The sequence below is a fragment of the Anabas testudineus genome, chromosome 4 (genome assembly GCF_900324465.2).
Source record: "Anabas testudineus chromosome 4, fAnaTes1.2, whole genome shotgun sequence".
NCBI lineage: Eukaryota > Metazoa > Chordata > Actinopteri > Anabantiformes > Anabantidae > Anabas > Anabas testudineus.
Genome location: NC_046613.1, coordinates 10,121,981 through 10,172,495, shown reverse-complemented (window position 1 = coordinate 10,172,495; position 50,515 = coordinate 10,121,981). Strand labels below are relative to the sequence as shown.

At 41.9% G+C, this 50,515-nt stretch overlaps 3 protein-coding genes, 1 long non-coding RNA gene and 1 pseudogene across 5 annotated transcripts; 3 read left to right on the top strand and 2 right to left on the bottom strand.

The window, feature by feature from the left end:
* Positions 1-1,365: 1,365 nt before the first annotated feature.
* On the top strand, positions 1,366-23,770 carry dot1l (DOT1-like histone H3K79 methyltransferase). 2 transcript variants are annotated; one of them, XM_026345101.1, is made up of 29 exons: positions 1,366-1,723; positions 6,931-6,974; positions 7,102-7,176; positions 7,439-7,502; positions 7,961-8,189; positions 8,617-8,711; positions 9,137-9,199; positions 9,294-9,349; positions 9,667-9,746; positions 10,017-10,085; positions 10,190-10,296; positions 10,782-10,823; positions 10,921-11,016; positions 11,133-11,355; positions 11,876-11,989; positions 12,109-12,200; positions 12,283-12,384; positions 12,769-12,906; positions 13,111-13,236; positions 13,528-13,967; positions 14,066-14,162; positions 14,308-14,457; positions 14,708-14,750; positions 15,508-16,133; positions 16,428-16,633; positions 16,956-17,029; positions 17,140-17,826; positions 18,531-19,332; positions 19,506-23,770. In XM_026345101.1, the coding sequence occupies exons 1-28, from the start codon at positions 1,643-1,645 to the stop codon at positions 19,178-19,180; spliced, it is 4,869 nt and encodes a 1,622-aa protein (XP_026200886.1). In that variant the 5' UTR covers positions 1,366-1,642; the 3' UTR covers positions 19,181-19,332; positions 19,506-23,770. The 2 variants fall into 2 exon arrangements, with proteins under 2 accessions (XP_026200886.1, XP_026200887.1); XM_026345102.1 differs by lacking the exon at positions 18,531-19,332 and having other exon boundaries at positions 19,506-23,769.
* A 1,911-nt stretch (positions 23,771-25,681) lies between these two features.
* Positions 25,682-28,832, top strand: LOC113151704 (muellerian-inhibiting factor-like). The gene is made up of 7 exons (XM_026344594.1): positions 25,682-25,829; positions 25,915-26,226; positions 26,304-26,473; positions 26,618-26,729; positions 26,823-26,922; positions 27,010-27,434; positions 27,774-28,832. The coding sequence occupies exons 1-7, from the start codon at positions 25,715-25,717 to the stop codon at positions 28,178-28,180; spliced, it is 1,641 nt and encodes a 546-aa protein (XP_026200379.1). The 5' UTR covers positions 25,682-25,714; the 3' UTR covers positions 28,181-28,832.
* LOC113151713 lies at positions 28,716-30,298 on the bottom strand. The gene is made up of 5 exons (XR_003297805.1): positions 30,178-30,298; positions 29,923-29,980; positions 29,696-29,830; positions 29,502-29,578; positions 28,716-28,849 (listed from the first exon to the last, which is right to left on the bottom strand). It is a non-coding gene; the product is annotated as an uncharacterized LOC113151713 (long non-coding RNA).
* Positions 30,299-31,206: 908 nt separating this feature from the next.
* LOC113152857 lies at positions 31,207-35,255 on the top strand (annotated as a pseudogene).
* Positions 35,256-36,154: 899 nt separating this feature from the next.
* LOC113152451 (inactive tyrosine-protein kinase PEAK1-like) lies at positions 36,155-38,130 on the bottom strand. Its single transcript, XM_026345711.1, has 2 exons — positions 37,855-38,130; positions 36,155-37,475 (listed from the first exon to the last, which is right to left on the bottom strand). Exons 1-2 carry the CDS (start codon positions 38,128-38,130, stop codon positions 36,399-36,401), a joined length of 1,353 nt encoding a protein of 450 aa, XP_026201496.1. The 3' UTR covers positions 36,155-36,398.
* Positions 38,131-50,515: the final 12,385 nt, after the last annotated feature.

The following is a 50,515-nucleotide window of genomic DNA, read 5'->3' as shown; positions in this document are numbered from 1 at the left end:
GCCTCATCCAAGTTTGTGTGGTTTCTCCTTCTGAACAGATGCAGTCATCAGCACAATTATGAAAAAGTCCTACAGTTATTACCATACTGTGCCATGGGGTTCTGCAGTCCACAATGACATTCAGTTTAAATACGATCAGGCTGAAAATGAGGAAATGATTACTGACATGTTGCAGTTATAATATCAAGTGTCATTCATTACAGCAGCACACAGTGCAGTGTTAGAGTTAGAGAAATACAACTATAACCCCATTATTTTGACTCTGGAAACTAACATCAAATCAGTTTTAATGCCACATGCTGCGTGATACACTATCTTAATATGTTTAATATATAGAAATCTACTGTGTTATATTTATCCTAAATGAAAACACCATATAGCAGTGTGCAGCCCAGGAGCCCAGTGTTATGCATGGCTCACAGACATAAGAACTTCTTTTAATTTTCTACTATAGCATTTGTCTAAACCTACTAATGAGAACAGCAGGAACAATGTGCCCATTGCTTTGATTACTGACAGCAAAGAGTAGGTCATTTCTAACATTGCAGTACTATGATTGTCTGTTGAACTTGTGCCTAATTTTGTCTCTAAATGTGTTATTTAATAATAAAAAAGACATTTCTATTACATGTTTGGCCTAGTGACAGTATTAATGTTACTAATACTGTATTGACACATTGGTTATTCATGCTAAATAAGCATTTATCTGTAATTAAATTGGTATTGTCTATAAACGGAACAAGCTAGACCTGACTGTGTTCATAAAAGCTGAGCTAATTTAGTGGAAGTAAACACTACAGGTGCAGTTTGTCTCATGATGAACAGCAGAAAGTAACTACCTACATTTATTATTTATTTTTTTATAGTTCTTTATACTTTGACTTTCCAGTGGGCAAATATTGTTACTCCACTACATTTATTTAATAGCTATAGGTACAAGCTGTCACAATCATATTTCTAATAAAAAATACAGTGTAATAAGACTTTTTTTGGTGAAATAATTCCAATAATAGAGCCTACTTACTAGATGAGGCCATTAATGAATTAAACTCTATATTCCAATAACAGGTTGGTCTAATAAGATTTGAATGAGTGATTTAGTTCCTGAGTCCTGTACTCTGGGTTTGATGTAGATCCTGTTCACAGACATCTTTCTCCTCCAGCTTTCTATATTTCATTTAGATATTTTTATACATTTCTGTCCCACGGCGCGTGGTGCTCTCACGCGCCGTGGGACGCGCGCTCGTGCGCGGTGTTGCTGGCCCACGCGCCGCGGGACACGCGCTGCCATCACGGTCTCCTCGGTGACGTCTGTGTCCCCTCTCCTCCCCGCGGCCCCCTCCTGCCATGTTTATTCATGCCGGGCAAGATGGCGGCGAGACGTTCGAGGTCTTATTGCCAGTGGACATAAAAGGCGTTTTATTCAAAATATAAAACCGAGTCAGACACGTTGATATACTCGACTCTATTGTGCGTGTGTTTACCACGCAACCAGCGTCGACGTCTTTTTTATTTTACGCCTTTCAACGTTTTTTCTTACAAAATGTTCACATTGTAGCTCGCTCGCTAACCGACCAGCTGGCTAACAGAGAGCAGTGACTAGCTAGCTATCTATCATAGCCAAGCCGCCGAGAAGTGTAGAATGGGAGAAAAGCTGGAGCTCAAGCTCAAATCGCCGGTGGGAGCAGAACCTGCTGGCTATCCGTGGCCATTACCAATATACGTAAGTGTTAAACTTTAAACAGTTTGTTTACAGATTTAGATTTTGTCTCTGTTTTTGTCTTTGTTAGCTAGCTCTTTGCTAACATCGGCTAGCTATAGAAGCCACGGCACGTTCGTCCGGGGAATCAGGTCATACTGGTCGAGATGGTGACAGACATGGTGTATACACAGCTATTTAGCTTGTCTTCGCCTATCATGCTATAAGTCATTTCCGAAAGACAGCTGAATACAGTATACAGACCATTTGCACACAATAACATTACAAGCTATAGACAAGTAAGTCCTAACGCAGAGCCAGATGTTTTACACTGTTTCGAAATGTGTGCGACTTATTTTGACATGTTTAACATCCAGCATCACGTCAGTTTGTGCGTTAAAGTAGTTGTTGCCCCAAGTGTGTCTGTTTGGGCTCTTAATGCCCTTAGCGAAACACATGTAAGTAACCCTAACTTGTTCATAAATGGGTTATATCTGTTGTTATTGTCTCCGACCCACCATCGGATACTAGTAAGCAGGACAGGACAAGACGATGCACAGATATGTGAAACGTTTGTGTGTGTGTGTGTGTGTGTACGTGCGGGAGATAGAAAGACGGTCTGTTTCTCGATGCATTCCTCGAGTGCTTTCTGTGTTTTGTTATCTTATGACATCCTTATAATTTAGACCAGCTGGTTATGTTCGGTGGTTTGAACTATATGCCTTTACTGAGTACCCGATCTATCAGTGCTCAGGGCAGTCATAGTCATACTCATACTTGTCAAAAGTACACTTTCTTAGTTGTATTTTCATTTAGCATGCTGTCAGTACGTCAGTGTCTGATTGCAGTTGACTCATTGAAGAGAACGGAAAGGGAAGCGGTGGCAAGTTCTGTGGTCTTTTATTTAGTTTAAACTGAGTTTCTCATTTATAGTAATTGTGGTGAGACCGTCAGTGCTTACTGAAAAAAAAAAAAAACACATTTCTCAGAATGTATAAATGGTGTCTCTATGTAGATCTTCTCTACACCCACACTATACCAAGCCTGGCAACCTGGGTGTTTCAGTTTTATCATTTAGTCTATTTATCTAGTCATCACAATAAAAACTGAGCATGTTTCAAGTCACTGAGTCAGGATTACAAGTCGATGTAATCAGGCGCTCCTTTCTGCTTTGGCTGACAGAGTTGACCCTCCCTTTACACCAGGCCAGAGTCTGATAACACTCACTGTTTGTCCCTCCCAGATTGAGCCTCGCCTATTTCCTTATGTTTTGTTGTGTAAGGTGAAAAGATAAACACAAGAACAAGCATGTCAGGCACTCTATATGCTGTTGACCTGTGTGGTAGCTATTTCTACTTGGAATAACTGTCATGCATTGAATTAGAAACAGCTGATAGTACTGCATGTGGAGTACTGCAATATGGAGCCTATTCATGTAGTGCTCTCCTCCTGTTTTCAAAGGGGAACAGACTTCCTCTCTCATCTCCCCTCCTCTCATGTCCATATGCTCAGCACTGCAGGGAGGAGGTTAGAAGAGCTACGTCCTATTCAGCAATGCTATATTAATAGAATTCAAAAAACATATGCCAGTATCTGTGCTGAAGTGCTTTTCCAGTCACGTTTAATGATCATTTTCTAACCTTGGTGAACTGCTTGCTCGTAGCAAGCGATCCCACTTCATATAAATTCATTCTTCACTCCCACAGAGCATTAGGATTGCTTATCTCACCCACAGAGCATGAATGCACTGCTGTCTGGGTTTTGACTCACACAACATGACTGTTGTATAGACTGTTGCAGTATGTGCTGTCAGAACCAAGCCCATAAAAACAGGATATTTCTTTCATTCTGCATTTTTCCTGTCCCTCTGACTAAATACCCACATTTCTGCATCTGTAAATGCTTCCATATAAAGAGCACCTCTGTGTGCAGACTTTTGTTCATCTGGTTCTGGGTGTGGACATTAACAACTAAATTGCACTAAAAAACATCTATGCTGCTTAAGTACTGCTGCTTTGGTTATCACCTGTGTATATTACCTATTATTTATAAAGCTGCAATAGCTGTGGTCAAGTCAATGTTATCTGGCCATGGCTTTTAGTGTTGTCACAGCACAGAGTGGAAAAACAAAGAGTTGCCATCATGTTTGCATTCTTGCTATTCTGGTTGGGGAAATGCTTTTAATATACAGCTGCACTCATGCAGCCAGCCCGTGCAGGTCATTTGAGTTGCAGACACACAGTGTCATGTGACCTGCTGTGCTTGTCAAGACAAAACAAATGGACAGGTCAGGAAAGGTCCTTGGGATACTAGTATGTTTGTAATGTACAGATACTGTACACAAAGGAATTTTGTGTATATTTAACAAATCTTGTTTGTTTAAGGATAAAGTATAAACAACCAGCATTATCATGTTTTATACACTGATACCCTGTTAATTTATATTCCATTTAGAGAATTAGCTGTATTTTTGTACGTATGAGAGGTGCACACGTGTTAGTAGCACGCCAGCCTTAGTCATTTGTTCTCATGGGTTGCTGAGGTACACGTAGTGGAGAAGTGTGTGGCGTAAAACCCCACGATGCGTCACGTTGATTTTAGGAGAGAGTGACTGAAGAGATGGTGTAGAAAGGAGGAGTCATACATGCGTCAGATGTACCCACAGTGGGGAGAGAGGTGGGTCTTCTGTTCTTTTTGTCTGTTGCTTGCGTTCAGACAGCGTTTATTTTTAGCAGCTGCCCTACACTGGTGTTGCTGTGTGCCGTCTTTGTGTGAGCAGGTGACCTCCCCACTTTGGCTTCTCATTCGCTTGCTCTCATAGTCTCATTCATACACTAACATACCTTGTATATTTTCCCTTTTTTGTGAAACATTGTGTTTTTAAATATGTCATGCCTGCTGTTTGTTGAATAAAATGCATATGTGTGTTGTGCTCCTTACCGACAGTTAGCTTATTATTAAGCTAACTGCACAACCAGCAGTTAGCTTAATGACACAGTCATAACCAGAACTCTGTGCTCTGTGACAGAAATAGTAGGAGATTTCCTGTGTTACCATGCATATTTGAGTGTGTGCGCATGCATGTTTGAGCTTTGGCGGAAGTTTGAGTAGTAGTGGCGGGCAGTATTGAGCGGGAAGCTGGGAGCTTCAGGCTGTGAGCTGTTAGATGCGGTTGCTGTGCCAGTCCTCAAACAGCTGATAAATACCAGGCTTCTCGTCCTCCCCCTCCCCTTACACAGTTTCTGTCTCTTCTTGCTTTCTTTTTATTCCCTTTTATCCTCCTTTCTTTTACTCTCTGGTTTCTCCTCTTCCCTCCGTTCATTTCTTTCACCAGAGGCTCTCCTTGGCAGTGTGCTGGAGCAGGAGACAGAAAGTGGGTCAGTGGGTCAGCTCCGGCAAGAGGCTCAGGCTGGCTCCACTCTGGGTGTAACTTGAGTCCTATTACTCCCACAGCGCTATACAGTACACCCCAAGATTACTACCTATAGATTCCATCCATATATAGCAATAAACCTAATTTAATCTAATTTATACAACCTTTTTCAAGACAAACCTACTGTTTTGAATCAGACTAGCTTAAAGAGGCAAAACACCTATGTTTTTTTTATTTAGCTGTTTTAGTCAGGATTTAAAATTTTTGTTCAGCCGAATCATCATCCCAAACTGTGATGTAATAGACTTGATCTTGGGTCCTGTCACATATGGTGAAAAAGATAATAATGGTTGTCAAACAGCTATTAGCATATTTTTGGTAAAGAGTTGATTGTAAAATAACCATTAGCAGTTAATTTCTCACCTCACCATCACCTTGTTAAATTACCAACACTAGCTTTCTACCATTACCTCACATGGTCCATCTTGGCAGTGTGTCTGTGTCTGGCTGTCCTGTCATGTATTCCACATGCACACCCACCCCCCCCCCCCCCCCCCCCCCCCCGACCCTCTTGCTGTGGCATACACACAAATGCTGTTTGCTCCTCACATCACATTTTTTGAAATACTTCAGTTTTATTGGCCAGATGAAATGCTAGGGGCGTAGTGTCCATTTTAACAGATTTTCTCACACAGGACTTACAATGGTCCTGTTGAGTTTGACTCCTGAATTAACCGAATAAGTGAAAGAAGGAAGAGAGATTAGAGTTACTGTAGGTGAAATTACGCGTCAGTTTAAACACATGGGCCAGGTTTCATAGGAATGGTGTCTGTCAGTGGAGCTGCTTGAATTATTCGCATATCAAACAAGCACTGCAAGACTGACTATGACACTAGGACAATCCTTTGTTTTGTATGTTTCTGTTCAGATTCCACCACTTTATGAGCTTTGTATGTGTCTGTAAACAATACCCCTAGTATTACCCTGTGTACCTATAGTATTACCCTCATAAAGCCATGTCATGTTAGCTATTCCAGATGAAGTGACTTCTACACTCAGTTATTTCCTGTTCCTGATAGAGTGACAGACAATTCTGAATGTACATGCCTGTTTAATAGACAGCTTATGTTAAGAGTGTTCTTCATTCAATAGGTTGCATGCCGGCAGTTTCTGGGTAGTCTAAACAGCATGCAGTGGTTATGGTTATAGTTGTGTCTGCCAGATGTTGAGAGGATTAATCAGATATAATAGCTGTTGTGGTCTTTGCACTGTAGTAACACAAAACTTATTTCAATGTGCCTGTACTTTTAATTAAGATATATTTTACATTAAGCTTTGCTCACCATTAATTGTATATTACACATAGCAAGAACAGAAATTGTCTTTCAGGATCTGGTTTATGTTTTTAATACTTACAAAATGGCATCCTGTTTTATTACCGTAATTTCTTATCACCGGTGATGATGTTTGCCTTGACAGCTGTAGCAAGAACTTTGACACTGGCTTTTGTAGTTTATAAATGTTGAATTTAAAGTAAACTAATACTTAACTAATACAAAAAACCTCAAATTACAAAAACAATTAAAAAACAATCTTAAGTAGATTTTCAGTTTTCCTAATTTTATATTCTACTGGCTGGTCTGTTGTTTTTTTTTATGTTCAAGTAAAACACACAAGTACAAGTTTATTAGGCACGTCTATGTTAACCATTGCAGTCTCATTAAAACAGCCAGGTACTCCTACCATTATAAAGGCTATAATTTTCTAACTTAATGGGCATTTTGAAAAGTGTAGATGCATTGCTGTTGAATTTAATGTTTTATAATAAGAGGTGTTTATTTTTTCTCCCACCACTCAGGATAAACACCATGATGCTGCTCATGAAATTATCGAGACCATTCGGTAAGTGTTTTCCTTTTTTTTTTTTTCTATTTCTGAGTCAGCTTTCACATGTACGCTCCTACTGTCACAGTTAATAAGTGCATCATGTGTATGGTCTGGTGATGCTTTATTTGTGTACTTTCTCTAGGTGGGTGTGTGAGGAGATCCCTGACCTCAAACTGGCAATGGAAAACTATGTACTCATTGACTATGACACCAAAAGGTAAGCCAGGGGTCAAGTCAAAATGTCTTTGATACTGAAAAACCCCTAGAAAATGCAACGATAGCATTGTGTGTGGTGTCAACACTTTCACCCAGTCGTCATACAGCTGATTCAACACAAGAGCTCTCGTGTGTTTAAATACAAGTCTTTGAGAGTTATATTTTAGATTTTAGATTTAATGGTAACTTATGTTGGATTGTGAAGTTAGAGTTCATCTTGTACAACATGATGGAGTTAATTTTGTTTCTTGTTATTGTCACAGCTTCGAGAGTATGCAGAGACTTTGTGACAAGTACAACAGGGCCATTGACAGCATTCACCAGCTGGTGAGTCCATATGTGTGAAGTGAATTTGAAAACATTAGTCACTAACAGTGGAAAATACTGCATCTGTGTACTTTAGTGTTGCTTTATATCTCTGCCATTCATGGCTTAATATAATAAATAATGCCTTTTACATGTAGCTATGATTAATTTTTCTAGGTTTTAGTTGTTAATAAAGACGTTTTATTAGAGAAAAGTCTCTCCAGACTAACATAGAAACAATCTATTCTAGTTTTTTTTTTTTTTGTAGAGTACACCTAGGATATTGTTTTGTCTTCTGCATTCTGCAGATTTACTTAGCTTTCTTGTCCAGCTATGCAGTGTGACCAGATGACCAGCTTTAGGAAGAGTTTTGTTGGTGAAGGCCATCATGTCTCACCTACAGTAGTTTTGTTTCTAAATATAATATATCTCCATATACATACAAATATATATTAATGAGTTGGAATCCCATCTTACAGTGGAAGGGGACCACCCAGCCCATGAAGTTGAACAAGCGTCCCTCTAATGGACTGCTGAGACACATCCTACAGCAGGTCTATAACCACTCAGTGACTGACCCGGAGAAGCTGAACAACTATGAGCCCTTCTCACCTGAGGTGTATGGAGAGACCTCATTTGACCTGGTGGCTCAGATCATCGATGAGATGGAAATGATGGAAGAGGACACCTTTGTTGACCTTGGCAGTGGTTAGTCTGTTGTTATTTTGGGATGTCTCAGTTTCAGAAAAAAAATTATACTTTACTTTTTCACATACAATTTCTGCCAAATGGAGCCAAATGTGAAATAAACAGAAGAGTTTTTTTTTCCACTAGCATTTTAATTTTACGCTAATACTGTAGGAGATTAAAATAAATAATTAAAACATGATAAGTGTCCACATGATATGTGTAGAGTATTAAGTATGAAGATCGACAGTCTAGGTTTCTTTATAGGAGTGGGCAATATGGCAAGAATATGATTTTTTTTTTCACGATTTTATCTTGTTCGTGTTGTTTTTTTTAATTATTTTGCAAGTTAACTAAATTTTCAGTCAAATTAATTTTCTTATTTTAAAAAATCTGTTGCTGTAAGATATGAACCTATAATGAATTTTTAAAATTTTCCTATTTACAGGAGTGGGACAGGTAGTGCTGCAGGTTGCAGCTGCGACTAACTGTAAACACTACTATGGTGTAGAGAAAGCCGACATTCCAGCTACCTATGCAGAGGTAACTATGTGCACATTTCTCAGCATTTGACAAAGGGAGCAAAGAAAACCTAAATTTAGGTTGCATTCAGGAAAACAAGCACTGTGTCCAAAAAAGTGGCACTGCTGACATCTCTGGCAATTAAAAATAGTAGTCTAGCAGTAAGCCTTTCTGCTGTGTCTGATCAGCTTAGAAATTGGATTTCCATGTCAGTATTTCATGTTCTCGCTAACTCCATGGAGAAACATGCCCAAACCAGCATAGATTAAAGCATATCTAAGAATATCCCCTTGGTACAACAGTACAAGCAGCTATTCTTAGTCTGAGCCTAACTTCATTTAACCTAAATGGCTGTAAGCCCAACCACATCCTTTTCTGGAACCACATCTGATTGTGTTGAATAATATATTTTGGTTGAGTATTTATTTGTAAATCCCCTCTTTCAGACCATGGATAAAGAATTTAAAAAGTGGATGAAATGGTATGGGAAGAAACATGGGGAGTACACAGTAAGTTAACTCATTGTCGAAGCTGACATTTACTCTGATTAACTGGAAACCTTTTAACCTAACGTTACCTGTTTTGCTTTGTTTTTCTTCTTAGCTGGAGAGAGGTGATTTTCTGTCAGAAGAATGGAGAGAAAGGATCGCCAACACAAGGTGGTATAACAAACCTGATTACAATGAAATTCCCAAAGGCACAATTTCCAATATATATATATATTTATAATTTAGAATCTTAGTTTATAAGAAAAACAAAGCCCCCTTATATTGTAATGCAATCCAATATGTGACATGAGAAAGGTCCAGTTCTTTATGCTTGTAGAAACATCTTGCTTTTAATAGAATTGATGCCGTTATTAGGAATGGTTGCACTTTTATGAAATATAAGGTTAACACAGTAATGTTTACTGTTGATGTGTTGGACTGCCGCCAGCTGGAGATCTAACATATTTCCTTGTTTTTCTGTCTTCCAGTATTATTTTTGTGAATAACTTCGCCTTTGGTCCAGAGGTAGATCACCAGCTGAAGGAACGCTTTGCTAACATGAAGGAAGGTTTGTATCACCTAAAATAAAATTTAATTTAGATGTTTCCTAAGGTCTCAGCATTAACTGATCAAAGGATGTCAAGTACATATAAATAGCAGGTTTTGTTCTAGGTAATTAGGTGGTGTAAAAAAACATCATGGGCTTGTGTTTGTGGCACTAGTGCTGACACAGAGGCTCAATTGAGAAACATTTATTCAACTGTTTTCAGTGTTAAATAAAAAAAAAAAGTTGCTGTAGGTCGGAACATTAATTTTGTCTGTTTTTTTCCCTTTGCAGGTGGAAAAATTGTATCCTCCAAACCATTTGCACCTTTAAATTTTAGAATAAACAGTCGAAACTTGAGCGGTAAGTTTGAATATTCGTGAAAAGGCTGATGTAATGTGTATATATATATATATATAAAGCTTGATTTGTGCCTGACATGCATATGTTACCACTCTGTCCTGCAGATATTGGCACAATAATGCGTGTAGTGGAGCTCTCTCCACTGAGAGGCTCCGTGTCCTGGACTGGAAAACCAGTTTCCTACTACCTGCATACCATAGACCGCACCATAGTAAGGATTGAAGGTTTTCATTCATTGTTACCATTGCTGTAACGAATAATGTCTAGACTAGAATTTCTATTACAGGAGAAGTGAACGATATAATAAACACCAATTGACTGCTGAAGTGGAACAAACATTATATATTACAGACTAACAGATAACAAAAGGTCAAGAGATGGGATGCTGTAATAACAGCTGGTTTTGTCTTAATGAGTAGTCAGTCCTGAATGTACTGAGGAGAGAACACAGAGGATTATACACAAGCACATTAGATGTGATATAATTTGTTACAGAATCCCCTTTGGGAAAGATGGCAGGCTGGTGAAAGAAACCACTGGTCACAGTCTTATGTGTTACCATCTGAAGTTGATGGGACTCCACTTCCTACTTTATTATTTTGTTGCATAAGTGTACCACAGTAGAAATAGGGTACATGTCCCAATATGGATCGGGCTGTATTGTCTAATATTCATCTTCCTTGTTCTGTTTTTCAGCTTGAAAACTATTTTGCTAGTCTCAAAAATCCTAAACTCAGGGTAAGTCATGTTCTTCTTTCTAAGTGTAAAAACAATCTGACTATACTAAGAATTGAAATTGGTATAGTATAAGTAAAAATTGTTAATCTTATATCAGGAGGAACAGGAGGCAGCTAGGCGACGTCAGCAGAAGGATACAAAAGACAATAAAAGCAATAGCACCACACCCACAAAACCTAAAGAACAAAACAAGGTAGGACCTCTGCAGATTTAGCAGTCTGACCTCTCCTGTCATATATTCACCTCAGTCAACCCCAAAAAGCTAAAGATATTAATTTATAGTTATGTGTGTGTCCATGTTTATTACAGCAGGACTCCTGTGGGGAAGAAGAACGTCCTAGCTTGGTGACAGTGGTCAAGCCCTCTGCCAAACCCCGTAGAGCTCGTCTCTTGACCAAAGGTCGCAAGTTGAACAACAAGAAACGTGGTCGACCGAAGAAGGCCGCCCCGGCTGCTGAAAAGAAAAACAAGAAGAATCAAAGCGCACTGGATTTGCTCCACGCCAAGACCCTTTCTGCTGCACCTCCTCAGGGTCAGAGGGCATACACACAGAGTATACTACACATATATTACCTAGGGTTGGGTGATTGAGTTAATTCAGTTTATTTGTTTGTTTGTTTGTTTTTTTGAACAATGTGAAAAATAGCAAAATTGAGTTTAGTGCTGTGCCAGCATCAGTAGTCCTGGAGCTGGAGCTACAACAACTATATTTACATTTAGATTTAGTAGTTTGGCAGATGCTTTTATCCAAAGAGACTTACAAGTGAGGTATCAGGTACGGGGTGTAGAGACCCAGTATGCACTTAATTTAGGTCAGTTTTTTTAATTTTTTTTTATTGTTGTGCCACTGCTCTAGTTTTAGTCTTTACAATGTTATTAATATGTAGAACACTGGGATTGTGGTCATATAACCCAGCCCTATTTTCAACTGTCATAAGAAATCTTAAAATGCTTGTACTTAAAGAAGTAACTAATGTCCCCTTTACATGGACAGTGTAAAACTTAAAAAAAAATCATTGCCTATAACATAAATATGCTTGTTGCCTTTCCAGATGCATACCGGCCACCTCAGAGTCCCTTTTACCAGCTACCTCCCAAGGTCCAGCACTATCCTTCTAGTCAGCTGCTGCTGAGCCCAACTCCTCCTGGTCTGCAACAACTGCTAGGTGAGCTGATAAAGGTTCAGTGCGTTTTAGCTGCTATTATTGTTGTTGGAGTCATTATACAGGGCTACATAATAATATTAATAATAGTAATAATGTGTTAAATCCATATCTTTTCACAGATAACATCAAAGTTCAATACCTCCAGTTTATGACCTACATGAAGACTCCACAGTACCGCTCCAACCTGCAGCAGCTTTTAGAACAGGAGAAGGTAGTCAACAGAGCCACTACTGATTATTATTACTGTTATTACAATTTTCCATTCATGTAAAACATACCTGTTTTGTCTCCAGGAAAAACACAGGGACTTATCAGGGCAGGCGGAGCAGCTCCACTCTGTTTGTCAGTCACATAAGGACAAGATCAAAGGTCTCTTTCAGACCAAACTAGATGAGGTAGGAACTGCTACTTTATTGCCCTCCATATAACAATTGTAAGGAGAAGAACAGCAGCATTTCTAGAAATTTTCTTATCTTAACATTCAGACATGCATTTTTTTTTTTTATCTCTTGTCCTTTTCCTGAAATATGCATATGAAATTGCTTTATTAGAGAAGACATAAATCTCAGTCCATTTGTGCCTTTATACCTGAGTTATGTTGGGTTATGGAGATTATACACTGAATAAACTTCTATACACTAAATCATTGCTGCAGTGGGACAATTTTAGCCACTTGAGGTCAGCAAAGACAGGATTTTCACTGACGTCAAATTGCTTCTTAGGCAGTATGTGCATGGTGCTGACATATGATATTGTGTATGCCTTTGTGTGGTGATCAGCTGGGAGTGAAAGCCCTTACTGTGGAGGACCTGCTGCAGGCCCAGAAGGAGATATCAGCTCACAACCGTCAACTGAAAGAGCAGACTAAGCAGCTTGAGAGAGATATGGCCTTGCTGAGAGACCACAGTCTGCTGCTGGTGAGAACTCAGAGCCTGTTACTTTTGTTGTCACCTCCACTCTGTTATTACAGTGTCATCCTCAGTGGTTCATAGCTTTTCAGCATTCTTCGTGGTTGATTTTCATCTCTACCTTAAACTATGCAAACTGGTGGCATTAAATAGTTATTTTTTTCACTTTGGTAATAAAAACAAAAAGTAACAAATGTGTATGTTGTTTTCCAGTTGAAGTCCAGATGTGAGGAGCTAAAGCTCGATTGGGGCTCTTTGTGTCTGGAGAGTCTGTTGAAGGAGAAGCAGGCACTGCGCAGACAAATTTCGGAGAAACAGAGACATTGCTTGGAGCTGCAGGTACACAGTCCATCTACTTAATTCATTTGATTCTTTTCTAAATGCCTAAATATCTTACTTCCATGTTGGTTAAGGCCGCTATACTTGTGTTCTCTGACCTCTTCTTCCTAGAGCTCCCCTTCGGTCTGCTTTTTGGCTTTTTAAGGATACTTAAAGAAATTGGTGTTGTAACTTAAACTATGAATAAAATTAAACATTTGTGAAAATGTATTTATTTTATTTTCTCTAGACATATCCTGTCATTGTTGCCTATTATTGTGTGTAATGGCTCCCCCTGCTGTCTGTTTATAGATCAGCATCGTAGAGCTTGAGAAAAGTCAAAGGCAGCAGGAGCTGCTTCAACTGAAATCCTACAGCCCCCGCGAGAGTTCCCCATACCGGAAGAATCTGGAGTCACGTTCCTCCTCAGACATAGACCCCTCTAAGCTTTGCCTGTCCTCAGCTCCAGCCGTCAATGGTGTCTGCCCAGAGCTTTCTATTAATGGCACCAGCTCACCCTGCTTTGACAGGGCCAACACCAAGGGGGAGCATCTCTCTCGTTACCTGCCCATTTCTCCAGACCATGACATCATGTCTGCCAACCCTGATGCACGACAGAGGCAGCAAAGCTCCTCCCACGCTCTTCCTGATTATACACGCTTCTCCCCTGCCAAGATTGCCTTGCGGAGGCACCTTAACCAGGATCCAAATGCCTCTGCTCACATGAGAGGTCCAGGACTGGCCACGCACAGGTTAGTAGGAACTAAAAGTTTGCTTTTTTCAGTGAAGAACTTTTTTGCTTTGAAGATTTATTATAGTATATTTGTCTACCTTTGCCTACTGCTTTTAGGGAATTGGGTGGTGTTAACTCTCCACTTGGAGCCAAGCAGAACTGCCCCTCTCCAAATGCATCTGATGCCCAGAATACTACTAGAATTCCTGAGAGGGTAAAGGTTTTTTTTGCAGATTCTGTCATTTCACACCTAATCAGTCCGGTAGCATAAGGTTTTGTGCCTTCCTTGTTGGAAATAGTTCAGTTCAGAGCAAGGTTTTCTCCCTATTGACACAGTTTCCCTTTTTTCCCTGATATAGGGTGGTAAGGAGAGGAGCCCGTCTGTTCAGGGTGACAACAGCATCACAAGCCTTCCAATTAGTATCCCTCTGAGCACTGTCCACCCAAGCAAACTACCAGTTAGCATCCCATTGGCCAGTGTGGTGCTGCCTAGCCGTGCTGAGAGACTGGTTAGTACACCCACAACAGAGTTCCTGTTTGTCACATTTGTCACTGTTACTGTAATCCATAGTGAAATTAACATTTCTGATTCTGTGTTGATGGTGCAGTCCTGTTGTAGCTCCAGTGGTGTACACAAATTATGACACACAAATTACAATGATGTAGTACTGACAAGTGCTATCGAGTCTAGATTGTTGTAAGTATTTTTTTATATAATGATTTCACATCATGATATGTTTCTTGTCTTTGTAATTTCAGAGAAGTACTCCGAGTCCTGTCTCTCAGACCGGCCAGACCAATGGTAAGAATTATCCCTCAGCCACTCAATCTGTTGTTAACATATTATAATTACTTTTATTACCTTAAAAGCATATATTATATTTACAGTACATTCAGAAATTCACTTTTTTTTTATTTTGTTACATTGCAGCCTGATATGACAATCATTCAAATTAATCTTTCTGAATGCACTCTGTGTCCGCTGCATTATTACCTTAAATTAATAAAATGATAGTGAATAATCAGTTCAATTCAATTAAATTTTATTTGTATAGTATCAAAATCACAACTGAAGTCATTTCAGAAAAGACATTGTTAATGACATGCAATGGTAGCATTTGAATGGAAAGATGAGAGGATAGGAGAGGTGGAGCTCGGTGTATCAGTAGATGTCCCCCAGCAGACTAATCTATATCAGCAGAACTAAGAGATGGTCCAGAATCACCTGAGCCATCTCTAACTATAAGCTTTATAAAAAATATAAATATCAATAATAAAATATAGTCTTAAATGTAGAGAGGGTGTCTGCCTCCCGAACCTGAACCGGGAGCTGATTCCACAGGAGAGGAGCTTGATAGCTAAAGGCTCTGCCTCCCATTCTTCACCTGGAAACTCTAGGAACCACAAGTAGACCTACACTCTGAGAATGGAGAGTTCTCCTGGGAAAATATGGAACTATGAGGTCTTTGAGATATGAACATTAAATCTGGTTTGTACTGTGTTGTACTTTTATAATTTATTATCTGTTTTTCATATGCATCTGTCTTGTCCCTCCCTAGGATATTCTTCAAGCTCAGGACTAATGAATGGAGGTTCCCACTGTGAGGACCATAATGGTGCTTCTTCTTCACCTACTCTACACAGCAACACTCCACTGACAGGACCAATGGGCCGAGGAGGTTCCATCCAGAGCCCGCCTCTCAGTACTGGAGGGGTGCTCCAGTATGCTGATGGACCCCCAAGGATTCTTCCAGAAGTTGGACAGGACCACCAGGGAGGTGAATCTGACACAGAAGCCCAGGACAATGAACTGCGCAGGAGAATCTTCTTCTCTTCTTCCTCTTCATCCTCGTCTTCCTCTTCATCAGGCAGTGGAGGCAGTGCGGCTGGAATATCACGCCTCCACCATCACACTGGCAACTCAGCAAAGCAGGGATACCACAGTATCCATGGAAACCACCACCACCAGTCCCCTGGCACACCGCACACTCACACACCTACACATACGCTGTCATCAAACGGCACTTCTCACGGACATGGCTCTCAAGAAGGACGCAAGCGGGGCAGAAGGAAACGCAGTTCTACTGGGGCTATCACAGCCAGTGGGTCCCCAAAGAGGAGGTCATTCCCTGGGCTCAGCTCCAACAACCACTCCTCAGGATCACCACTCAATATTAACTCCATGGTGAGTCACCTAAAATATTTATTATTGAAGCCAACTTGAAAAAATATGAAACTTCAGGTGATAGTTTGTAATATATTATGATTCTATGAAGTCACGCAGTGATTTATTGAACTATGCAGAACAATAACACTAGCAATATTGAAAACAAGAAGTTTAAAGTGTGAGTCCATATTATGTATTTAAATATTCAGGCCTGTGTCTCTTTGGCAAAATAAGTACAAGGAGATTACTGTCACCTAATTCAGCTTAATTTAAAGTATAATATAAGTGTAATCTGGTCATTGTCCCCATTAGGTTAACAATATCAACCAGCCCCTGGAGATCTCTGCCATCTCCTCCCCAGAACAATCAAGCCGTAGCCCAGGTGGGCCTGACCTGGACCAGCCTCCCATCTTGAAAAGGGAGTGCCCCCTGGAGCTCAATGGTACAGGTCGTTACTCTTCAGCCCCCAGCTCTGACGACGACGACTCAGGATACCCAGCAGACAGCTCAAGCTCAAGGTAACATTGTCACTTTGATATCAAGATAAGAATATCGACTGTTTTGACCGTTTACCTACTCAGATACTGTGGTTGCAGTGTGAACTTGTGTATAACTTCCAGCTTCAGGTTTTTTCATTTCTTTTTTTCTGAAGTAGAACTAATTTGCTGACCAATTAAAACATTTGCTGTGCTCTGTATTTTTTTGTATGAAGTTAGTGATACCAATGTAGCATCATGTACCTTGAATATCTAAGAGGCTCAGACCTTAAACGGTTCATACACATTTTGTTTCCACTTGTGGCTGTGTTTGTTTTGATTGTTATTTTTTTCCTCTCTCTAGAATTGAAAGAAAAATTGCCACAATATCATTGGAGAGCAGAGATGGACCTGGTAGATTAGGTGACAGCGAAAGAGGTAGGAAAAGAATGTTAATATTTTAAAATATGTTAATAAAGTTAAAGTAAAAACTTCATCTTTCACTTTTGCTACTGTATTTCAAGACTTATTTCCTGTTTCTCCACCAGGCAGAAAATCTGGTAGCAGCAGTGGTAACAGTACAGGTAGTGAAGCCTCCTCTTCATCCTCCTTGTCCTCTACAAGCAAGTGGAAATCTACCTTTTCACCCATTTCTGACCCCAAGCAACCCAATTGTGACCTGAGGCAAGGTGGCTCTCCATTTGGTATGGGGGGCTCAAGCCGCGGCACAGACTCAGATTCTGATCACAAACAGCAGCAGGTGAGGAAAGGGAGTGACGGAGAGTCATCCAGCTACATGACCCCCAACCCCTTCCTCAGTCAGGACACAGGGACCCGGGGTGGAGGCAGCAGCAGTGGTGGTGGTGGGCAGGGAGGCATTGGTTCGGACCAACGCCAGACCCTCCAGAAGCAAAAGACCCCTCGTGACTGGGAAATGAAGACTAGCAGCAGCCACACGAGTCAAAACCTCTTCATATCTGCTGCCGCCAGCAGTGGACCGGGGATTCTGAGCGGCAAGGTGGGAGTCAGTCCAGTAGCAGTCTCTTCAACAACGGGATCATCTGTGGGACAGTATTTGGGGTCTCAGTTCCCTCTTGGAGGGACCTCAGTCTTACAGTCCTTGTTTGGGGCTCAGACAGGCAACTCCACAGTGACTGGGACCCCACGGCTCGTCAATGGACATTCTGCCTTAGGAAGCTTTTCCAGTGCTGGGCTGGCAGGGGGAGCGGCTGGAGGTGAGTGAACTCATTGTGTGATTATCACAGTATTGTTGAACAGTCAGAGGAAGGTCTTAGTTCTAGCCGGGGGTCATATTGAGTTTTATTGCAAGGCAATGGGGCTGCTAACAGAACCAGGTGAGTGGAGGCCCAGTGCTGCTGTCGTTCTGTCTGCCTCACTGACAGTTTGACTCTCTGTGCTGCCTCGCTTTGACTGGCTGCTTGAGTGCTACAGTTAGACACACCCTCAGAAAATGGTTCTTTTATAATAGTAGATAGATTTTAACAGAATATTTTTCATGAAATCTGTGATTAACCATAATTGAGGAGGAGTTTTCTGTTTGTTTTTATGTAGGTTCATTTGTTAATTTTGACATTTTCTGTGGGTGTTGAAGTTGCATGTCAGAGTCACATCATTTGTGAGTAAAAGTAATTAAAGAAATCAGTTTTGCTGTGATAAAAGCTCCCGTTTGAGGGCAATCCTTAATTGGCCACACTGATTTGATTCAGTCTGTGCACAGTCACAGTGAACTGACTCTGTTTGCTTTCTGTGTGCTTGTGTAAGTCTTGCTTTGCGCAATGCACAGTGTGGCTCAGTCCTTGCTTCTCTCTTTGTCCCCTACCCTCTCACTCCCTTTGCTGCTGTTATCTGCTCTCTCTGTCCCCCCGTTTCCACTCTTTCGCCCTCCTCCTCCCTCCATTCATTGCTATGTGATTTGCAGGTATATTTCACCATGTGGTCCCCTCAGTGTCCTCCCATCAGTTTGGGGTGGCGCTGCCCACCTCAGGAGGCCTCAGCTCTCTGCTCAGTCTCTCCTCCTCTACCTCCTCCCAAACCCAGCAGCACTCCGCACCCCAGCAAGCCTCCACGCGCCTGGTGTCTGGGTCCTCACCTCTCCCTCTCTCCCAGACTCAGCACAGCCGCACCCAGTCAGTCCTGCATAGCCCTTCTCCTCCCACACTCTCCTTGCCCCCTCCGCCACCACTGCACAGTGTGCCGTCCTCGTCAGCACCCATGCAGTCCGACGCCCCACCATCCTCTCGATCAGACTCACTCCACTCCTCCCGTCTTTCCCACTCCTCTCTCCACCACCAGAGAGCACAGTCATCTCTCTCTCTCTCCATCTCCTCCTCCACCTCTGCCTCTTCTGCTTCTGTCTCTGCTGCTGCTGCCGCTACTGCCTCCCTCTCCTCTTCTTCTTCTTCTCTGTCAGCCTCCTCTTCGTCTCGTCCATTTGCAGTGCACTATTCCCCTCGGCTGACGCCTCCACCACCGGCCAGCAGCTCAGGTGGTGGTGGGAGCATGTGGAGGACTCAGGGTATGCATGGTACCTACACCACCTCCCAGCTCCCTGGCTCCCGTCCTAGATAGGGTTTGGGGCTGAGGTGAAGGGGGAAGGGTGGGGAGGGGAGGGGCAAAAGGCAATCGGAGAGTGGAGAGAGGGAGGGAGACTGGTAGGCAGTGAGAGACACAGGATACCTGTGTATACCTGCTCCCACAAGCAGTTGTTCCTATTGAACAAGGTAAGACCTTTGTTGGGTTTAAGATATATTAAAAAAAATCAAAAAAAACATTCAGGATCATAAGTTTGGATTGTAAATGTGACAGGATTTGTTACAGTGTTGTCTTATTTATTTTTACGCTGAATTTATTAACCATAGAATCATTCATGTTCTCTTCTTTTTTGATCCTCCAGGTAATTAATGAAAACTACCTCAACATTAAATAAACTATGCAAATGTCCAGGTGTGGACCAAGGCACTCTTCTCACTCACTGGTGCTTCAAAATGTCTGCACTACCCGACCGCCTCCAAGACCGGCTTCTGTACTGGGATCTTAGACACACACACACACACACACACACACACACACACACAAACCACCACTATGGTCACCTTGAGCAGAATTCATCGGTACTGGTCATGTTTATGTGGTTTATGTGTGGAGTGTAGTTAGTTAATATGTTAATTTACAACATGGAATCAGTACTGCCTGATCTCCAGCACTGAATGAACTGATTTATCACATCTGGTTTATCTTTAAGGTGCTCAAATAATGATTGTCATTTCTTTGTCTTTGTGTTAGTCTCTATTACAGAAACTAGAGTTAATAATAATGATCAGTTTTGAATGAGTTAATGTTATCATGAATCAACTGATTGAAGCACACAGTCCACCTTTATGAGCTGAGTCCCATGAGGTGTCATGCTCCCTCCAAAGTTTCATTTTATATGTGTGAATGTGTGTGCGCACTTAAACACACACATAGGCCAGTTCACTGAACTCTGCTCAGATGTCATGCAGCTTCACCTCTCTGCGTGCATGCTCTCTTATCTCTGTTTTCTTCCTTGATATGAAATACAGTGTTGCAGCATATTTGACTATGAAACAAGATGAGGAACTTAGCATTTTAGTTTAATTTCACACTGGATACTAAGAGACAGTTAGTGATGTAGCAGAAAATGTACAAATCTGGGCTGGTTGACGACACCCCTTAAACTCTGGTTATGTTGATTATTTCCTATATTTTTGTGCTGGGGAAAAAAAAAAGAAAACTAAGGTTTACTTTCATAATGCAAAGCGGATGAGCTATGACACATGCTGTTCAGGCTTCTCTTTTTTTAGCTCTTAACACTAATATTTCATTTATTTGCTATGAACTAGAGCAAAGCCAAATAAGTAATAAATAAGGAATTCCTTGTTTGATGTAATCCAGTCTTTCTTTTCTTTAAATACAGATAATAAAATTTGGACAAAAATCATTTCCGTCAAATCTTGAAAATATGGCAAATTAGCAACATTTCCAGGGGTGCCAGTAGTGCTTAGCAGAGTTGAGTGCATTTTTAAAATGCCCAATGAAATTCATGTAATGAGATGATCCTCGATGTAGATATTGTTAGCCACGTTCTAGTAGTTGTTTGAGAGTTGTGGCTGTACTGTTGTTAAGTGAAGATGAATCCAGGTGTAAAAGAATTACAGTAAAACCACAAAAAAACAACTAAATTCTGTATTTATATTCACATTTTTCTTCAGTCAATTGGGTGAATCACACTACTTTGTGGGCGACAGCAGAGCTACAGCAGGAATTTTGAAACTCTCGTTAAGCTAAACTTATCCATATTCTCTGCTGTCGTGAAATGCGGGTTTAAACAGGTGTAAGGCTCAGATGTGGAGTTGTACTGCATTTAGTTGCTATGACCACACATACACACTCATGCATGCAAATCCTCACACACTGGGAAAACATGAATAACCATAACCACAACAAACTACTGGACTCGCTTCACACCTTTTGGTTTGCTTTTTTTTTATTGTTGTAATTTGTTTTTGTAAGCAATGTTTGTACTGTGAATGTGATTCATTCTTCAACTGTATAGTTTGTATTGTATAATTTAGATAATTTTATTTATGCTGTCAGTCTCTCCATTTGCCTTGGTATGTTTTTCTTTTTTTCTTTTCTTTATTTTAATCCTGAAATGTGTCGATATTGTAGAATGCAATAGTGTGTGTACTTGACTCACAGTCTGAAAACAATGGTGCTAAGTTTGGACTGTGCCTGACCTTATTTATTCTGTAGTGAAAACATCAAAAACAAATTGAATACTTGGTGCTGTACACAGGGACATTTGTAAAGCCTTTTGGCATTTCCTTTCTCATATTTAATATGCTGTTGTCTGGTTCTTTGGATACCTAGTGTGCAACTGTAGACACCATTTTTCGATAAAACTACTTTGCAGCAGTTGGCTCAGAGTCTGAGTAAACAGGTATTAGGGGCCTCTGTTCATGTTTTTTCAACGTTTTTAAACATACGTCGGCTCACTTTGCTCTCTAAAGTGAACAAGGCACACTGTTTTGTACATAACGTTTTGTTTTCCCCTGTATGTCTCTCCATCATAAACAGAATGATATATAAAATATGTATCTATATACAGTCTATACATATACATATACATATATATAGATATATATATAAGGATATATATATAAGTGAATAGGGTTATTTTTGGTGCTAGCATTGTGATCCTTAAATTCAGGCTGTTAAACAAGAGGCTTGAAGCCAAGGAGAGCGAAGCATTGCAACCACTGGACCTTAACAGATGGCGCCTTACAACATGGCGGCAAAGCAGCACCTTTATCTCTGTGACGTATACAGCACAGAACTAGAAATTCAGAAGAAGCTGTGTGTGTGTTTTACACACAGAGGTGCTGTGGCTTAGCACAGTAGATCCCAGCACTAGAACTGTTCTCACTTATCGGATATTTTCACAACTTTGTTTCCTCGCCCTTGTTGTTGTTGTTTTGTCAACCAACTGAGATTCTGCAGGAAAAAATGGTGCTTCTGTTTCCAAACAATTCAGATTTTACAAACGCAAGTCTTCACTGGTGCATACAGAACTTTGTGTCAACCTCTTTACACACTCTGTAGATGTCTTACTAACAAGGTCGCACCTTGTAACATGAGCATACTGTGTAATTGCCAGACATGCTGTTGTAAAACACTTGTGTTGGGTGGGTATGTGCGCATCACATGGTTGGAAGTGAGAGCAGCCAAGCTTAATTTAATGTCTCTGGTAGTGGGAATACACTTAAGCTCAGTTTGTGTGTGTGTGTTTGTTTTTTTTCCCACTTGCCGGTGCATATCTAAGGGAAGATTAGACTAATAATCAAAGCTTTATAGTAAAAGAAAAAACAACAAAAAACTCCTGTCCTGTGCACTCACTCTGTAAACACGAGTGTTCATGTGAAACAAAGTCATTTAGAACATAATTAGAGAATATGGATAGAGTCCATTTGTTACCAGCACTGAGAGGTCTTTTGTAATTATTGTTGATGCTGTTTTGATTTTCTTATTCTTGGTGTTTGATACAGTTGCAGTTCAATGTTATGCTTTTAATTGTCTTCAGATTCTTGTCAGTTTTTAATACTACTAGTCAGACAGACAGCATGGTGCTCTCCTTCACTGAAAACAAGGAAATTGCAGCTATTGATACAAAAAAAAAAAAAAAATCTCCTTTTGTCCTCTTGTGCTGCAGGGTTTTATGGTTTAATAATCCTCAATACAAGCTTGCCTGGCGGATTTCTGGACAGCGCAGTCCAACCCTTGGACGTTTCTCTAATCTGGAGAAGCTGCGGTGTATGTGCGAGTGAGAATCGTTTGTGGAAACTGCAAATGTCACTTTTGTAGCTACATTATCAGTCAAAGCGACAAGGTGCTGTTATCGAAGTCCTTTGGCGTATGGGCATGATTTGAATTGAAAGCTTCTATGCAGTTCTCCAGCATACTTCACCCTGGTACATTATTGATAGATAATCTGTGAGAGCTCTGCCGTCGAGGCTGTTTACTCTAAATCCTGCCAAAGGCCTTAACTCAGGAACTTCCCATATTGCTTGAAACGATGTAAACAATTTTCTTTAAACTACTGCATGTCACAAACGTTTTCACCATCAGACATGATGAAGTCCCTCTCTTGCCTAACTCAGGACCAGGACAACCCCCTCAGTAAGGATATTTCAAAGAACAACATTCGTCCGCTGCCTTGTCAGATCTCCTCAGATTCATTCTCACTGTCACATTACACCCAGCGTCTGCAGGGGAATCCAGCTTTACAAAGCTTTGTGAGTCAGTCTGATTTTGAGAAGCTGTGAAATTGCCACAACTTTCAGCATCTTCCTTATCTCACAAATGCCTCTGTCTAGATTTGTGTCTCTAAGAAGGAGGTTCACTGTCCCCTGTTGGGATCCTTCCCATTATTTGAGTGGTGAAGGACAGAGGTGAACTAGAGTATGTGTACAGTGATCTCTGATTGGTGAAGCCAGGGCAGGTTTGAGGTGCAATAACGACAGACCTACTTTCCAAAAGGCCCTGGGTTTTCATAGAAACAATTGTTACTGTTCGGTGTTGGTGCTTTTATCCTAAGATGTTATAATGAAACAAATGGAATTCATGTTTTTTTTTTTCTTGCGTTTTATGATTATTAATAAAAAAAAAATGTTTCATATAAGACGTGAAATAGTTTTGTTGTGTAGTGGCACTGATGTCTGATTGCATTTTGTTTTTCCTCATGGAAGACCAGCAGATCAAGTAGAAACATCAAAATGAGAACGGAAAAGTAAAGTAAAAAGGCCCCAACTGTCAAAAACAGTGCGTATTCACAACAGCACAATGTCACAGTGGACATTTGATGAACTTATTTTAGCTGCTTTTTTATTTTTATTTCCAGGAAGACTAGAGGTGACTACATCACAATTATATAGAAATAAATTGTCAAAGTTTAGCGTGCAGCTATTTCTACTGTTTGTTTATTTAAATTCTCATGACTGGAACTAGTTGTGCATCCCCCACACTGCTCTTCCTTTTTCACAGAAATCCAAAGTACCACAATTTAGAGAAGTCAGTACTTGTTTTTGTGCCACAATTGCCTGTAATGCCTGAGAAAAACAAAACTTACAACAAACTCCTATAGTGAAACTGTTCACCTTGAGTCATGGAGGAATATGTCCATAATAGCTGCACTCATTTAAATTGGTGGGGTCCAAATAGCCCAGCAGATGGGCCACCGTGTGTGGGAGACGGCTGAATTCTCAAGAGTAGAAAAATGTAGATATCCACAGAAGAGCTACACCACATGAAAGGTGTCATTGTGTAAATATACTGAAATAGGCATCAGGAGCATGTGGAACCTGCCAAGAAATGTTCTACAAATACCCTGTTGATAACATGTAGCAGCATTGATGAATGATGACGAATTCTTGTCATACCTCGCTGAAGATTTGTAATGCACAAGAGCGAACCTTGGCTTTATCTCTTGGGATACACTGCCACTAAACAGCCCCGAGACCTTGACTGCCTGCAAAACAACGCAGCAGCTGCGAGACTAGTGATGGGAGTGGAAGTGATAACGCTCTTTGAAAGGAATCAGACCTCGTATCTGTTCTCTGAGAGGGGGCTCACAGTGCAATCTCTTCTTAACCTTCCAGCATCACTAACACGAGATACATGTGTACACATTACACAACATTAATTAAGTTATCATTATATTGTTACATTCAGCTCTGTCGTCACCTTATTAGGAGTTCATTCAAATGCCACTAATGGACTCGCTTGTGGATGTGCTGAAGGACGACTCATCTGACCATATCATTTTTTACAGACCAGTGCTACTGAACTCTTACATGTGCATTCATCTTTGTAATGATTGGTTTATGCACTGCAACCCTACTATAACATCTATATCTATAATATCTAATATAACACTCTAGCCCGATTTACTGATGTCAGTCAGTCACTGTTCCTACTGAAACACTAGTTGTACCTATCTGTGTTACTTCTGGTTTGTTCAACCAAAAAAGGAAATGGGAAAGTTGCATGGTTATTAACCAACTGGAGTCTCTGTTACCTGACTGATGTACATAAATAAAAATGGATAATCATGTGCTCATCTAACTCTCAGCAAGCAAGCTTGTTTCCCCAAATACCAAATCATTCCTTTAAATGACCTTGAGAAAGCAGCTTTAACATTATTTAAAGTAAGGTAACATTTCAGTGTTTTCTGAAAGTGGCCACGTTGCAAAGATCATTTCTGACTTTGTCACTTTCAGACGGGCCTTTGTTGTCATCCATAATTCTAACTGCACAATGAAAGCACATTGTGCTTTTCACTTACTTTTTTTCTACTTTCAATAACATGTGTAATCTGGATCTAACCTATATCCTGTGGGTGAAAAAAACTGAGAATCCACAGTTTAAATCATCAAGGACACCATATTCCTACTTTGGCAGCGTGTCGTCCAGTTAGTGAGAGGGAAAGGTGGGAGGATATAACTCCCATCCTCTGGAGCTTGACCCATTCAAAACAAGCGATTGAGAAAGGTCTGCCCACACAGGCGCACACTCAGACAGTGCAGTATGATGGTTGGGAATATTTTCTACTATGGAGCGTTGATGCTGTGTTGGGCACGACTCTGTGTGGCCCTGCATGTCCCACATGGCCAGGACCTGAGCCAGGACCCCACAGGGACAGGTCAGACTACTCTAACCATCTGGATGCATCTAAACTTTTCAGTTTTCAAGTGTGTACTCTAATGTATTTCTTATTCAATTCAAAGGAGTTGATAACACAGTGATCTCCGTGGAGACCGGGGATGGTTTAGATGGTAAAAATGCGCCAGCAACAACCTCATCAGCCTCCGCGGGGGCTTGTCCCGTCCCTCACAACGCTCCGTGCTTTGTGGATGACACGTTTTCAGCCCTTCGTGAAAGCATGGGGAGCGACGGTGAACTCACAAACAGCAGTTTGATACTGTTTGGGATCTGCACTTCATCGTCTGAGAATTCATCAGGCTACGTCTTGTTAGAGCTGGCTCAGGAAACAAGCAGAACCCAGAGAAACGGATTGAAGATTGTGTATCCAGCTGGAGGTAACATGGCTCTCTGAGTGCAGACGTTTCTTAAATGTTTATTTTTATCTTACAGCATCTGTTATTTTCCACAACAGTGCTGGTGGCAGATGAGCACGAGAGGGTAATGATCAAGTTGACCTTTGACCTCCCACAGTCTCCTTTGCTCAAAAGGAAACCTGTGCTGCTCTTGACGTTTGAAAGTCCACTCAAAGGAGGAGACCTGGACGTCACTTTCACTAGTCAGCTGCTGCAGCCGAACACCCAGGTAAAGCAGGGCGCGGGGTGAAGTGTGCTGCAGGTTATGTTTTCATAAGGGCGACGCTTAAGGTACCAAGCCTGCAGATTTCACAGGGTTTACAGTAAAGACTGTTCTCCACTGAGTCGTCCTGTTTTTTTTTGTTGCTTCCAGTCTGTGTGCATTTCAGGAGAAACACAGTACATACTGCTGCCAGGAAAAGCATCACAGAGCCACATTCACCAGAAATGGACACTTTCTGTTGAGACTAAGTCCCCTGAAATGAGTAAGATCCCATGCTACGTACATGTATGTTGTTTTCACTTTGCTGTTTAATGTGCACTCTTCTCACATTTCCTCTCATTTCCTCTCATTGCAGAAGAAAGCCTAAAAGCCATCCTAATTGGTGGAAAATCAGGAAATAACATCAGCATGACTCCACTTCTGCTTTTTTCTGAAGAAGCAGGAACTGAGACAAGGTTGTTTTAACTTTCATGTTCCCCATTTCAAATTTACCAGACTGCATTCAGTTTGATGCCGAGTCCAAATCTTTTACTCTCTTTCAGACATGTTTCACACTCATGTCCAGCCCCTTCACAGACCGTCTCCTTCATCTGTGGGCTGAAGCGGTTGCTGGGTGAGCTCTTGCCTCAGGACCACCCTAACTCCCCTCCGCTCCAGCTGGATTCCCTACAATCCTTGCCTCCTCTCACAATTGGCTTATCGTCCAGTGAGACCCTGCTAGCAGGACTGATCAACTCCTCAGCCCCCACCGTCTTCTCCTTCACTCACTGGCGCGCCACGCTTCAGATGAATCACGGAGAGCTGTCTCTGTCCCCTGCACTGGTGGAGGAGCTGAGGCGGAGGCTGCAGCAGACTATGATACAGATACAGGACATAATAAGGGAGGAGGACGTAGGTCACAGGGCCTCAGAGATGCTGGGTAGGCTCAATGAACTCAGTGCGTTTCCAGAGAAGGAACCAGCAGCAGGTGATGAGTGGTTTTGGATCAGTGGTTCCTGACCTTTCAACACCACCTGTCCATTTTGAATGTTCTCATTTTAAACATAATATTTAACTTAAGTGGATATAAAAATGTATTAAATATTATTTTTCATATATTTCTCTGGCTCAGTTTTTAGGTTAACTACTAACATTTCTATATTTATATGAATCAATTACTTGAATTAGTCGCCCCATTTATGACTTATTTCAAACTATTACTGGTTTGAAATCACAGCAAACAAGCAAAAGACTAAACCATACATTTGGATTTCTTGTTTTGCTACTTTTTCATAGTTGTGTCTGTTTTCTTGTCTGCATGTAACAGGAGGGAGTCAGTACCGTACATTTCTCCTGCTGAAGGCCCTGCAGACTGTGGCCCGCGCGTATGTGGTGCAGAGAGGTCTGCGGGCCACTAGAGCTGACCCCAGCAATCCAGCGAGGGGCGACGTCTGTGGCCTCAGAAGCCTCGTCGTGTCCTTCGAAAAGCACGTTGTGGGTCCAAACTCCGCCAACATCAACAACTGTCATGGATCCTGTAGGTTCCCCCTGGCCAATAGCAACAACCACGCCGTCCTGCTCAATGCTCACATTGGGAGTGAGAATGTGGACGAGCGGCCTCCGTGCTGTGTGCCTGTGGCCTACGAAGCCCTGGAGGTGGTGGATTTAAATGAACATGGAACTTACCTCTCCATTAAACCAGATATGGTGGCAAAGGAGTGTGGATGCCGCTAGATCTATTTTCTTTTGTACAGTATATATTTGTGACACCAAAGATATTTTACTAGTGTTGTTTAACAATCACTGTAGCTCTTAGTGTATCTTCACTGGCACTAATTGTATTTATTCACACAGTATTAACACTGTACACTGGGGTAAAATGCACATATTCATGCATATTCATTTACACAGGCCTGATCATATCCATTCGGAGTAGATGCACAGAAAGAATGTTTTTCACTCTTACAAATAATCAATCACAATTCAATAAGTTTATTGAAAACAAAATATTTGAAAAAAAATCATCCAGAATTGGTATAGAATTCAAATGAGAGCCTCTAAGTTAGTAATACTAAAAGGAAGTCGTTTGATTGAACTGAACATTGAATTGATAAATATTTCTTACCAACAAAAACAACAGCATCATTTGAATCAAATATATTAAATTATAATAAAATTGCATTCAAAACATACTGAATACTGTTTATATTCTTTATATTCTCTAATCAGAAACCTGCTATTGTGACAGCAGGTTTCAAGAACCATCTGTTTCTTGACCATTCACCTTTATTCTTTAGTTTTGGGTTTCATGATTGTTTTGTTGCTAATTGGCTTTTTTCTTCTTCTTATCACTCCAACTTCTTCAGATCCCCTCCACCACGTGAAACTGTCCCATACAGAGATCTGACGGCAACACAAATTCAAATAGCGACTCAGTGACAATTAAAGTGTCTTTTATAATATAGTTTTGTTGTACTTCAAGGGAAGTGATTACACTTTATTCTTTATTATTGTGTACTGTATCTTACGAGTCTGATGTAACTAAATACAGAAAGACAGATTTGTGCCATAGAAGACGTCACAAAGTTGTTAAACCTTCATAAACTATAAACTCTAAAACAGACTAACCATAATAAGTAAAATTCAAATGTAATATGCTGTGCTAGCATGATTTAGTGACTCCCTGTTTGACTGCACTCAAAATACACATTTAATAATAATCATATGTTTCTCCCATTAACCTGACATTAACTAAACCTCAGTGCTATCAAGCATTTCAAAGTATTTGGGTTAATTCAAACTTTATAAATCATTTAAATAGGGTGGTAAAATGTTGTTCTGTACTGTTGTTTACATTAGTAAAATTACAAAAAAAGTTAATATGGAGCCTGGTATTAGTGGTGAAATGGTCTCGTCAGGGAATCTTTATAACATATTAGTATTTTAAAACTACACACAGAGGTGTAAACAAGAGTCTCTATTAATTTGTTTTTTCCAAACAACAATCTGATATGATTATTGGTCTTTGTGAAAGGAGGACAGTTATGGACTATACCTGAGGTATTGAACCATCCTGTAGATTTCCAAAGAAAGTCCTTATACCTGTCTCCTCAACAAAACAGTCCAGAGCATCTAGAACACAAAATGATATAAAAAATACATCATCTTTTAGCCAACAAGTCTACGTAACTCTCAAATTGTGCTCTTTCTGTATCTGAAGTGATGACATCACATGATGACAGCACTCACCATGTAACTCTTGCACCCCTGAGCTCACAACGAGAACGACCAGTGCCACCACTAAGCACCGGTTCATGGTAAATCCCTTCCATGGATTAGGAACATCACTCAAATTTTCAATGGACAGAATCCGCTCATAAGACACTAAAGAAAGACCCAAACAGACCAGTCAGTCAGATACATGCAGCCACAGCTGCTGTAACATTCAGGCTGTTTAGGGTGGACAGATTTCTTACTTATGTTTTCTGATGTTCCAACTCTGATGTCTTCAGTCTTTAATGTTGAGGTCTACGTCTATAATTGCATCCAAAAGGAAGTTGTAAGTTATAACAGTTAAGATATAAAAAGTTATGTGCACTGTCTTTCAAACTGTACTGCATGTCACAGACTAACATAGGCTCGCTTAAAATAGGCACCTGCAGCTAGTAGAAAAAAACAAACGATCAGACTTGATGTTAATATGAACCACTGCACATGAAAAAGAAACATACCTGATGTGACGCTTCAGTTTTGCTTCACCATGAAATGAAAGGTTGGCACAACAGTGTCGATGGCGGCTTTTGATCTGACCAGAGGCCGTGCTTTACACACCCTGCACCATGCTCCTTTGCCCCTTGACTGACAGACACAGATGCCAGGGAAATGACATTCATAGCGTGAACTGTTGCTGTTTATGCTGATCCAGTGAAGCTACAGGTGAACAAGAGTTATAAACATATATCTACATGCCACTGATAAGAAAATCAAGCGAGATGGAATAAAAATATGTTTTGATTAATTTTGACTTATTCTTGGCCTGAAAAAAAGGACCTTACCTGCTGACACACTAACAGCAGCAGTTGATGGTGGGGACAGTGATTTCATTATTCATACCTCTATAGGTCACATTTCAGTCTCACACTGATTCAAGTCTCTTCTTCACTCTTATGACAAGGTGGTAGGAGACCTCAAATGTCTCCTCCTTTCTGTGTGGAGTTCTCCTTGGCCCTGCATGGGTTTTCATGGACGGATGGTTATGAATGTTCAGATCCAAACAGTAACTTAATGACCCTCTAACTGGATATGTTAAACACAAGTATGAATGAGCACTACATGTGCGTATTTCTGATATGCTGGATTAACTTCCAGCACACAGACAACTGCTGAAAATGAGCAATATTCACATATGCATATAACAATACACATTTCTTTATTCTTAAGAAATTGCTATATGTTAGAATTAATTTTTTGAATAACAAAATGAGATAGTTTATTATTTAAAGCACTGGTCTATTAATTTTAGATGTTTACTGAGGGGTGTACAACTTGGCTGACTCCAGATCAGCCCAAACTTCTTGGATTTCCACATAAGACAGCAGTTGCATGTTTTCCGTCGGTCATAGCGTCGTCAAACCTTCAACAATAGACAAATAGACGTGACAGATGTGAAACGTTTCATAAAACATTTGTGACACAATCAAGCTGCAAAACAGGCTTTCGGAGCGGAAGTGACGTAAACGTTTCGTGTCGCGCTCCGCCCCGCCCACCGTTACCTGCAGCTCCCACAGCTCGACAGTGACGAGAGGAGCGGACAGAGCGAGGAGCTAGTGCGGACGCTGGCCGGATGGTTAAATCTAACCTACAGACGATTTTGAATAGTCATTGTTTTGTTAGAGAAAAAGAGAGAAACCTAGCCGAGATGCCCGTTATTGAGAAATCCAGTAATAAACCTGAAAGTGAAAGGTATGTCGGTGTAGTCGATGTGAATTGTTAAAAGCTAACTAAGCAAGCTAACGTCAAGCTACGTTTTAAATCGCGGCCTAGCTGTTTAGCTAGCGGAGGAGTAGCTAAGCTAACACTAATACGTATGTTTCTTGTTGAGGTAGCAGAACAGCTTTGTTTAAATGATTTAATATATTTCTAAAATACATTTCCAGTCACATTTATTTGATACAACTCCGCAAAACGTCAATATTAAATGGCCCCTAATTTACATCGACGTATGAACGATTGCGTAACAGTGGTAGCTGTTGATGTCCGCTTTCTAGCTTCCTAGCTTGGGTACTGCTAATGCTAACGCACAGGCTAATATGTGAAACGCAACAGAAATTGGTATCTTAGATGTTGAGATGCTAGCTAGCTAACGTTAAGCGTGTGGACTGATAACAATATGTCACCAGCTTGTTATTAATCAGAATATATCGAGGGGTGAGTAAGTGTATTAATCCGTTATTTGGCGTTTGTTGGCTCGACTTTCATGTTGATGTCAACGGAGGGGGATTACTAGCTGCTTTAGCTTATTGCTATCGCTCCAGTACGTTAACGCGTAATTTAGCCTTGACAGCGAAAACTGTCAGTGGCAATAACATCACAGTAGTTTGATTATACATTATTTAGATACACAATATTACACAGTAAACATTTATATGATGTTATATGATGTTAGCTTGTTGCTAACTAACGTAGTTAAAGCCTGGCTGAATTGATCATATGTGATTGTGTTTTTTTCCGTTTCGCCCTCGGGCTCAGGTGCTAGCTAACGTTAGTTAAACATCAGGGGAAGATGAACCAGCTTTGTTTACTGTCGGGCAGTAACTGAGATAGTTAATCAGCGCTTAAAATTGCCTTTCCCGTGTGCTTCGATTTAACCTTGTATTGTATTAATCATTGTGGGGGCCTTTGGCAGGCAGTGGACGAGGCTGTTTATCAGGCTCTATAGTGTTGTGAAGGACTCATAGGAAATTTCCACTGCACTGTGAAGGGGGAGGGGGCGTTTAGGGAAGTTTATTTTCAGCCTTTTCTATTAACCCTGATGCCTTTTGGCATTTATTTTATGGTTCTAACCACAAATATGTTTTTATTTAATTCTCTAGTTATAGAAAGTTATGTTGAGAAATATGATTTTCTTTATAGGCCATATCTTTTTAAAAGGCGTCTGCAGGTGTCTTAACTGAAAAATGCTCAGCTACTGATCTTCATCTACTCATAAGATGAGACTTTTACATTAGCATGTCATTTACATTTACATTGTCCGTCTAAAATTCTAACCTATTCCCTGAACAGTTAAATTATGATATTACTGTAGAGATGAGTGGTCTTTGATACATTTATACATGGCAAAGGTCTCTTATGCAAGCAGATGCTCAAGAGATTCATCGTTCATGTGATCAGAGCGTCTGTATTTTCCAGGACAGCCTGAGGAGCAAGTTTGTGTTGCTGCCTGTGGTGTGTGTAGGGATTTCAAATAATTCTAAATGGAGACGTTGAAAAAAAAACCCCTTGTGCTGTGTATTATTTTGAAAGCATGAAAATGTTGCTTTTAAGGTTTATTTAAAGATGTTAATGGATTTTTACCATAATCTGATATTGGGATTTACATAGAACCAGTGTTGCCTCAGCTATGAGAGGGACAATATTTCTCATTTGGAATTCACACATCTTCTTCACATATAGCACAGCAGTGACATTTGCGTAAGAGAGCATCTGTGAGCTTTTGAGTTGCTGTGGCAGCACTGCTTATGTTAATGGGTTTTGCTTCTAATAGAAGCTCTGAGAATATTTGTACTCTTAACACTGTAAATGCGTGCAGCCACACACACTATTTGCACAAGAAATGCAAGCAAACTGTAACAAGCACTTTGACTGCCATTAAAACGCCTCAGATCACTTGATAAAGTGATGTTTCTCCTGTCGGTTGTAAACTCGAGCAGTGTGGTTAGTGCTGTATGAAAGTAGGCTAATGGTTATAGAAACAGATCCTGTTGCAGCCTTCTGTTAAGAATTGCAACAAGTGTAAAGTTTAAGCAGACAAACCAAGGAACCAGTTAAAAGTCACCCTGCAGGGGGCAGTAATGTGGATTGTATAGAGATGTGAAGATTTTTAGTGAATATTTGACTAATAGACAAAAAATTATGTTGTAGTGTAACATAAACCATTCTCTCTTCCAAGAGCCAAATGCTGGGCACAAGCTTTCGCCTTTTTTTTTGTCTAAAGATTTACTCACCTATAGCAAATGTTTTACTTTCTTTTTGCAGATAAATCACTCATGTCTGCTGCTTATATTAGTAGTTTAAATTGGTGTTTCCTACGAGAACTTTCAGTGGCTGCCCTACTTATGATGACTCAATGTGTGTGCATGTTTTTTTTCACCCTCCAGTATTTCCAGTCCCAGGAGGTGCTCCCGCTGTTGCAGTAACCCGTGTCCGGGGCCTCTGTGGTGCTCCTGATGCCCCTCTCCCACCCCTGAAGATCCCAGGTGGGCGAGGGAATGACCAGCGGGATCGCAATCTTTCAGCTAAGCTATTCTATTCTGTAAGTTAAAGCACCTTTTCAATATTGTTTGAGCACACTAACTTCTTGTTGCAAGGGTGTTATTGGTTTTGGGAAGGAAGAAATGCAGTGTGACCCTGTCTCGAGCCAACAGTGCAGGAAGACGAGTTTGTCGACTTTGAGAGATACAAAGGCAGTTATTTGTAATTCAGCACTCAGTGAAACAAACGTCATTGTTTTAGTCAAAGGCCACATGACTATGACAACTTACCTTTTTATCATTGTCACTGTGGTTCCCTTTTCACCATTCTAAATTTAAGTAGCCACAGATGAGTTTTTTTTTTTAATTGTTTTTTCTCCTGTACTCTGTAGTTAGAACTTTATAATTGATGTCATGTGTCGTGAGAGTATTTTTCTTGTTTACCACTGTTCTCCTGCTGTCCTTTAGGATGCTCAGTTGCTGGTTCTTGAGGAACCTCCTCCTGCTAATGGCAGAGTGCGTTTCTTGCTCTTTGAGCCCCGTCGATCTGAAGGCAAGCACTGTGTCTGGAGGTTGGCGCTGAAAGGGAGGAACATTTACGTTGAAATCCCCCCTGGAGCTTTGCCTGAGGGCAGCAAAGACAGGTTGGTAGGCGGAGTGTTTTTGTTCATGTCATTTAAAAAAAAAAAAAAAAAATTAGAGGTTTAAACAAGTTTAGGAAAAAATGTACCATGATGTTTTGTTATATAGTAGAACTGTTTCTGTTATCATGTGAAGTAATTTGTAGAAATATATACGTAATGAAACAATCATCAATAACTGTTTTCTGAAAGGTGTATTAACTTTCTCCCTATAATACATTTACTTTTCTTGTTTGTCTTGGTTCTTTACAGTTTTGCTCTTCTGTTGGAATTTGCTGAGGAGCAGCTTCAGGTTGATCACGTATTTATCTGTTTTCACAAGAACCGTGATGACAGAGGTGAGAACTTTAATATGAAATTTATTCACACGTGTAAATTTTGTAATTTAGCCATTATGGAAAGAGTATTTTCTTTTTTTAGTTAAGTTGTATCATTTTTATTACCTGTATGAGGTTTCATTAATGTATTTTAAGTGACAGCAAGAGGACTTACATAGTTTATGTCGTGTGTCCTCAGCATCCTTGCTGCGTACATTCAGTTTCCTGGCTTTGAGATTGTGAGACCGGGTCATCCCCTTGTCCCTCCCGCCCTGACGCTTTCTTCATGGCTTACAGCATCGAGCGAGACTCCTCTGATGACGATTGATTGACGCTGAGCAGTTACAAATGTTGTCCTTACTTAGATCTATAGCCTCACACCTTTATAATTTCGCTGAACTTTAATAAATTATTAAAGTTCAGTGTGTTTCCCATCAGAGGTTCCTTTTTTTGTTGGTGTTACCTTTACCTACCTACCATGTGCTGTATTTAAATGATATTTGCACTAGGTAAGATGTTAATATACCAGGAATGTAAAGCAAGTGCCCACATGATACCTGGGCTGTGTTTTTGCCACGGTGTTACTTTCCATGATGTGTAGTGCTGAACCCCCTCAACCCCAACCCACCCCCCAATTCCAATCATCTCCACGTTGTAATATTTATGATAAAATTGACTTCATCTTACTCATGTAAGTAGACGTGTTTTCATAGTAATCATTTGATTCTCCTGTTGATATTGTTTTTTTTTTTAATATGTGCATGAAATTCATTTGTTTCACTTGGTAGAAGTCTGCATGTTGTAACTGTACTAAATAAAAGTGCTCACCTGAAACGTATTGTTGTTGAGTATAAAGTTGTTGTAACTGGATCACAGTGCGTTGTCTGACCACACCTATATAAAAGTATTGATGCTGGTAACAGATTCATAGTTTGATAAGGGGTTTTCTTATACTGCCACATGTAATTAGTCTGGTAATTTCTTATAATAGGTACTGAGGCATTTAGTCACTAACACAAGTCATCTTCATTAATCATACAGTAACGTCAGTGAGGATCATCATTTTTATTTAATGGGAATTGGTACAACACTGAAATCTATATTTCAAACCATTCCAACTACTTCCTGTAACTAATAAGAAGGAAATAAAGTGGAAAAAAGGGTAGCGTTTTAATAATGGAAATCTATATTTCAAACCATTCTACTTCGTAACTATAAGAAGGAATAAGTGGAAAAAAGGGTAGCGTTTATAATGGATTTGTAATCTTGCACAGAACTGACCAACAAAAGATAAGTCTTAACTAATCAAACAAAAATTGCCAAAAAAATGCAGCAAGTGCAGTCGCAATATTATATTACACATTTAATATAATTAGCATTAGAAATTCAAAGTGCAGTATTTTATTAGACACATAGAGACACAGTACGTGGACTTACTTATTGATAAATGAAGCAAAGATTTCATTGTTTGGACAAAGTTACATTTACAGACAGACTGGACAATTTCACACAATGACTGCAAACATCAGTCAACCTTCAGATTGAGCCAGAGCTGACTGGTCACACTCACAACTGTCTCAGGGTCTGTAAAGGACAGATACTGCAGGCACATGCAGTCGTCCCAGCTGAGAGCAGACTGATCCTGGATCAGGCCCTTCTCTGCCAATCTCATCACCAGCAGAGCTCGTTTGATCGTCAGCCAGTTGTGTACAGCTGTGGTTGTGTAGCCTCTGAGATTGAAGAGAGGTACACGGGGGCCCCAGAGGAGCACTTGAAGCATTGCCACCATGTCAGCCATCTGGGGCCCGGTGCTCTCATTCTGGAGCAACGAGGAAATATACAGGAGTCCACTTCTGTACGAAGACTTGAACGGAGTTGGACCTTGTGAATACAGGCAGTGTTGAATTAAGGCTGCAATCTGGGATTTGACTGAGACAAGGGAATGAGGCTCAGGCTGAGCAGAAAATCTAGGGGTCAACACTACACGAGCGGAACCACGCGTCCTCCATAGAGCCTGGATGCTCCCTTTTTTCTCTGTCTTTTCCCACTCCATCCTATCCCTCGCTCTGCTCGTCTCAGAAACTCTCTTCCCCTCAGGCGTGTCTTGTTTAAGCTTGTTTTCGCTCCCGTCCCTCTCTCTGCTGGGCCACACTAGAAGGATGTCCCGGGGTCTGAGCTCTGCTGCAGTGGCGCTGACGTTGTACAGATGTTGTGAAGCTGTTAATATCTGCACCAACAGAACACATAGCTGTCTGTCATAAACCAGACGCTCTGTGCTCTGCAGTGAGCTGCTGTCAAGAACAAAGTCCTCTAGAGTGACATGTGGCAGGTCTCTCACAATGCTCACAGAGTGTCCCTGCAGGAGGAGAGACTGAATTGAGGGCAGACTGGTGTTTGTTAGATGTTTGTCAGACTCTGTGCTGCCTCCACATGGTGATTTAGAAGCAGTGCAGCCTATCTTTAAAGGAGATGACAGATCTTGTCCATAAGAATAGATGGGATCATCTCTTAGGGTGTTGCTGGGTTGGAAATAAACAATAACATCGTCCACATTAACATGTGATGAATTGTGTTTGGTGTCAGCTGATATCCGTTTGTGTACCTGCACAGAAAGAAGGATAAAAAAAAAAAACTTCAAGAACCAAACATTATAATTAGAAAAGTTTCACACTGCAAATTAAAGTGTTAAATATATATATATATATATAAAAAAAAAACTTTTGGTCTTCCTGTTGCAGTGACACCTGATGACATTTAAGAGGAAGCGTTATACCGCAGTGCAGTGCCACAGCTACCAAGGTTGATAAAGATCATGTTTGCTGCTCTGTGCTAGTTGCATAACACTTTTTTATTCTAAAGGAAATTTAAAAAGTGCAACATATTTGAAGCAATAAAAGTAGAGCTCTTCCAAAGAACATGCATGAAAGCGTGTAGAGCATGTTGTAGTATAGGTGCAGTATAGAAAAGAGCTGTGGCATTACCTTTAAACCAAGCACCCTCCCTGGGAACTTGGGACTATGCACGCTGTAGTAGACAGTGTCTCCAATCAGCTTTGGCTCGCTCCCCCCATATAACAGGAAATCCTGAGGCTGGTATGGGCTGACCTCCCTCTCCGAGGTCTCTCTTTGCGCCCAAGCAACCCATTGTGACCTGAGGCAAGGGGCCTCTTCCATTTGGTAGGGGGGCTCAAGCCGCGGCAATACATAGTTCTGATCAAAAACAGCAGCAGGTGAGGAAGGGGAGTGACGGAGAGTCATCCACTCATGACCCCCACCCCTTCCTCGTCAGGACAAAGGGAACCCCGGGGTGGAGGCACAGCAGTGGTGGTGGTGGGCAGGGAGGCATGGGTTCGGACCAACGCCAGAACCTCAGAAGCAAAAGACCCCTAGTGAACTGGGAAATTGAAGACTAGCAAGCAGCACACGATCAAACCTCTCATATCTGCTGCCGCCAGCAGTGACCGGGGATTCTGAGCGGCAAGGTGGGAGTCATCCGGACAGTCTCTTCAACAACGGGATCATCTGTGTGAGCAGTAATTTGGGGTCTCAGTTCCCTCGTGGATGACCTCATCCTTACGAGTCCTTGTTTGGGGCTCCAGAACAGCACCTCCACAGGGACTGGGACGCCACGGCTCGTCAATGGACATTCTGCCTTAGAAGCTTTTCCAGTGCTGGCTGCAGGGGGAGCGGCCTGGGAGGTGAGTAACTCATTGTGGTGATTATCACGTTTGTTGAACAGTCAGAGGAAGGTCTGAGTTCTAGCCGGGGGTCATATGTGTAGGTTTTATTGCAAGGCAATGGGGGTGCTGCTAACAAACAAGGTGGAGTGGAGGCCAGTGCTGCTGTCCGTTCTGTCTCCTCACTACAGTTTGACTCTCTGTGCTGACTCGCTTGACTGGCTGCTTGATGCTTACAGTTAGACACACCCTCAGAAAATGTTCTTTTATAATAGTAGATAGATTTTAACAGAAAAAAAAATATTTTGTCATGAAATCTGTGATTAACCATATTAGGAGGAGTTTTCTGTTTGGTTTTAATGGAGGTGTCATTTGTTTAATTTTGACATTTTTTCTGTGGGTGGTGAAGGTGCATTTCAGAGGCCCATCATTTGGAGTAAAAGTAATTAAGAACTCAGGTTTTGCTGTGATAAAAGCTCACCGTTTGAGGGCATCCTTAATTGGCCCACTGATTTGGATTCAATCTGTGCACGTCACAGTGAACTGACTCTGTGTTGCTGTCTGTGTGCTTGGGTAATCTTGCTTTGCGAATGGCAGCAGTGTGGCTCAGTCCCCTTGCTTCTCTCGTTGTCCCCTACCTCTCACGCCCTTTGGCTGCTGTTATCTGCTCTCTCGTCCCCCCGTTTCCACACACTCTTTCGCCCTCCTCCTCCTCCATTCCATTGGCGTATGTGATTTTGCAGGTGATTCACCATGTGGTACCCTCAGTGTCCCCCTCCCATCAGTTTGGGGTGGCGCTGGCCCACCTCAGGAGGCCTCACTCTCTGCTCATCTCTCCTCCTCTACCTCCTCCCAAAGCCAGCAGCACTCCTCACCCCAGCAAGCTCCACGCGCCTGGTGTCTTGGTCCCTTCACCTCTCCCTCTTCTCCCAGAGCACACAGCCGCACCCAGTCATCCTGCATAGCCCTTCTCCTCCCACACTCTCTTGCCCCCTCCGCACCACTGCACAGTTGCCGTCCGCCGTCAGCCCCATGCGGCCGACGCCCCCATCCTCTCGGTCAGGACTCACTCCACTCCTCCCGTCTTTCGCACTCCTCTCTCACCACCAAGAGCCAGTCCATCTCTCCTCTCCATCTCCTCCCCACGCGCTGCCTCTTCGCGTCTGGCTCTGCTGCTGCTGCAGCTACTGCCTCCCTCTCTCTCCTCTTCTTCTTCTTCGCTGTCCAGCCTCCTCTGCGTCTCGTCATTTGCAGTGCACTAATTCCCCTCGGCGGACGCCTCCACACCGGCCAGCAGCCTCAGGTGGTGGTGGGAGGCAATGTGGAGGACGCAGGGTATGCCATGGTAAACCCTACAAACCACCTCCCCACTTCCCGGGAGCCCGTCCTAGATAGGGTTTGGGGCTGAGGTGAAGGGGGAAGGGTGGGGAGGTGAGGGGCAAAAGGCAATCGTAGAGTGGAGAGAGGGAGGGAGAACTGGTAGGCAGTGAGAGACACAGGTACCTGTGTATACATGCTCCAAAAGCAGTGTTTCCTATTGAACAAGGTAAGGACTTTGTTGGGTTTAAGATATATTTAAAAAAAATCAAAAAAACATTCAGGATCAGAAGTTTGGATTGTAAATGTGACGGAGGTTTACAGTGTTGTCTTTATTTATTTTTACGCTGATTTATAACCGAGATCATTCATGTTCTCTTCTTTTTTATCCATCCAGGTAAATGAATGAAAACTACACCTCAACATTAATAAACTATGCAAATGTCCAGGTGTGGACCAAGGCACTCTTCTCACTCACTGGTGCTTCAAAATGTCTGCACTACCCGACCGCCTCCAAGAACCGCTTCTGTACTGGATCGTAGACCAACACACACACAACCACACACACACAAAACACACACAAACCACCACTATGTTCCCCTTGAGCAGAATTCTCGGTACTGTCATGTTTATGTGTTTATGTTGGGAATGTAGTTAGTTAATATGTTAAGTTACAACATGGAATCATACCTTTACTGCTGATCTCCAGCACTGAATGAACTGATTTTATCACGCTTGGTTTGATCTTTAAGGGCCTCAAATAATGATTGTCATTTTCTTTGGCTTTTGTGTTTAGTCGCTATTACAGAAACCTAGAGTTAAGAATATGGTCAGTTTTTGATGGAGTTAATGTTATCATGAATCACTGAGTGAAAGCACACAGTCCACCTTATATGAGCTGAGTCCCTGAGTGTCATGCGCCCATCCAAAGTTTCATTTTATATGTGTGAATGTGTGTGCGCACTTAAACACACACATAGGCCATTTCACTGAAACTCTGCTCAGATGTCATGCAGCTCACTCTCTGCGTGCATGCTCCCTCTTAGCTCGTTTTCTTCCTTGTATGAAAGACATGTTGCAGCATATTTGGACTATGAAACAGATAGGGACTTAGCATTTTAGTTTAATTTCACACTGGAAGACGAAGATACAGTTAGTGATGTAGCAGAAAAGGTACAAAATCTGGGCCTGGGTGACGACACACCCATTAAACTCGGGTTAGGTTGATTATTTCCTATATTTTGGTGTGCTGGGGAAAAAAAAAAAAAAGAAAACGAAGGTTTACGTTCAGAAGGCAAAGCGATGAGCTATGAAACATGTCGGTTCAGGCTTCGCTTGGTTTTAGCTCTTAAACTAATATTTCATTTATTTGCTATGAACTAGAGCAAAGCCAAATAGTATAAATAAGGAATTCCCTTTTTGATGTATCCAGTCTTTTTCTTTTCTTTAAATACAGAATATAAAATTTGGCACAAAAATCATTTCCGTCAAATCTTGAAAATATGGCAAATTAAGCAACTTTCAGGGGTGCCAGATGCTTAGCAGAGTTGTGGGCATCTTTTAAAATGCCAATGAAATTCATGAATGAGATGATCCTCGATGTAGATATGTTAGCCACGTTATAAGTAGTTGTTTGAGAGTTGTGGCTGTACTGTTGTTAAGTGGAAAGAGGATCCAGGTGTAAAAGATTACAGTAAAACCACAAAAAACAACTAAATTGTCTGATTTATATTCAACATTTGTTCTCAGTCAATTTGGGGTGAATCCACCTCTTTGTGGGGCTACAGCAGAGCTACAGGCAGGAATGTTGAAACTCTCGTTAAGCTAACTTATCCATATTCTCTTCTGTCTGAATGCGGGTTTAAAAAACAGGTGTAAGGCTCAGATGTGGAGTTGTACTGCATGTTAGTTGCTATGACCACACTAAAACACACGCATGCAGGCAAATCTCACACACGGGGAAAACTGAAATAACCATAACCCAACAACTACTGGCTCTCTTAACACCTTTGGGTTTGCTTTTTTTTTTATTGTTTAATTTGTTTTTGTAAGCAATGTGGTGTACTGTGAATGTGATTCATTCTTCAACTGTATAGTTGGTATTGGTATAATTTTAGATAATGTTATTTATGCTGTCAAGTCGCTCCATTTGCTTGTATGTTTTTCTTTTTTTCTGTTCTTATTTATCCTGAAATGTGTCAGATTGTAGAAAGGCAATGTGTGTGGTACTGAACCGCACAGTCTGAAAACATGGTGCTAAAGGTGGGACGTGCTGAACTAGTTATTCTGGAGTGAAAACATCAAAAACAAATTGAATACTTGGGGCTGTACACGGGACAATGTGTAAAGCCTTTTGGCATTTCTTTCTCATATTTAATATTGCTGTTGTTGGTTCTTTGGATACCTAGGGTGCAATGTAGACACCATGTTTCGATAAAACTCTTGCAGCAGTTGGCTCAGAGTCGGAGTAAACGGGTTGAGGGGGAGGGGGGGGGGGGGGGGGGGGGGGGGGGGGGGGGTGGGGGGGGGGGGGGGGGGGGGGGGGGGGGGGGGTGGGGGGGGGGGGGGGGGGGGGGGGGGGGGGGGGGGGGGGGGGGGGGGGGGGGGGGGGGGGGGGGGGGGGGGGGGGGGGGGGGGGGGGGGGGGGGGGGGGGGGGGGGGGGGGGGGGGGGGGGGGGGGGGGGGGGGGGGGGGGGGGGGGGGGGGGGGGGGGGGGGGGGGGGGGGGGGGGGGGGGGGGGGGGGGGGGGGGGGGGGGGGGGGGGGGGGGGGGGGGGGGGGGGGGGGGGGGGGGGGGGGGGGGGGGGGGGGGGGGGGGGGGGGGGGGGGGGGGGGGGGGGGGGGGGGGGGGGGGGGGGGGGGGGGGGGGGGGGGGGGGGGGGGGGGGGGGGGGGGGGGGGGGGGGGGGGGGGGGGGGGGGGGGGGGGGGGGGGGGGGGGGGGGGGGGGGGGGGTGGGGGGGGGGGGGGGGGGGGGGGGGGGGGTGGGGGGGGGGGGGGGGGGGGGGGGGGGGGCCTTCTGTTCATTGTTGTCAACGTGTTTAAACATACGTCGGCTCACTTTGGCTCTCTAAAAGAAGTGAACAAGGCCACACTGTTTTTGTGTACAGAACGTTTATTGTGTTTCCCTGTATGTCTCTCCATCATAAACAGAATGATAATATAAAATATGTTATCTCGATATACAGTCTATCATATCATATACATATAGATAGATATATAGATAGGAGAATATATAAGTGAATAGGGTTATGTTTGGTCTAGCATTGTGATCCTAACTTCAGGCGGGTAAACAAGAGGCTTGAAGCGCAAGGAGAGCGAAGCATTGCACCACTGGACCGTAACGATGGCGCCTACAACATGGCGGCAAACAGCACCTTTATCGCTGTGACTATCAGCACGAAACTAGAATCAGAGAAGCTGTGTGTTGTTTTACACCAGAGGTGCTGTGGCTTAGCACAGTAGATCCCCAGCACTAGACTGTTCTCACTGTATCGGATATTGGCACACACTTTGTTTCCGCGCCCTTTGGGTTGTTGGTGGTTTGGTCCAACCAACTGGAGATTCGGCAGGGAAAAAATGGTTGCCTTCCTGTTTCCAAACATGCAGATTTACAAACGCAAGTCTTCACTGTGCATACAGAACTTTGTGTCAACCGCTTTACACACTCTGTAGATGTCTTACTAACAGGGTCGCACCTTGTAACATGAGCTACTGTGTAAGTGGCCAGGAGACATGCTGTTGTAAAAAAACACTTGTGTTGGGTGGGTAGGTCGCATCACATGTGGGAAGTGAGAGCAGCCAAGCTTAATTTTAATGTCTCTGGTAGTGGAATACCTGAAGCCTCAGTTTTTGTGTGTGTGTTTGTTTTTTTGTCCCACTTGCCGGGTGCATATCGAAGGGAAGATTAGACTAAAATCAAAGCTTTATAGTAAAAGAAAAAAACAACAAAAAACTCCTGTCCTGTTGCAAGCACTCTGTAAACACGAGTTGTCATGTGAAACAAAGTCTTTTAGAAACATAATTAGAGAATATGGGATAGAGTCCATTTGTTACCAGGCACTGCTAGGTCTTTTGTCATTATTGTTGATTGCTGTTTTGATTTCTTATTCGTGGGTTTGATACAGTTCAGTTTCAATGTTATGCTTTTAATTGTCTTCAGATTCTTGTCAGTTTTTAATACTAACTAGTCGACAGACAGCATGGTGCTCTCCTTCACTGAAAAACAAGAAATGGCAGCTATTGATACAAAAAAAAAAAAAAATCTCCTTGTGTCCTCTTGTGTCGCTGCAGGGTGTTTTTATGGTTTAATAATCCTCAATACAAGCTTGCCTGGCGGATTTACTGGACAGCGCAGTCCACCCTTGGACGTTTCTCTAATCTGGAGAAGCTGCGGTGTATGTGCGAGTGAGAATCGTTTTGTGGAAACTGCAAAGTGTCACGTTTGTAAGCTACATATCAGTCAAAGCGACAAGGTGCTGTTATCGAAGTCCTTTGGCGTATGGCATGATTAATTGAAAGGCTTCTATGCAGTTTCTCAGCATACTTCACCCGGGTACATTTAGTGAAGAGATAAGCTGGTGAGAGCTCTGCCGTCGAGGCTGTTTGACTCTACATCCTCTGCCAAAGGCCTAAATCAGGAACGTCCCATATTGCGTGAAACGATGTAAACAATTTTCCTTAACTACTGCATGTCACAAACGTTTTCAACCATCAAGACATGATTGAAGGCCCGCTCTTGCCTAACTCAGGACCAGGACAACCCCTCATTAGGATATTTCAAAGAACAACATTCGTCCGCTGCCTTGTCAGATCTCCTCAGATTCATTCGTCACTTCAATTACATTACAACCACGTCTGCAGGAATCCAGCTTTACAAGCGTTGTGAGTCAGTCTGATGTTTGAAGAAGCTGTGAAATGGCCAACAACCTTTTCAGCATCTTCCTTATCTCACAATGGCCCTCTGTCTATATTTGTGTCTCTAAGAAGGAGGTTCACTGTCCCCTGTTGGATCCTTCCCTTATTTGAGTGGTGAAGGACAGAGGTGAACGAGAGTATGTGTACAGTGATCTCTGATTGGTGAAGCAAGGCAGTGTGAGGTGCAATAACGACAGACCTACTTTCCAAAAGGCCCGGGGTTTTCATAGAAACAATTGTTACTGTTCGGTGTTGGTGGCTTTTATCCTAAGATGTTATAAGGAAACATGGAATTCATGTTTTTTTTTTTTTTCTTGCGTTTTATGATATTGAAGACAAAAACACTGTTTCATATAAGACGTGAAATAGTTTTGTTGTGTAGTGGCACTGAAAATGTCTGATTGCATTTTTTTTTTCCTCATGGAAGACCACAGATCAAGTAAACGCAAAAGGAGAACGGAAAAGTAAGTAAAAAGTCCCCAACTGTCAAAACAGTGCTATATTCACAAACAGCAAGTCACAGTGGACATTTGATGACGGTATTTGAGCGTGCGTTTGTAGTTTTATTTCCCAGGAAGACCTAGAGGTGACTACAAATCACACTTATATAGAAATAATGTCAAAGTTTAGCGTGGCAGCTATGTCTACTGTGTGTTTATTTAATTCTCAGGACTGGAACTAGTTTGTGCATCTCCACACACTGCGCTTCCTTTTGTCACAGAATACCAAAGTACCACAAGTTAGAGAAGTCATTACTGTTTTGTGCCACATATTGGCCTGTATGCCTGAGAAAACAAAACTTACAACAAACTCCTATAGTGAAAACTGTGTACCTTGAGTCATGGAGGAAATAATGTCCATAATACTGCACTCATTTAAATTGGTGGGGTCCAAAGAGCCCAGCAGAGGGCCACCGTGTGTGGGAGAAGACGCTGAAATTCTCAATGAGTAAGAAAAATGGTAGAGAGCCACAGAGAGCCTACCCACATGAAAAAGGTTCATTGTTGTAAATATAACGGAAATAGGCATCAACAGGAGCATTGGAACTGCCGGAAATGATTCTACAAATACCCTGTTGATACATGTAGCAGCATTGATGAATGATGACGAATTCTTGTCCATACGCTCGCTGAGATTTGTAATGCACAGAGCGAACCTTTGGCTTTATCTCTTGGGATACACTGCCAGAACAGCCCCGAGACGCTGACTGCCTGCAAAACAACGCAGCAGCTGCGAACAGGGATGGAGTGGAAGTGATAACGCTCTTTGAAAGGAATCAACCATCGTATCTGTTCTCTGAGAGGGGGCTCACAGTGCATCCCGTCTAAACGTCCAGCATCACTAACAAACGAGATAAAATGTGTAAACATTACACAACTTAATTAAGTTATCCACATTATATTGTTTACATTTCAGCTCTGTCGTCACCTATTAGAGTTCATTCAAAATGCACTAATGGACTCGCTTGTGGATTTCTGAAGGACGACTCATCTGACCATATCGTTTTTACAGACCATGCTACTGAACTCCTTACTGGGGCATTCAGCGTTGTAATGATTGGGTTTATATTTGCACTGCACCCTACTATAACATCTATATCTATAATATCTAATTAACACTCTAGCCCGATTTACTGAGGTCACAGTCAGTACACTGTTCCTACTGAAACACTAGGTGTACACTATGCGTGGGTACTTCTGGTTGGTTCAAACAAAAAAGGAAATGGAAAGTTGCATGGTGATTAACCACTGGAGTCCTCTGTTACCTGCTGATGTACAGAAATAAAAATGGGATAACATGTGCTCATCTAACTCTCAGCAAGCAAGCTTGTTTCCCCAAATACCAATAATTCCTTAAATACCTTGAGAAGCAGCTTTAACATTATTTAAAGTAAGGTAACATGCTCAGTTTTTCTGAAAGTTGGCCACGTTGAAAGATCAATTTCTGACCCCCCCGTTTTTTGTGTAACTTTCCAGACGGGCCTTTGTTGTCATCCATAATCTAGGACTAACTGCAACATGAAAAGCACATGGTGCTTTTCAACTTACTTTTTTTCTACTTTCAATAACATGTGTAATCTGGATCTAACCTATTCCGGTGGGTGAAAAACTGAGATCCACAGTTTAAATCATCAAGGACACCATATCCTACTTTGGCGCGTGTCGTCCGTTAGTGAGAGGGAAGGTGGGGATTAACTCCCATCCGCTGGAGCTTGACCATTCAAAAAAGCGATTGAGAAAGGTCCGGCCCAAACAGGCGCACACTCAGACAGTGCAAGTAATGATGGTTTGGGAATATTTTTCTCATGGAGCGTTTGATATGCTGTGTTGGCACGACTCGGGTGGCCCTGCATGTCCCACATGGCCAGAACGGCCAGGACCCCACAGGGACAGGTCCAGACTACTCTAAACCATCTGGATGCATCTAACTTTTCATTTTTCAAGTGTGTACGCTAATGTATTCTTATTCAATTCAAGGGTTGATAACACAGGGATCTTCCGTGGAGACCGGGATGGTTTAGATGGTAAAAAATCGCCAGCAACACCTTAAAACATCAGCCTCCGCGGGGGGTTGTCCCGTCCCTCACAACGCTCCGACTTTGTGGAGGACACGTTTTCCAAGCCCTTCGTGAAAGCATGGGGGAGCGACGGTGGAACTCACAAACAGCAGTTTGATACTGGTTGGGATCTGCACTTCATAGTCTGAGATTCATCAGGCTACGTCTTTGTTAGAGCTGGGGGGCTCAGGAAAAAGCAGAACCCAGAGAGACGGATTGAATATTGTGTATCCAGCTGGAGGTTAACATGGCTCTCTGAGTGCAGACGTTTTTAAAATGTATTTTTATCTTTACAAGCGCTGTTATTTTCCACAAACGTGCTGGTGGCAGATGAAGCACGAGAGGGTATGATCAAGTTGACTTTGACCGCCCCAGTCTCCTTGGACGCAAAAGGAACCGTGCTGCTCTTTGGACGTTTGAAAGTCCACTCAAAGGAGGAGACCTGGACGTCACTTTCACTAGTCAGCTGCTGGCAACCGAACACCCAGGGAAAGCAGGGCGCGGGGTGAAGTGTGCGGGCAGGTTATGTTTTCATAAGGGACGACGCTTAAGGTACCAAGCCTGCAGATTTCACAGGTTTACAGTAAAGACTGTTCTCCACTGAGTCGTCCTGTGTTTTTTGTTGCGTTCCAGTCCCTGTGTGCTTTCAGGAGAACACAGTACATACTGCTTGCCAGAAAAGGCATCACCAGAGCCACATTCACCAAAAGGACACTTTCTGTTGAGACAAGTCCCCTGAAATGAGTAAGATACCATGCTAACGTACATGTAATGTTGTTTCACTTGCTGTTTAATGTGCAACTCTTCTCACATTCCTCTCATTTCCTCTCATTGCAGAGAAAGCTAAAAGACATCCGAATGGTGTAAAATCAAGAAATAACATCAGCATGACTCCACGTCTGCTTTTTTTTCTGAAGAAGCAGGAACGGAGACAAGGTTGTTTACTTTCATGTTCACCATGTCAAATTTACCAGACTGCATTCAGTTTGAATGGCCGAGTCCAAATATTTTACGGCTCTTTCAGACAGTTTCACACTCATGTCCCAGCCCCTTCACAGACCGTCTCCTTATCTGTGGGGCTGAAGCGGTGTTGCTGGGTGAGCTCTTGGCCTCAGGACCACCCGAAACTCCCCTCCGCTCCAGCTGGATTCCCGACAATCCGTGCCTCCTACTCACATTGGCCGTAGCGTCAGTGAGACCCTGCTAGGCAGGACTGATCAACTCCTCAGCCCCCCACCATTCTTCTCCTTCACATCCACTGGCGCGCCACGCTTCAGATGAATACGGAACTTTGTCCTCTGTCCCCTCACTGGTGTAGAGCTGAGGCGGAGGCTGCCGCAGACTATGATACAGATACAAGGACATATAAGGGAGGATGGACGTAGGTCCAGGGCCCTCAAGATGCTGGGTATGCTCAAATGAACTCAGTCTTTTTCCAAGAAGGAACCAGCAGCAGGTGAATGAGTGGTTTTTTGGATCAGTGGTTCCCTGACCTTTCAGCACCACCTGGCCATTTATGAATGTTCTCATTTTAAACATATATTTAACTAAGGGGATATAAAATGTATTAAAATTTATTTTTTTCAATATATGGCTTGGCTCAGTTTGTAGGTTAACTACTAACATTTCTATATTATATGAACTCAATTACTTGAATTAGTCCGCCCCATTTAGGACTTATTTCAACGATTACTGTTTGAAAAAAAAAAAAAAATCAAAAAAACGCAACAAGCAAAGACTAAAAACCATACAGTGGGATTTCTTGTTTTGGGTGTTTTCGACTTTTTCATAGTTGTGTCTGTTTTCTATTCTTGTCTGGAAATGTAAACATGAGGGAGTCAGTACAGTACATTTCTCCCTTCTTCTCATGCCGAAGAACCTGCAACTGTGGCCCCCGCGCTATGAAAGGTCAGGATAGGTCTGCGGGCCACTAGAGCTGACCCCAGGCAATCCAGCGAGGGGCGACGTATGTGGCCTCAAAGCCTCGGCGTTCCCTTCAAAAGCACGTTGTGGTCCAAACCTCGCCAACATCAACAACTGTCAGGATCCTGTAGTTCCCCCTGGCCAATAGCAACAAACCACTCCGTCCTGCTCAATGCTCACATTGGGAGTGAGGAAAGTTGACGAGCGCCTCCGTGCTGTGTGCCGGTGGCCTACGAAGCCCTGAGGTGGTGGATTTAAATGAACATGGAACTTCCTCTCCATTAAACCAGATAGGGTTGCAAGGAGTGTGGATGCCGCTAGATCTATGTTCTTTTGTACAGTATATATTTGGGTGAAAACCAAAGATATTTTCTAGTGTTGTTAAAATCACTGTACTCTAGTGTATCTTCACTGGCACTAAGTGTATTTATTCACACGTATTAACAACTGTAACATGGGGGTAAAATGCACAGATTCATGCATATTCCATTTACACAGGCCTGCTCTAATCCTTCGGAGATAGGCACATAAAGAATGTATTTTTCAAACTCTGAAAAGAATCAATCACAATTCAATAAGTTTATTGAAACAAATAGGTGAAAAAAATCATCCAGAATTGGTAGAGATTCAATGAGAGCCTCTAAGTTTAGTAATACTAAAAGGGTCGGTTGATTGACTGAACATTGAATGATAAATAGTTTCTTATACCAACAAAACAAACAGCATCAGTTGAATCAAATATATTAATTAATAAATAAAATTGCATTCAACATACGGAATAACTGTTTATAGTCTTATATATATTCGCTAATCAGAACTGCTATTTGTGACAGCAGGTTTCAAGAACCATCTTGTTTCTTGACCATTCACTTTATTCTTTAGTTGTGGGTTTCATGAAGTGTTTTTGGGTGCTAATTGCTTTTTCTTCTTCTTATCACTCCAACTTCTTCAGATCCCCTCCACCACGTGAACTGTCGCCCATAGCAGGAGATCTGAAGGCAAACACAAATTCAAATAGCGACTCAGTGACAATTAAAGTGTCTTTTATAATAGAGTTTTGTTGTACTTCAGGGAAGTGATTACACTTTATTGTTATTATTGTGTACTGTAATCTTATACGAGTATGATGGAACTAAATACAGAAGACAGATTTGTGCCATAGAATACGTCACAAAGTTTTTTAAACCTTCATAAACTATAAACTCTAAAACAGACTAACCATAATAAGTAAAATGCAAATGTAATATGCTGGGCG

Bases quoted from the DNA above. Each gene is read 5' to 3' on its own strand.
- LOC113151704 (XM_026344594.1), top strand. From the start codon at position 25,715: ATGATGGTTGGGAATATTTTCTACTATGGAGCGTTGATGCTGTGTTGG. The intron at 26,227-26,303 runs GTAACATGGCTC...TTTCCACAACAG, and splicing joins GATTGTGTATCCAGCTGGAG to TGCTGGTGGCAGATGAGCAC. The intron at 26,923-27,009 runs GTTGTTTTAACT...ACTCTCTTTCAG, and splicing joins GAAGCAGGAACTGAGACAAG to ACATGTTTCACACTCATGTC.
- LOC113152451 (XM_026345711.1), bottom strand. From the start codon at position 38,130: ATGACTCTCCGTCACTCCCCTTCCTCACCTGCTGCTGTTTTTGATCAG. The intron at 37,476-37,854 runs GTAATGCCACAG...CTTTCTGTGCAG, and splicing joins GGAGGGTGCTTGGTTTAAAG to GTACACAAACGGATATCAGC.
- dot1l (XM_026345101.1), top strand. From the start codon at position 1,643: ATGGGAGAAAAGCTGGAGCTCAAGCTCAAATCGCCGGTGGGAGCAGAA. The intron at 10,086-10,189 runs GTAAGTTTGAAT...TCTGTCCTGCAG, and splicing joins AAACAGTCGAAACTTGAGCG to ATATTGGCACAATAATGCGT. The intron at 11,356-11,875 runs GTCAGAGGGCAT...TTGCCTTTCCAG, and splicing joins TTCTGCTGCACCTCCTCAGG to ATGCATACCGGCCACCTCAG.